Source organism: Arachis ipaensis, chromosome B4, assembly GCF_059453495.1.
Source record: "Arachis ipaensis isolate K30076 ecotype BB chromosome B4, ASM5945349v1, whole genome shotgun sequence".
Classification (NCBI taxonomy): Eukaryota; Viridiplantae; Streptophyta; class Magnoliopsida; order Fabales; family Fabaceae; genus Arachis; species Arachis ipaensis.
Window position 1 is genome coordinate 45,862,992 of NC_142439.1, and position 72,089 is coordinate 45,935,080.

Genomic DNA, 72,089 nt, shown 5'->3' on the forward strand with positions numbered 1-72,089 from the left:
AGGTGTTCTTCAATGTTTCAATATTGAAGTTGATAAAATATGCAGTGGGAAACTGGGAATTTTTTCATATTTTAAGTTAAGAAACCTATGCATTTTTAAAATAAAGAAAATTCCATGGTGAATATGTTTGTTTCCTTTTTCTGTTCCAATTTGGTGGAAAGTAGTTCCTCAAAATTATTGTTATTTTGACTAAATTGGTACATCCTGAAATCCAATGCTAAACCGTCCAAACTATATAGCTTGATTATGCATGATTAGGTAGAAGTTAAGTTGGGGATATGTATCCCACATATTGAGTATATGAAGTTTGTTATGTATCTATTTGAGCATAATTTTAATATACAGAACATGGATGCTTTATGTTGTTTTTCTAACTTGCATTCTTTCACTGCAAATCTTCAATCTGCTTATTTGGGGTAAAGATCTCTGTTATTCTCAATCATGGCAACTAGTAAGCAATCATATATGCCTTCCCTACTTTAGTCTTCCTCACTTGAACTTGTTTTTGCTATTTTGAGATAAGATATTGAATGTATATTATTTCCTTGCAATACTACAATTTGAGAATAATTGTGAAGTTGGAGTGTTTTCTAAACTTACTAATGCCTATTGTTTGGTTGCCATAGGAGGATCTGAAAACTTCTACAGGTTTTCATTCTTTTTGGATTAGTGATGAATTTAATTTTAGCTTATTTAAAATTATCTTCAAATGGTTTGCTTTTTTTAAAATGGTTCTAATTTTAACTTATTTAAAATGCCTTTATTATGTTTTGCTTCAGTTCTTACTTCTGAGTTCAAGTTTATATTTCTTTAATTTTCATGTTTATTAAGTATGGTCATATTAGCATAGGTGTATTGTGGTACTGTAATACTTTAATACAAACAAATAAAAAAATGTAACATTAATTTTAGCTATACTTTTTAAGTGTTATCAACAAAATATATAATCACCATAAGTCCATAATTATTGGAATAATAACTACCATAAAATTCACCTTAAAATATATATATATATTAATTACATAAATTAAATCCTCTTACATTTAAATTTTTGCAGGAGTGTATTTGCCAAAGCTATGTGAGAAGCACAAGACAAACCCTCACCGTGCCATGGTTAATGAGCTCAGGAGAAGCAGCTCCAAGACCTATTTCTAATCTCTCTTTAAGAAATTTTATCAGCATATGCCCCTTCTCCATAGTGATCATCATCCTTTTTCAATCTTCTCTTCAAAAGATGGTGCAAATTTTAATGGGTTGGGTTCGGATTTAAACATTGGTGTTGGTATAGAGTTTAGCATTAAGTATGTAACTAGTTATATATGTGTTATCCAAATTTGTCAAATTTTGAAAATATTGTTGGTCCTCTTTTTGAGAGATGATATAAACTTCGATACAATAAGAAAAGTGTCGTTTTTGGTACTAGATACAAATTTCTCATGTGTTTGCTTTTTTTAATGTAATTTGTTATGTATTAAACATATAAAAGAATTTTATTATTGTCTAATATTTTTAAAATAAGAGCAATAATAATATCACAAAAGATTGGAGAAAGCCAGTACAATTACAATTACTGCACGACAAATCATAAAGCGTATTAAATAAAACATTAATAAAGCCATATCTTTCTCTATTGCCACGCTTCTAAAGTGTGGCCATATCTCCCTCTATTGCCACGCTTTAAAAGTGTGGCCATATCTCCCACCTACGGCCACTCTTTTAAGCATGGCAATCCATAAAAGACGTGGCAAAAAAAGCATGGTGATTGGATGAAAAAAGTGTGGCGATAGAGCAACCGCCAAGCTTGCAGATGTGACCCTTTCAAAAGCGTGGATGTAGCTGAAAAAGTGTGAAGAAAAGCTATTGCTACGCTTTTTTCAACTTTTTGTCATGCTTCAAAAGCATTGCAATAGAGCTATTTTCTTGTAGTATATTAAGAAACAAGTAGTGGAGCAGCTATTAGCTCTAACAATCAAGGAGGATTCTCTAAATGCTAAATTGTAATGAATTAGGAATGAATAAGGTTGGTTTAATTTTGATCTGAATAAGCTTGAAAGATTTCACATCATTGTGTCATTTAAATTACACTTATAGTGTCTATGAAGGTAAAAAATGGTAGAAATATTTGATTTTGGGAGGACATTTGGTTACCAAGTAGTGTATTGAAAGACATTTTTCTAATTTTTTTTTTAGGTCTCAAATCAAAATGGATTTGTTATAGGGGATTGTGAGTTTTGAAATGGCTTAGAGTGGATATAGAATTTTCAGTGGAAAAGGGAACTATTCCAATAGGAGTTGGAACTAGTTAACCAACTTCATGAAATTTTACAATCAATCAAATTAGTACCTAATAGAAAGGACCAACTTTTATAGAAATTTGATAAATCGGACATTTATTCTACCAACTCTTTTGTGCAAGTTTTGTAGATGAAAACATTGTCAAATGAAATTACAAGCTACGATTTCATTAGTACCATGTGGAGAGGTCTAGTACCTCCACGAATTGAGTTATTAACCTGGTTTATATTAGTTGATAGGGTGAATACTAAGGAAAGGTTAGTTAGATTAGGCGTTATTGATCATACTAATAAGGTATGTGTATTATGTAACAGGAATGTTGAGAATGTTCATCACTTATTTCTTGGTTGTAAGTTTATTTGGTAGGTGTGGTGTGGTATACGTGGTTGTTTGCCTATGATAGATTATGAGCTATTCCAAAGACAATTAAGCAGTATTTCGAGAGTTGGACAAGAATGCATTTAAAAAAGGAACAACGTAAGAGGTGGTTAATTAGTTTTTTTTTTTGCTATCATCTGAAATACATGGATGAAACGGAAAAAAAGAATATTCAGAAGTCAAAAAGTAGGTGTGACTACGGATTGAATTTCTTTATTCTTTGTTAATTAGTTCTCTTTATGCTTTGTTTTAGTTCTTTGTTCTTGTTGCTCCATGACGAAGGAATTAATGAAAGTTGAGAGTAACACATGAACTCAAACTAAATTAGCAAAACAAAGGAATTAATAAGGGAAGTAGATAACTAAAGTGCTAGAACAAATAAAAGTAAGAGAAAACTAAATTAAAATAAGACTGAAACCTAAACCTAAGGAGAAATTGGAAGAAGAAACCCTAAATCTAGAGAGAGGAGAGAGCTTCTCTCTCTATAATTCTGCATCTAAACCTAAAGTGTGTATGAATGAGAAGTGAATGATTGAATCCCCTAATTTTTCCTACTCTGCAGCCTCTTGTCTAAGTTTTCGGGACTGAAACTGGGTCAAAAATATCCCAGAAATCGCCCTCAGTGTTTTCTCGTAACAGAGGCACGTGACGCTTGTCACGTGTACGCGTCATCCACGCATACGCGTCGTTTGTCTACTGCACCGATCACGCGTACGCGTCATCCATGCATGCGCGTCGAGGCCAACTTCTCAAGACTTCAATTTTTTGTGTTCCTTCCACTTTTTCATGCTTCTTTTCCATCCTCTAAGGCATTCCTGTCCTATAAAACCTGAAAATACTTAACACACATATCACGGCATCAAATGGTAATAAGAGAAGATCACAAATTAGCAATTTTAAGGCAAAAGAAGAATGTTTTCAATAGTAGCACAAAATTAGGAAGAAAACTTAAAATAGTGGTTTATCACTCCATCTTTGTTGCATAGTTGTCAGAACGGGACCGAACCAACCGATTCGACCAGAAAATTGGTGAACCGAACACTAATCCAGTCCGGTTTAATTTTAAAACCATTTCAGAAAACAAATCAGATTAAATCGGCAAGAACCGGTAAAACTAGCATGAACCGGTCAACAGTCAATACAGATTAAATCGGTAAGAACCGATAAAACTGGCGTGAACTGGTCAATAGTCAATAGGCGTTGCAATAGAGGGGAGTTGAACCTAGGTCTTCTTATATAAGGACCAACCTAACAACCACTAGGCTAATTCTTGTTTTGGTTATTTTTAATATTTTTTAAAGTATATATTTTATTTTCACATGATATCCTAATTAATACACATGTTATCCTAAGAATATATTTTATTATTATTTTAGTTATAAACTCATTCATTCTTAAAATAATAATATTTTTATTTAACAATAATTATCAATTCACTTATTTTTTTTTAATAATTATATGATAACAATTAATATTATTTTTTCAATAAATACTTATAGTATATAATAAAATAATAGATATAAACTAATTAATAAATTATTAAAATTTAAAAATAATAATTATTTTAATATAAAAACAAAATAAAAATACTTTTGATAGAGTAAAAATAATAAAATACTTATTATTCTTATTTTATATTGTTTCAGAATATCTTAATTATTTTTAAAACATTAGTAAAAATATGTATTTTAAATTTTAATTTTAAATTTTTGACTATTTTATATTTATATTTATGTAGGATCGAGTCAATGAGTTCAACTAATGACCTACCAGTTAAACTAATAATTCAATGACCCAATAGTTTAACTGGTTTGATCACCAATTTTATTCTAACAACTATGCTTTGTTGTATTGAGTTGCATTACTTCAAAAAAAAATTACATTTATTGGGAGATGTAACTAACAACTAACTTTTCTAATCTTATCATAGCAGTAACTTCTGAAAGAAGCCTCTAACAATACCTAACTAACTAACTTCATGTTATTAGCTTTAAGTCTTGCTCTGCTTGTTCTGTAGTTTCTATTATAGCAACTGCCTTTACACCAATCTTAATGATACTCTAATAATGCGGAAGGGACTAGAATGTGGTGCCGTACGGCTTTAGCACAATATTTATTTAATGAATTTACAGTCTCGTTATACATATAAGTATTTTGGACATATAAGTTCATACAAGTTAATCCTAGCTCAACAAAATTCACTTACATAATGCATACGTGAAATTACATCGTTCTTCCTCTAATAATTGTATCCCGCATTTCTTCTCCTCCTCCTTTTCTTCCTTCTTCTTATCTTTTTTCTTTTCATTTTTCCTCTTTTTTCTTCGCGTGTTTCATCCTCATCGTCGTTCTTTTTATTACTGTTGTTGTTGCTGCATTTTTTTCTCTCTTCCTCTTTCTATTGATTTTGCAACATTATGTATTTTTTTCTTTGTTTGATTATTTTCTCCCAAAAAAAATTCTAAGAATATGAAGTAAGAAGATGAAGAAGAAGCAGCTGCAGAAGATGAGAAAGAGGAAGAAAAAAAGTTTTGAATTATATAGAACTTATCAGAATAAAAATACATTGAAATATGTTCAAAATACACCGCAAGTATTCCAAAATACACCGAAACGCGAATGGAACAGATTCATCACAATAACAAATCAGATTCAGAATTCTTACATAGAAATTTGCAACAAATGCACAAAAATATTTTCTTTAATTCATCTTTTCTTCTCCTTTTCTTCCTTATTTCTTTCTTTTTTTAGTTGAATGAATGTGGATTCATCATCTTTCAAGTAATTTTACAGCATTATGTGTTTCTTTTTCTTCTTTGTTTAATTTTTTTTGTTTTTATTCTTGTTAAAAGAGTAAATAAGAAAAAACTTGAGAAGATAGAATAAGATGAAAAAAATAATGAATAATAAAGAAAAAAGAAGATGATAAAGTCAAGTTCTGAAATCAGTTTTGAACAGTTATCTCGTTGTTGAAGATAATGAATGATTCAAGTTCAGATTGTCAATTGAACAAGAGTGAAGTGGATTATTGTTTTGAATTCAACCAAGTGATTGAGGTGTATTTCGATTCTAGTTAATGTTTTCATTAGTAGTTCATGATTCTATAGGTGAATAATGTTGTTTTTGTTTGTGGAAATTGCTGTTCATCATTGATGGTTTGAATTGAATATAATGTTTAACAATTTCGGTGTTTTTGTACTGATAAGTTCTGCATAATTCAAAAGTCTTCCTCTTTCTCCTCTTCATCTTCTGCTGATGCTTCTTCTTCTTTTTTTCATCATCATCATCATCCTCTTCTTCTTTTTTTTTCTTATTCATCTTTTTCTTCTTCTTTTACCTTCTCAAGTTTCTTCTTGTTTTACTTTCTTAATATGAATAAAAACAAAAAAAATCAAACAAAAAAGAAGAAAAAACACATAATGCTGCAAAATTACTTGAAAAATGATGAATTTACATTCATTCAACTAAAAGAAAGAAAGAAATAAGGAAAAAAAGAAGAAAATAAAATGCAGCATTAAAGGAAGCATTTTTGTGTATTTGATACAAATTTCGGTGTAAAACTAAGATATTTATGTGTATTGTTTAAGAATTTTCGGTGTATGTGTACTGATAAGTTCTGCATAATTCAAAACTCTTCTTCTTCCTCCTCCTCATCATCTACTGCTTCTTCTTCTTAAATGCATTTTTTCTTTTTTTTTTCTTTATTTCTTTTTTTCTTTTAGTTGAATGAATGTAGGTTCATTGCCTCTTCTAAGTAATTTTGCAGCATTATGTGTTTTTTTTTTGTTCTTTGTTTGATTCTTTTATTTTTATTCTTGTTAAGAGATAAAATAAGAAAAAACTTGAGAAGGTAAAACAAGAAAATAAAAATGAATAAGAAAAAAAAAAGATGATGATGATAATGAAAAAGAAGAAGAAGCAGCAGCAGAAGATGAGAAAGAGGAAGAGAAAGAATTTTGAATTATGCAGAACTTATCAAAATAAAAATACACCAAAATATTTCCAAAATATACGGCAATATTTTCAAAATACACCGCAAGTTTTCTAAAATACATCGAACATTTGCTATAAATGCACAAAAATATTTTCTTTAATTTTGAACCAGGTAACGTCATCAATATGGCAAATTCTACAATAATGAATTGAATTGGGTCCATGAATCTAAGAAATAGCGAGAATTCTTGATCTCTCTCAATTCGAAAATCCAGGATTTGAATTGATGTCCTTTCATCAAATCCTCCTAAATTGATAATAACAATGATACGTATAAAAAGAATAAGACGACGACGATGACTATAACGATGATGATCATGGTGATGAAGTTAATGGAAGAATAAGAGAAAAAGGAAAAGAGGAAAAGAAATTTCAATAAAAAAAAAAAAAAGAGGAAGAGGAGGATGTAAAAAAAAAAAAAAAGAAGAATTTGTAAAAAAAAAATGAGTTATATATGAGAATAATTGATGAATCAATATATCGTCGTTAGTACGCCTAACTTGTTAATCACACATTCATGCAAAAATTCAGCTTAATTATATAGTCACATAAGACTATAACAGAGGTAATAGCGCCAAAGACAAACGCGGCAGTGCCTAACTCAATCAAAACTGGTTTAAGCTATTTTTTTTATGATTGACGAATGCAGAGATTTGGTATATACGGCTTCTAGATTTATTCTTTCTATCCAAATCAGGCTTTTCACCTTTTTAATTAGATCATGAAAAATAAAAACAAACAGAAAAAGAAGATAACGCTGTTTTTTTTCTATTGTATCTTTTTATCCAATAAATAAAAGACTAATTTGTCATATATTTAAATTTTATTATTTAAAAGTTTGTAAATAACTAATAAACTGCTATATATATAATATGAGATTCGAACTTTTGACATTTATTTAAGAGAACGAATAAGCTAATCGCTTAACTAATTTAAGTTAGGGCTTGTTTGGACGTCATTCTCGAAAAAAATCTTTTATAAAAGTAAAATTGATTTTATGTTTGAATATTTCATGTAAAAAGATATTTTTATTTATCAAATATATTTGGATAAAATAAGATAAAAGTATTTTTTTGTTCATTTATTATTTAAAAAAAATCTTTTTTTTAAGAAAAAAATCTTTTTCAAAAAAATATAAATTATAATTTTTTTTTAAAAAATTTATTGATTTAATGACACCTAAATACACACTTAATTAAAATGTTAATTTTAAATTTAACTATATTATATGTATATAAAAAATAAGCAACCAAATAGAATAATACGTATTAAAATATAAAATAAAATAATTTAAATATCACATATTTTTATACATAAATTGATAGTGACTGAGTTGTAGTATGTAAATAACAGTTTTATTTTTTTTGTTTTTTTGGACTGGGCAAACCAACCCAACAAGCATCCACCCAACCCTGCCCCAAAAAAATGTGATTCCTAGCAGTTTTGTTCTAAAATTATGGAAATTTCAGGACCAACAGATGTAACTTAATGGGGCCTTTTTTTTTCTTCGTTATAGTATGGGCAATTGAGAGAATTCGTAATCCATCCAGCTGTTAGCTAGGAAAATGATTCGGTACGCCTTAATCCTTAACATTTGTCCACGCAGACATCAAAAGAAACAAACAGTTAGGGGTATTTGCGGTGCAGTTTGGATCGGTTTTGAGTCAAAAATTCATCCGATCCGAACACTATGTTTACTTGCGGTGCGATTTGGATTGAATGATCTTTTTAAAAAATCCGATCCGATCCGATCCAATTTCGAGCGGTTTGGATTGGATTGGATTTGTGGTTTTGTAAATTAAAAAAAATAAATATATATAACAAGTCTCAACATCAAATTTCAAATAATCAACAATGGCATAGCAAGTCTTAACAATATTTTAAAAAACTAACGATAACATAACAATAAAAATAAAATTATAGGTTAGTTAAAATAAATAAATAAATCACATTTTGAACATAAAACATCTATTAAATAATAATAATACATGAAAAATATAAATATGTATAACAAATTGAATATGTTATAAGTATAATTGTAAACATAATAATATTATAACACATTGTGCGGTTTGGATTGGATTGGATCGGTTGTGAAAAGTAGATCCGAAATCCGATCCGATCCACACTACTAGAAAACTAGTTATTACAGACGGATATTTCCGACGGATTTTATCCCACAGAAATACAGACGAAATTTCAGAGGAATTTTTTGTCGGAAAATAAAAAAAATGAATTAACATAAATTACAGACGAAAAAAATAATCCGTCAATAATTCTGTTGGAAAAATTAATTTTTTTTTGTGTAAAATAATTACAGACAAAAAATCCGTCTGTAATAAAATAGACAAAAATACTTCATTTTATGAAATTATTACAGACGGAAAATCCGTCAGTAATTTAAATTTTTCCGTCGGAAATAATAAACTAAACCTACCATTGCACCGAGCCCCATTTCCAGCACACAAATCAAAAGAAATAAACACTCAACTTCTAACATGTGTCTGATAACAAACCCTAATTTCGATCCCAAATAGATCGATCGAATTCCTTGGCAAATCCTTCCTCATCTTTCTCCTCCTCGTCTCAATTCACCTACTCCTCCGATCCCTCTTACTTCCCCACCCCCTTCCACCTTCAACAACCGTCTTACGCCCCACCCCTTCGTCCCCCTCCTTCCACCGTCGCCGCTGCCCCCGTTGCTGCCGCATACAGCTATCCTCCTCCACCGTCACACCACCACCAATTCCAGCGCGATGCTCAGTAACTCTTCTAGCGCGACGCCCAGACCATCACCCCGGAGGCTCTCGAGAGCGTGAAGGCCGCCATAGCCAGCAGCGACGTCGACCACAAGACCGACGCGAAGTGAAAGGCAGTTCCCCGCCGTGCCGCCGGGCAGACGTGGGAGGATCCCTCGCTGGCCGAGTGGCCGGAGAACGACCATCGCTTGTTCTGCGGCGACCTAGGGAACGAGGTGAACGATGACATTTTGTCGAAGGCCTTCACAAGATTCCCTTCGTTTAACATGGCGAGAGTTGTCAGGGACAAGCGATCTGGTTAGATTTGTTTTCTGATTAGTGGATTTTTAGGTTGTTAAAATAGGATTAGATTAGGTTTTGAAAATTGATTAGGCCTCAATCTGGCTTTGATTTTACTTCTTTTGTGGTGTTTAGGCATTAGTGACTAGCTTCTGCTCGTAGTAATTATACTAGTATCTTCAATTGAGTCTCCATTTTTGAATTCAGATTCAGTCTCTGTTTTCTTCACTGCTGTGCTTTTCTTTTATGTGTACATAAGTAGTAATATGTATCTTTATTCTTGCTATTTCACTCTTAATTAATTATTTTTATGTTGCAAGTTCTGTCAAGGGGAGGGGAGGCTGTACAGATGACTACTGACCATGAACCTAATACTGAGTGGGGCATCATTGAGAACAGAGGTGACTTTGTCTCAAACATGCCAGGTTTCTCAACTAACCCTGAATTCTATGCTTTGTTGCTACTAATATTCAGTGCTGATTTTTGTGTTTTCATTCATCATTCCTTTTACTATAGAAACTTGAGTTTTGTTTGCTGTGATATTAGTTTGCTCAATTCCTTTTACTATAGGGCAGTGTTTCTTCTCTGAGACTGATATTCTCTTTCCCAGAAAAAAAACTTCTTTTGGAACAGAATGGACCACATGTTGCAAGAATCTCAGTTTACGAGGTATGCTATAAGAACCGTTTACTCAATTAAAACCTCCTTGTCTTTTTATTGTTCCTTTGATGCTTTTTATAACTCGAGTTTTTGTGCAGGGGTTTGAGAGAGAGGTTGTTAAGGCTGGGAAGCAATCCGATGAGTTCTTGCAATAGTTATCTGCAGAAAGTTTTGGCCATTGTTCATGGAAACTTGAAACTCTCCGAAAGGTAATTCTTGATAAGGAACCATGCTTTTTAACCCTCCTTTCTTATTTTAATGCTTATGGCGGTGCTCCATTGCACCTGTTGGTTATCACTGGGTTGTCAAGGTTATTGTCAAGGTTATTTATGTACATCATGGCTATCAAAATGAAGGAAACATGTTGGGATATCCTAATTTAAATCTGAAACATGACATGTATTTTATTTAAGTATCCTCCATTCTATTCACTTTTTGGTTCTGTTAGTCTAATTTGTATAATTCACTTTATAAATACGTGAATTTGTGTTTTTTTACAATGCTTATGTAAGTGGTGGAATTAATCTTGTTTCCTTTTGGCAGCCATGCAATCCTAGTATATCTTGCTTCTGCTTTTACTGGAATTACTGACCATTGGTTAGTAAAACCATCTCATTTGCTTCTTAATGAACTGCTATTGTTCCAATCTTGTTTTTTCACAAGTTTCCTTCTTCAAATTGAACTCAAGGTTTAATTTTATTGGTGTTTCGCTGACAATTTGCCAGATCTAACTTGCCAACTTTTTCTACTTCTTTCAGCCTATGATGCCACCTTATGCAGCACTTTATTCACCTGGAGGGATTTATACTCATCCTGCCATTCTTATTGTAAGTCTAGCTACTTTCATGCAATTTATTTCATGGTTTATGAAAAATTGGAGCTTGTCTTGTTCATTGCCCATGAATGTTTGGCTTCTACTATAATGATATCAATCAATAGTTCACAATAGAATAAGAGAAACTAATATACTGAAATGTCAAATGTGTTTCCTTTGATCCTGTTTGTGGACCTAGATAATTCAAATATTTATATTTATTTATTTTATTATCATAAAAGCTTTTCAGTCCTTAATTATATATAATTTTTACGTAATATATATATTAATTAGCTCATACAAAAGCAAATGCAAGGCTGGTGCAATGTTTAGGCTATGCGTGCTAATCTTTCATGTTGCAGGTTCGTATCCTCGTGGTACCATTTTAGAATTAATTCCAAAAACGCAAGGGTTGAAGACCGGTTTGACACAAAATGGCGGGTTTACCTACCGTTGATTGGTATGATTTAGATACTAATCCAAGTTTTTTTTTTTATGGTGACACTTGCTCCTTCTAATGATGTTTCATTTATATGTATTATTTGGAAGCTCACCTTACTCCTACGTACCTACATGTTTAATTCAAACACTTAGTCTTGATGGAAGTAGAACAGAAGCATAAACTTTCATGTTTGGTATGCACACTTTTAACTAAAAAATCAAAAGGGTATGCACTTGCTTACCCTCTCAAACCTTTCATCTTGATGTGACCTCCATTGCTCTTTGGTGAATGATTGTAAGGAAACACTATCAGTCCATATTTCCACCTTTGAGTTCTTGGTTTGCATAGGTGAATCAGTTTCACTTCACAAAATTTGAAAGATATCTAAATAAAAGAAAACCAGAACCATTTGAGCATTTGACTATTTTTTTCATGTTCTTAAAGCTGAGAAACATGCAGGTGTTAAGTCTAGAAAGTAATTCACTTCACCTAAAAAAGAATCTCAGCAGGGCTTGAGTGGTTGGCCACTATGCCACCTTTTAGCAGAGTCCAAGATCCATGCTTTGCTATCGTCTGACCTCCTAGAATCAGCTCAGTTGCATTCGTTTTAAATGTAACTGACACAGTGTCCTTCTTTAACTGAGCTGAAACCAAGCTGAATATGGAAACAAGGTCACAAATTTCTGGATGAAACAGAACTCATGATATTAGAGATAATAACAAGTCTAAAACATAGATGGTATGTATGAGAATGCTGTCTTCAAAGTTCAAAGTGTAAGTTATTAGTAAAGTTGCATAGCATTCCTTTCTTAAGTCAGACCTTGTGGGAGAAACTATCTGAAAGGGTTTGAGGGGCTTGCAATGTCAATTGGGAATGGCCATACTGATAGTACAGAGCTTAGAACTGAAAACAAGCTGTCACAGAGGCTTGTTAGTCTATTTTCTTTCTATATAAATTTCTGCAGATTCTTTTTTAATTTTTATTTTTTGAATTCTTACGTTGTGGGGTCATGGAGGGGAAATCAGATACTCTTTAGTGGGATTAAACTCAAATTTTATCCCTCTATTTAGAAGACTAGTCCATGAGTTAGTTATTCTATTAGGTGCTTGTGGATAACTACATTTTTGATGATATGAACAGTGTGGATACTGGGGGTTCTAGTGATGGAAGTGATGGCAACACTGTGGGGGTGAGAACTTACTTGCAATTAGTAATTTTTTTCATGCATTTGGTTGACCATGTTGCCAATAGTTTATTTTTCTTTTTAAATTGATTTCACAAAATTAAAGATTAAATTATGATATTTTCCGTCTTATGTTCAGGCTAATCAAACACCAAGGAAAAGAAGCTGTGAGAGAACACCAGCCACTAGTATGACTCTGTTCTTCACCAAGTGTCATATCTTGATGAACAATAGAGTTGTCCTGGGATCACAATTATCTTTCTGATACCATCACTGCACTAATTTTCTCGACCAGTTAATTGAGTAGAGTCTTTATTAGTCTGATGTCAGATTATTTACTCTTTAAGTTAAGATGAAAATTTACCCAAAAGTTTGTGATTAGTTCAATAAATGCAGTTCACTTTAACATGGAATTTTGCCAGATCAAATTGAACTCAAGTTTCCTTCGCTGACAAGGTTTGTATTTTGCTGTGCCGGATTCTAGCTTCAACGAAGATGTTTTGTATCCTTCTCCAATTTTTGGCTGCTGAACAATTTTTAACATAGAACTGAAAAAAGTGAAAATAAAAAATTCTATAGATGAAATAGTGAAATTATGTTGATCTGCCACCCTAAATGATACCAAAATCAATTCACATATGATTGTGTTTTACATTTTTCATCCATTTGATTTATTTCTGTACTTTGTTTTCAAAAATTCTATATTGAAGCTATGAAAACTGAAAAGATTAGATGACGATTTTAGCTTTTTGTTTACTTTAGTCTACACCACATGAATGTGATCTCAGAATGAGTACATTTTAATGTAGCATGATGTAGCCTCCATTGTATTAGGGTGTAGTTGTATTTTCCCTTGGTATATGATAGTGCATCTCTTGGTTGAGCTTCATTTCTTCATGCTAATTGCTATTTGCTCAGCCAGCTAATCTTGATATGGTTTGTTATTTTGCATATTATTAATTTAAAGATATCAATTTTTATTTTGTTGATCACTTATCTGAATTTATTAATGATAGGGTCTATGTTCTCACTCTGGGCATTTTTATTGAGGAACAAAAAGGCAAAGTTTTCTTGTGAGAAAAGCAGTGATGAAGAAGAAGAAGAAGCAGCAGCAGAAAGAGCAAGTGAAGTGAATTTTGTAGATGGGATAAGTGGAATTAACACAGGACCTCCTTCACCAACTTCATCTATTAATTATTAGAGCAGCGAAAATTGTTCAAATAAGTTAGGAAATTGAATAGGAGCTGCTTGCAATATAGGTCTTTTAATTTACTAGTATGAGAAAAATCATTTAGAGCCCTTTGGATACCTATTAACAACTTTTAATTTACTTAAAATAGACTTTATTGATGTATGTTTGTTACTTATTATTATAGTTGATGTATCAATACACTTTGTTTATATTTTGAATTATATTGACTTGCTTGTTTATAGTACTTTTCTTTTAGTTTGATAATACGATGAATTTTGTTTATTTTTTGAAATATTAATATTTGAATATAAATTAGATAAAAATTTGTATTAAATTTATATTTATTTTGTATGAAAACAAGTTTATTTTATAATTGGAAAAATAAAAAAAAATTCTATTTTACCTTCCTAACGGATTTACAGACGAATTTTCTGTCTGTAATCAGTGTGAGATGATTTTCCAAAGTTCAAATTACAGACAGAAAATCTGTCGGAAAATATGTCTGTAATTACAGACGAAAAATTCGTCTGAAAATCCTTCTGTAATTACAGACGAAAAATCTGTCTGAAAATCCGTCTGAAAATCCTTCTGTAATTACAGACGAAAAATTCGTCGGAAAGTTTGTCGTCTTCGGGAAATGGATGGAGAATTTACAGAGAGAACATCCGTCGGTAACTGATAAAATCCGTCTGTAATTTTCCGACGAAAAAAAAATCCGTCGGTAAATAATTTTTGACGGGGCTTTTACAGATGGACAAAATCCCTCGGTAATTTCGTTGGTAACCAAAAATCCGTCTGTAATAAAGACTAAATCTGTCTGTATTAATGCATTTTCTAGTTGTGCCAGTGGTTTATAAAAAATAAGATCCAATCAAATCCGAATTAATGCGGTTTTAATCGGTTTTCGATTTGAATTAGATTGGATGAACAGTTTAATTTGGATCGGTTTAGATTTGAACACCCCTACAAACAGTTGCCCATGTTGTACATTTGTACTTCATCAGTTAATCTCAGATCTCAAATATTCCACTTAGAAGTCCCATCTTCAGACCAAAATTCAATAAAAATCTTAAAATGATGATTTATGACTGGTTAAGCTTTGAAATTAATTAATCGAGTTGTAATCACTATGCGTCACAACTCATAAGAAGTTTAGAAAAAGTATTAGTTGATTAATGTTATCTATTTCTATTTTAATCAAAGGAAAAGTCTAGGGACAAGAATTTTATTAAATTTTGGTTAGCATGTAATCAGTAAAAGAAAAGTAAATAATTTCACACCGTTAGATAAAATTTCACATTATTAAAAATATTATTAATGACTACTTGATAACTATAAATTACAAAAGTTGCTGATCCCTAATCTCTTCAAAATATTTGGAGATATGAATAGATCAGTTAAAAATGAGGTATCAAGTGAAAGAGAAATCCATTTAGCATTTATATTTCTTTTGCATTTGATGTGGATGTTCAAACTTCAAACAGTATAACACTTCAATTTCACATTTCTTTGACTCTTGCAGCAACATGTAGAAAACCAAATACACATCCTTTGAAATGATGTCTTTTTTCTCAAGTGGTTTATACTTTATACAAAGTTCAAACCCCATAATGCGTGTTCTCATGCTCCTCTTCCAAGTTATGTGGTTTAAAAAGTTCAAAACCCATAAATATATGTTCCCATTTGTAGTCGGTGCGCTTATAATGCTAGCTTATCAAATCTCCAAAATCAAAAGTTCTTGGTGTATGTGCTGGACTTCTACTCATTAGTGCCCATTGTTGACAACAATCATTTCAAACCCCTTCTTATATAACAATAATCATCCCACCACCGTTATCAAGGGGAAAAGAAAGAAGAACCACATGTAATTAAATCTTCTCATGATACAAATGAAGAAACAAAACCATCATCCATTATAAATCATTAAACAATGCAAGGCCCATATATACTGTATAACAATATTTGGAAAGGAAAAGTCTAGGGCCAGCAACTTTGTTAAATTCTGACCAGCATGTAACCAGCAAAGAAAAGTGAGCTATTTGATGAAATCTCACACCAATCTTACACCATTAAAACCATTATTGATGGCTATTTGATAGCTACAAATCACCAAAGTTTCTGGCCCCTAAGCATTCTTCATTCGAAAAACCAAATTGGTCATTAAACTGATAGAATTAAAAATTTAAAAATTTAATTAAAATTCAATCGAATCGTATATAATAAAATAATATATTTATATAATATATATATTTTTAAAAAAATATTATTGTATTTTATTATTTTAAATTGATTAATAATTGTTTAAAAAATTATACTGATTCAATCGGTTAACTCAGCTTTTAATTGTTTTTTTATTTTTTTGATTAATTCATTGTCAATTAATTTTTTATTTGAACAAAACTGACTTAGTGATTGATTCCTAATTAATTCGATTAAATTGACCGTTTCGGTTTGGTTCTTCAAACAATGCTATATACCCACTCCCTTAGGGTTGTTGAGATATTGAAATCATGGAAAATAGTTCAGGAATTTCAACAACATTGTTCATCACCTTTTTACTACTAATTCCTTCTTGTTGTGTTATCTTTGTGAATTGCAAAACCCTTGAAAGTTCATCACTATCACTAGATTTGACGATCCCAGACATTTTAGGGTTCTTAGACGAGAGACTAGCTCTTATATTCCCAATAATTCAAGCATTCAAGACCACAATAACTTCTGACCCGTTGGGTATAACCTCAACATGGAGTGGTCCAAACATATGCAACTACACTGGCTTCTACTGCGACAACCCACCCGACAACAAAACCGCGGTAACCGTCGCATCCATAGATTTCAACGGCTTCCAGCTCTCCGCTCCGTCCCTCGACGGCTTCATAGACCAGCTCCCGGACTTGGCAATATTTCACGCCAACTCCAACAACTTCTCTGGCACCATTTCTCCGAACATAGCGAAACTAAAGTTCCTGTACGAACTGGACTTGAGTAACAACCTCCTCTCCGGCGTGTTCCCCGTTTCCGTTCTCAACATGCCCACATTGTCCTTTCTCGACATAAGGTACCATGCACAATTTTCTTTTTTTCTGTTTTATTTTTCTCAGTCAATAATTCCATGATAAAAATAACGTAAATATTTATTTTCCCGTTAACAACTCAAGATGAACCACAAAGATAAAAAAAAACACAAGAGAAAAAAATAACAAAATTAATTAAACGTCGGCCAAAAGTATTAATTTCTAAATTTCTTTTTTTCTTTTTATTCAGACAATATGTTAACCGTATGTTCTACATTGAATACTAATCAAACATGTATTGTTTAGGTAATAAAATCACTAACCAGCCACCATTGTTAGTCAAAATAAAATATTGAAAATTAACAACCTTTTTTTTTCAATTATTATTCAACTATTTTACTTTTTAATTATGCTATGTGCAATCTGCATATCAAAATTAAGGGGAAAAAATCAATTGCTTATATAAAATATATATTAAAATATAAAATATATATTAAAAAATAAATTAAATATCATATATATATTTCTACATATATACATCGTTACTAATTTGATAAATGATTGTTAAAATGTACGTATAATTTTTTTACCTTTATCTTTTTTTTCTTTGGCATTTTGTTAGATGATTATTAGTTGTAAAAGGAGTTTCATTTTCTTAATTATTAGACATGATAAAAGTATGTTCTTTTATTGTTTTTTCACCTTCTTTAGTCTTTATTGTCTTCTTTCTTTTCTTATTTTTTGGAGTAAAATATTATTTTGTTCCACAATATTTGATCTAAATTTTAATTTAGTTCTTAATATTTTAAGTGTATTATTTTATTATCAATAGCTTTTAAATATCATGTTTCATTTTTAAAAAAATTTTAAGCAAGTTCAATTTTGTTTCACCATTAAATTTCTGGATAATAATAATCAAATACCTTCAACTTGTATGTACACTTTGCTTACTCATGTGGAGTTTTAAGCTTTATGAATAATTACAAAAATAAAAATATAAAAAATATTATATAAATATTAAAATTAGTAAACATATATTTAATATATATTATTTAATTTATTTTTAATATATATTTTATACTAATAACTAGTGTTTAGTAACTAATTTTAGTATAAACTAGACCTAGAACTTATATTTGTATCTTGTTATTTGTATAAGGTACAATTTGTTTTCCGGTACAGTGCCACCCAGCATATTTACCGAAGCTTTGGACGTACTTTTTCTGAACAACAACAATTTCGCCCTGACTCTTCCCAACAACTTAGGGGACACAAAGGCTCTCTACCTCACTCTCGCAAACAACAAATTCACCGGCCCCATTCCGCGAAGCATCAGAAAAGCCTCGGCCACGCTGACTGAGGTTCTCTTCCTTAACAACCTCCTGACCGGTTGCCTGCCCTATGAGATCGGGTTCTTGAAAAAGGCCACCCTCTTGGACGCCGGAAACAACCTCCTCACAGGGCCGTTGCCATCCTCCTTGGGCTGCTTGGAGAGCGTGGAGCAGCTAAACCTAGCCGGGAACCTGTTGTACGGACAGATTCCGGAAGTGGTGTGCGCGCTTGGTAACTTGGCGAATTTGTCACTGTCCTATAACTACTTCACCAAGGTGGGACCACTGTGCAGGAATATGATTAAGAAGGGTGTTGCTGATGTGAGGAAGAACTGTATTTTGGGGCTTCCCAATCAGAGATCGGCGCAGGAGTGTTTTGCGTTTTTCTTGTCGCGGAGAAGTTGTGGGAACCCGGCGTGGTTTAACTTCTTACCGTGTAAGATTCCGCCGTGGAAGAAACCTAATAGTGAGAGCAATAGTACAGTAACAATGACGAGGAAGAGGAATTTGCTTTCATATTCTGCTCCTTCCAGAAATAGAGTGCTTTTGTAGCAATATATATCTGGTGGATGAAGGATATATACGTATAACTTGAAAAAGAACGTAAGAAGAGAACTTGATGGGAAAATGAGAACAGACTCTAGTAGATAGCTATGCTAATAATGTTTGTATTTAACAATCTAAAAATTAATATTAATAATGTTTGTCCATGACAAAATGGCTATGCCTTTGGGTGTTAGGATTAGGACTTTGGAGTTGCACGTATTTATTTAGGAAAAATTACATTTTAATAAAGTTTTCAAGCAATGATAGTTGTTTATGTCCTGACCCAATGTATAAAAATCAGGCCCAATAAAGATAAAAAGTCTGACTTAAAGGGGGATCTCCACCATATATCCAACCTCTTTAAAGGAGGTCGGATACAACGAAGGGAGTCTAGCTCTACTTGGTTAAGCAAGTAACTGCCTTCTCAAATCTCTCAAACTATTTCTATCTTATCTGAAAGATAGATCTTAACAAACTCTCAAGATAAATGGAACAGTTATCCATCGATAAAGGTGGAACTACTTCAACAAAGGTGGTTATTAGCTCTACTATAAATACACTGACACTCTTTAGGTATACACACTTTCTAATCTACTAAAAACCTGCTTAAAACCCTTGATAACTTAAGCATCAGAGTGTCTTGCAGGTACCACTCTTTAGCTACCTTCTACGAGAAAATCAGACGACAGCACTTAAGCGCAAAAACACGTCAGACGCTGCCCTATAAAAAGTTTGGACCTCACGATCAGACCCAAACCAGTATTTCAAATAACTCCGGAAATAATAGTCATTATAGATGGGTGCATGCTTCCAGGCATATTGCAAACATGAGAGAAATCTAGGCGCGAGTTCCTCTTTTTAATTTGCAATAAACACTTTTCGTATTGTATGTACTATTTTAGTATATATGTGAGTGTATTGTCTATACTATTTTAGTCTATACGTGAATATTTTTATTTTAGAAGTTTTACGCTTTTCAAAATTTAAGAAAACACTACTGCTACAAAACAACTCCAAAAGTACTCATTGATATAAAAATATTAAAAGAATAAAGTTCTACAACTAAGCAAAATATTTAACCAAATTTAATAAGTTGTTATAACCGTTTTTCACATTACGTGTACGCACGTTTCTCCTCCTCCTCCTCCCTCTCGTCATTCTCTTTCTCCTCCTCTCCCTCCTTCTCCTTACACCCTTGTTACTGTTGCTGCTGCTTCTCCTTCTCTTTTCTTCTTCATCTTTTCTTTCGTTATCGTCGTCATCACTACCACCACCATCTCCATCTCCTCCTTCGTCTCCTCCTTTTCCTTCTCCTCCTTCCACTACAACAAACACCCATTCAACCACACTTTTCTTACGCTACATTTGAAAAACGTATAGAATAGGTTACACTTTTCTCTGTGTTACTATTTTATAGAAAATAGAAAATACAGTTATGGCATCACTTGAAAAGTGTCTCCTTAGATATTATAAAGATTACTTATAAAGCGTAGTCTTATCTTAATATTTATGGGTACACTTTTCTCACCAAAAAAGACGCTTTTCAAAGATGGTCTAATCGTTAGGTTTTGGGTACGCTTTATAAGCGTTTCCTAATATATGCGCACTACTAGGAATTTTTTTCCCTTTTAACGCCCGTGCCCTCCTTCTCCTTTCGCAGAAAGCTAAGAGAGAGATCTTTACTCTCTTCCTCAACCTCGTCCATACCTTCCTTTTCTCCTTGCACTACATCCTCACACGGCTCTGCTACACCACACCACCACCGCGGCTCTATTACGATGCACCGCCTTCGTGCTTTGCTACTTCGCAACAATGCTGCAGCTCTCCTACGTCGTACCACTGCCTCGCTGTGCTCTTTTGCTTCTTTGCTCGCTGCTGGTTTCTTGTGCTCCGCGTCTCCTTTGCAACTCGTGCCACCTCTTCTCCATCCATCCCTGCTCAATTGGCTTTCCCTCATCACAATAGGTAGGCTTTTAGTTTTTTTCCTGATTTAGGCAATTAGGGTTCCTAATCCACACTTCCTAATCACTAGCCTGTGTTAAATTTAATTAGAGTTCTATATCACAATTTCATATTTAATTAGGGTTTTCTATATCGTATTCAATTTTTGTCGTGCAGTCTGACTCAACTAGCATGAGCTGAATGGATCTTGTATTTGTCGGTCTTCTTCCTTTTCTGTTTTCTTTTTTTTTCCTTTTCATTTTTTCGTTGAGGAAGAACTTGATTTTCCAAAGAGTGGAGGATCTTTAGCTGGTAGCGTTAACATTCTTTCCCCTGCTGGCTACTGCATTAGATTGCTATTCTTTCTGCTTTTTCTGCGTTGAGCTAAATGGTGAACTCGAGTTGTAGAAATCTTTGTGTGTCATTTTTTTGGGTATTATTATTGAAGCGCAGCATCTTGAGAAAAATCTGAGTCAGTTTTGTTTTGAAAATTAGGGTTATATGATTGAGATGTGAACGAAGTTTATACTGTAGGAGAAGGACAAATAACTTGTGATATGAGATTTTCTCGTATTGTCGATGATTTTATTTAATTACTTTTTATCTTATTAGTTTGGGGATATGTTGATATAAGTTTCAGGCTTCCATCAAGCTGGGCTTGTGTATCGATTTTTAATAAACTGGAAATTGTAAATTGTAAAGGATATTCATACATGTGATTGAGTTTGATTAAACCGTATCAGCTTGGAACATACAAGATAGGTTTTACAATGTTCAATTATTTTTGCTAGTAATTTCTTTTAACTATGTTGTGTTACTACTATTCTTGATTTTCATATGTAGGGTAAAAATTCTAAGTTTCCACTAACTAAAAAGGATTGAAAAAATAAAATCATAGCATATTAAGAATGTTATCTTGTTAATTAATGTAGTCTAATTACTATTAATTTAATTCGTTGTCTTTGATTTTCATGAATAGCAAGTCATGCAATTGAGTTGAAGAATCATTCTTTACTACATGGAAAAGTGATAAGGGTCATGTGGTCTCATCACGATCCTGATGTGAGAAAAAATGGCAGAGGGGATGTTTTTGTTAAGGTATATGTCTATTTGTTTACAGTACACCATACTTAATCATATGCCAGGATCAATATCATTTGTAAAGTGAATTCTTTTGTTTTTCTTGTACTACGATAGAACTTAGCTAAATCCATAGATGATGCGTGATGCACGAAATTGTGATCTCCAGGCTCGAACAAATCCTGGTAATGGCTCCAGAACTTGGTGCTCTGATCTTAATTCATAATTGTCACAACTTCGATACAACTAACCAGCAAGTGCACTGGGTCGTCCAAGTAATACCTTACGTGAGTAAGGGTCGAATCCCACGGAGATTGTTGGTATGAAGCAAGCTATGGTCACCTTGTAAATCTCAGTCAGGCGGATATAAAATAATCATGGAGTTTTCGAATAATAAATAATAAAACAGGGATAGAGATACTTATGTAAATCATTGGTAGGAATTTCAGATAAGCGAATGGAGATGCTTTTCGTTCCTCTGAACCTCTGCTTTCCTGCTATCTTCATCCAATCGGTCTTACTCCTTTCCATGGCTGGCTTTATGTGATACATCACCACTGTCAACGGCTACTTTCGGTCATCTCACGGGAAAATGATCCAATGCCCTGTCATGGCACGGCTAATCGTCTGGAGGCATCACCCTTGTCAATGGCTTCATCTTATCCTCTCAGTGAATAATATGCTCACGCACCCTGTCACGGCACGGCTATTCATCTGTCGGTTCTCGATCATGCTGGAATAGGATTTACTATCCTTTTGCGTTTGTCACTAACGCCCTGCAATCGCGAGTTCGGAGCTCGTCACAGTCATTCAATCATTGAATCCTACTCAGAATACCACAGACAAGGTTTAGACCTTCCAGATTCTCTTGAATGCCGCCATCATTCTAGCTTACGCCACGAAGATTCTGGTTAGGAGATCTAAGAGATACTCATTCTAGCTTAATTCATGTAGAACAGAAGTGTTTGTCAGGCACGCGTTCATAAGGGAGAAGGATGATGAGCGTCACACATAATCATCACCTTCATCATGTTCTTGGGTGCGAATGGATATCTTAGAAGCGAAATAAGAAGAATTGAATAGAAAACAGTAGTACTTTGCATTAATCTTTGAGGGACAGCAGAGCTCCACACCTTAATCTATGGAGTGTAGAAACTCTACCGTTAAAAATACATAAGTGAAGGTCCAGGCATGGCCGAGATGGCCAGCCCCCTAAAACGTGATCAAAGGATCATAAGGTAATCCAAAGATGCCTAATACAATAGTAAGAGGTCCTATTTATAATAAACTAGTCACTAGGGTTTACATGAGTAAGTAATTGATGCATAAATCCACTTCCGGGGCCCACTTGGTGTGTGTTTGGGCTGAGCTTAAGTGTTGCACGTGCAGAGGCCATTTGTGGAGTTGAACGCCAGTTTTTGTGCCAGTTTGGGCGTTCAACTCTGGTTTTGGATCCTTTTCTGGCGCTGGACTCCAGATTTGGGCAGAAGGCTGGCGTTGAACGCCAGTTTACGTCGTAAATTCTTGGCCAAAGTATAGACTATTATATATTGCTGGAAAGCCCTGGATGTCTACTTTCCAACGCAATTGGAAGCGCACCATTTCGAGTTCTGTAGCTCCAGAAAATCCACTTTGAGTGCAGGGAGGTCAGAATCCAACAGCATCAGCAGTCCTTTTTCAACCTCTGAATCTGATTTCTGCTCAAGTCCCTCAATTTCAGCCAGAAAATACCTGAAATCACAGAAAAACACACAAACTCATAGTAAAGTCCAGAAATGTGAATTTAACACAAAATCTGTTAAAAACATCCCTAAAAGTAACTAGATCCTACTAAAAACATACTAAAAACAATGTCAAAAAGCGTATAAATTATCCGCTCATCACAACACCAAACTTAAATTGTTGCTTGTCCCCAAGCAACTGAAAATCAAAATAGGATAAAAAGAATAGAATATACTATAAATTCCAAACTATCAATGAAACAGAGCTTCAATCATATGAGCGGGACTTATAGCTTTTTGCCTCTTGAATAGTTTTGGCATCTCACTTTATCCATTGAGGTTCAGAATGATTGGCATCTATAGGAACTTCAGATTTCGAATAGTGTTATTGACTTTCTTAGTTCAGTATGATGATTCTTGAACACAGCTTCTTTATGAGTCTTGGCCGTAGCCCTAAGCACTTTGTTTTCCAGTTTTACCATCGGATACATAAATGCCACAGACACATAATTGGGTGAACCTTTTCAGATTGTGACTCAGCTTTGCTAAAGTCCCTAATTAGAGGTGTCCAGGGTTCTTAAGCACACTCTCTTTTTTTTTTTGCTTTGGATCTTGACTTTAATCGCTCAGTCTCAAGTTTTCACTTGACACCTACACGCCACAAGCACATGGTTAGGGACAACTTGGTTTAGCCGCTTAGACCAGGATTTTATTCCTTTAGGCCCTCCTATCCACTGATGCTCAAAGCCTTGGGATCCTTTTTATTTGCCCTTGTCTTTTGGTTTTAAGGGTTATTGGCTTTTTGCTCTTGCCTCTTGGTTTTAAGAGCTTTTGGCTTTTTCTGCTTGCTTTTTCTTTTTCTTTCTATATTTTTTTTTCGCCTATTTTTTTTTTCTATTTTTTTTTCTGCAAGCTTTGTTCTTTGCTGCTTTTTCTTGCTTCAAGAATCATTTTTATGATTTTTCAGATTATCAAATAACATGTCTCCTAGTCATCATTCTTTCAAGAGCCAACATATTTAACATTCTTAAACAACAACTTCAAAAGACATATGCACTGTTCAAGCATACATTCAGAAAACAAGAAGCATTGTCACCACATCAATATAATTAAACTAAGTTCAAGGATAAATTCAAAACTCATGTACTTCTTCTTCTTTTGATTTAAAACATTTTTTTAAGAGAGGTGATGGATTCATAGGACATTTATAACTTTAAGACATAGTTACTACTACTAATGATCATGTAATGAAGACACAAACATAGATAAGCACATAACATAGAAAATGAAAAACAGAGAAAGTAAGAACAAGGAATGAGTCCACCTTAGTGATGTCCTTGAGCTCTTCTATGTCTCTTCCTTGTCTTTGATGCTCCTCCTTCATTGCTTTTAGATCTTCTCTGATTTCATGAAGGATGATGGAGTGCTCTTGATGTTCCACCCTTAGTTGCTTCCAATAATTGTGTGGAAGAAAATGTATCCCCTGAGGTATCTCAGGGATCTCTTGATTTGCAGTCAAATGTTCTACCACTGAGCTATAGACCCTTGATGGAAGCTTTTGTCTTCCCTTTCCTCTTTCTAGAGGCTTCTCTGGCCTTAGGTGCCATCAATGGTTATGGAAAAAACAAAAAAGCTATGCTTTTTACCACACCAAACTTAGAATGTTGCTCGCCCTCGAGCAAAAGAAGAAAGAATAGAAGAATAAGAAGAAGATATGGAGGAGATGGAGGGAGATGTGTATTCGGCCATATGGGTGGGATTGGGTGGGAAAGAGATGTTGAATTTTGAAGGAAAGTGGGTGTTTGGATGTGAGTGGTAAAGAGTTAATAGGGAAGAGTGTTTATTGGGAATAGAGGATGATTGAGAAGAGAGAAGAGAGTGAGTGGAGGTAGGTGGAGATCCTGTGGGGTCCACAGATCCTGAGGTGATCCTGTGAGGTCCACAGATCTTGAGGTGTCAAGGCATTTACATCCCTACACCAATTTAGGCATGCAAAATGTCCTTGCACACAACTCTGGGCGTTCAACGCCCATTTGCTGCCATTTCTGGCGTTGAACGCCAGAACCATGCTTGTTCTGGGCGTTCAGCGCCAGGATGCTCCCATTCTGGGCGTTCAGCGCCAGAACTATGCTCTGTTCTGGCGTTTGAACGCTAGACAGATGCTCCTCCAGGGTGTGATTTTTCTTCTGCTGTTTTTGATTCCGTTTTTGAATTTTTTGTTTATTTTGTGACTCCACATGATCATGAACCTAAGAAAACATGAAAAACAATAAAAATAAGAATTAGATAAACATTGGGTTGCCTCCCAACAAGCGCTTCTTTAATGTCAATAGCTTGACAGTGGGCTCTCATGGAGCCTCACAGATGTGCAGAGCTTTGTTGAGACTCTCCAACACCAAACTTAGAGTTTGGATATGGGAGTTCATCACCAAACTTAGAGTTTGGTTGTGGCCTCCCAACACCAAACTTAGAGTTTGACTGTGGGGGCTCTAGTTGACTCTGCTTGGAGAGAAGCTTTTTCTGCTTCCTCTCCATGGTTGCAGAGGGAGATCCTTGAGTTTTAAACACAATGGAGTTCTCATTCCATTGAAGGAATATTTCACCTCTGTCAACATCAATCACAGCTCTTGCTGTGGCCAGGAAAGGTCTTCCTAGGATGATGGATTCATCCTCTTCCTTTCCAGTATCCATGACTATGAAATCAGCAGGGATGCAAAGGCCTTCAACCTTTACTAACACGTCCTCTACTTGTCCATAAGCCTGTTTTCTTGAGCCGTCTGCCATCTCTAATGAGATTTTAGCAGCTTGCACCCCATAGATTCCCAGTTTCTCTATTACAGAGAGGGGCATGAGGTTTATTCCTGAACTAAGGTCACACAGAGCCTTAAAGATCATGGTGCCTATGGTACAAGGTATTATGAACTTTCCAGGATCCTGTCTCTTCTGAGGCAATGTCAGTTGATCCAGATCACTTAGTTTATTGATGAACAAGGGAGGTTCAACTTCCCAAGCATCAATGCCAAACAATTTGGCATTCAGCTTCATGATTGCACCAAGAAACTTGGCAGTTTGCTCTTTAGTGACATCCTCATTCTCTTCAGAAGAGGAATACTCATCAGAGTTCATGAAGGGCATAAGGAGGTTCAATGGGATCTCTATAGTCTCTAGATGAGCCTCAGAGTCCGTTGATTTCCCAGAGGGAAGCTCCTTGTTGATCACTGGACGTCCCAGGAGGTCTTCCTCCTTGGGATTCACGTCCTCTCCTCTCCTCTCAGGTTCGGCCATGGCACTTATGTCAATGGCCTTGCACTCTCCTTTTGGGTTCTCTTCTGTATTGCTTGGGAGAGTACTAGGAGGGATTTCAGTGATCCTTTTACTCAGCTGGCCCACTTGTGCTTCCAGATTTCTAATGGAAGACCTTGTTTCATTCATGAAACTTACAGTGGCCTTAGATAGATCAGAGACTAGATTTGCTAAATTAGAAGCATTTTGTTCAGAGTTCTCTATCTGTTGCTGAGTTGATGATGGAAAAGGTTTGCTATTGCTAAACCTGTTTCTTCCACCATTATTAAAGCCTTGTTGGGGCTTTTGATCCTTCCATGAGAAATTTGGATGATTTCTCCATGTTGAGTTATAGGTGTTTCCATAAGGTTCACCTAAGTAATTTACCTCTGCTATTGCAGGGTTCTCAGGATCATAGGCTTCTTCTTCGGAAGATGCCTCTTGAGTACTGTTGGATGCTGCTTGCATTCCATGCAGACTCTGAGAAATCATATTGACTTGCTGAGTCAATATTTTATTCTGAGCCAATATGGCATTCAGAGTATCAACCTCAAGAACTCCCTTCTTCATAGGCGTCCCATTACTCACAGGATTCCTTTCAGAAGTGTACATGAACTGGTTATTAGCAACCATGTCAATGAGTTCTTGAGCTTCTGCAGGCGTTTTCTTTAGGTGAATGGATCCACCTGCAGAAGTGTCCAGTGACATCTTTGATAGCTCAGATAAACCATCATAGAATATATCCAGGATGGTCCATTCTGAAAGCATGTCAGAAGGACACTTTTTGGTCAACTGTTTGTATCTTTCCCAAGCTTCATAGAGGGATTCACCTTCTTTCTGTATGAAGGTTTGAACATCAGCTCTAAGCTTGCTCAGCTTTTGAGGAGGAAAGTACTTGGCTTAAGAAAGCCGTGACCAGCTTATCCCAAGAGTTCAGGCTGTCTTTAGGTTGAGAATCCAACCATAATCTAGCTCTGTCTCTTACAGCAAAAGGGAAAAGCATGAGCCTGTAGACTTCAGGATCTATTCCATTAGTCTTAACAGTATCACATATCTGCAAGAATTCATTTAAGAACTGAAAAGGATCTTCAGATGGAAGTCCATGAAACTTGCAGTTCTGCTGCATCAGAGAAACTAATTGAGGTTTCAGCTCAAAGTTGTTTGCTCCAATGGCAGGAATGGAGATGCTTCTTCCATGTAAATTGGAATTAGGTGCAGTAAAGTCACCAAGCATCCTCCTTGCATTATTATTATTTTCGGCTGCCATCTCCTCTGCCTGTTCGAAAATTTCTGAAAGGTTATCTCTGGATTGTTGTATTTTAGCTTCTCTTAATTTTCTCTTCAGAGTCCTTTCAGGTTCTGGATCTGCTTCCACAAGAATGTTCTTATCCTTGCTCCTGCTCATATGACAAGGAAGAATGGCCAGAAAAATGATAATAATAATAGAGATCCTTTATACCACAGTATAGGGATCCCTTTGTGAGTGGAAGAGAAGGGGGAGACAAAGAATGTGATGTAAAAGAAGAAATGCAACTGTACGAATGGAAGAGATGTGAGATGAGATGTTAGGATATGAATGAATAAATAGAATAGGATGGGGGAGGTATAATTTTCGAAAATTATTTTGAAAAGGAGTTAGTGATTTTTGAAAATTGGTTTTTTTGAAAATTTGTTAGTATTTTTCGAAAATTTTTTTTGAAATAAAAATAAAAATAAAAATAATTAGTTAATTAAAAAGAAATTTTTGAAAAAGGGGGAGATATTTTCGAAAATTAGAGAGAGAGAGTTAGTTAGGTAGTTTTGAAAAAGTTAAGAAACAAACAAAAAGTTAGTTAGTTAGTTGAAACAAATTTTTGAAAAGATAAGAGGTTAGGAGGTTAGGAAAGATATTTTGAAAAGATATTTTTTTGAAAAAGATAAGATAAGAAGATATTTTTGAAAAGATATGATAAAATTAGTTTTGAAAAAGATTTTATTTTTAAAATCTTAATTAATGACTTGATTCATAAGAAATCACAAGGTATGATTCTAGAACTTAAAGTTTGAATCTTTCTTAACAAGCAAGTAACAAACTTCAAATTTTTGAATCAAAACATTAATTGATTATGTTATTTTCGAAAATTATGATATAAAAATAAGAAAAAGATTTTTGAAAAATATTTTTGGAATTTTCGAAAATAACTAATAATTTTGAAAAAGATTTGATTTTTGAAAAAGATTTTGAAAAAGATAAGATTTTCAAATTGAAAATTTGATTTAACTCATGAGAAACAACTTGATTTTTAAAAATTTTTGAAAAAGTCAACTCAAATTTTCGAATTTGATGAGAGAAAAAGGGAAAGATATTTTTTTGATTTTTGAAATTTTTATGAAAAACATGAAAAATATGCAATGCATGAAATTTTTAGATCAAAACAATGAATGCATGCAAGAATGCTATGAATGTCAAGATGAACACCAAGAACACTTTGAATGTCATGATGAACATCAAGAACATATTTTTGAAAAATTTTTAATGCAAAGAAAACATGCAAGACACCAAACTTAGAATTCTTTAATGCTTGCGCACTAAGAATTCAAGAATGCATATGATAAACATGAAAAGACACAAAACAAAAAATCATCAAGATCATACAAGAAGACTTACCAAGAACAACTTGAAGATCATGAAGAACACTATGAATGCATGATATTTTCGAAAAAATGCAAGATGCATATGCAAGTGACACCAAACTTATGATATGACTCAAGACTCAAACAAGAAACACAAAATATTTTTGATTTTTATGATTTTCTAATTTTTTTTTGGATTTTTTTTTTCGAAAATAATATGAAAAAGAAAAAATAAGGATTCCAAAATTTTTAATATGAATTCTAGGAATCTTGCCATGTTAGTCTAAAGCTTCAGTCCAGGAATTAGACATGGCTCACTAGCCAGCCAAGCTTTCAAAGAAAGCTCCAGTCCAAAACACTAGACATGGCCAATGGCCAGCCAAGCTTCAGCATGTAACACCAGAGTATATTGCTCTTGATAACAAATTGCTGCTCATCATTTACCAAGTATGTAGCTTGCCTCTGATGGTTTGGAAGCCTCAGTCCAAAAGAATTTAGACATGGCTTTACAGCCAGCCAGGCTCCACATGCTTCATGAAACACTAGAATTCATTCTTAAAAATTTTGAATAAATTTTTGAAAACATTTTTATTTTTATTTTTTTTTCGAAAACATATGAGAGATTTTTGAAAATATTTTTGAAAGATTTTTTTTTTGAAAACAAAACGAAAAGAAAATTACCTAATCTGAGCAACAAGATGAGCCGTCAGTTGTCCAAACACAAACAATCCCCGGCAACGGCGCCAAAAACTTGATGCACGAAATTGTGATCTCCAGGCTCGAACAAATCCTGGTAATGGCTCCAGAGCTTGGTGCTCTGATCTTAATTCATAATTGTCACAACTTCGATACAACTAACCAGCAAGTGCACTGGGTCGTCCAAGTAATACCTTACGTGAGTAAGGGTCGAATCCCACGGAGATTGTTGGTATGAAGCAAGCTATGGTCACCTTGTAAATCTTAGTCAGGCGGATATAAAATAATCATGGAGTTTTCGAATAATAAATAATAAAATAGGGATAGTGATACTTATGTAAATCATTGGTAGGAATTTCAGATAAGCGAATGGAGATGCTTTTCGTTCCTCTGAACCTCTGCTTTCCTGCTATCTTCATCCAATCGGTCTTACTCCTTTCCATGGCTGGCTTTATGTGATACATCACCACTGTCAACGGCTACTTTCGGTCATCTCACGGGAAAATGATCCAATGCCCTGTCACGGCACGGCTAATCGTCTGGAGGCATCACCCTTGTCAATGGCTTCATCTTATCCTCTCAGTGAATAATATGCTCACGCACCCTGTCACGGCATGACTATTCATCTGTCGGTTCTCGATCATGCTGGAATAGGATTTACTATCCTTTTGCGTCTGTCACTAACGCCCTGCAATCGCGAGTTCGGAGCTCGTCACAGTCATTCAATCATTGAATCCTACTCAGAATACCACAGACAAGGTTTAGACCTTCCGGATTCTCTTGAATGCCGCCATCATTCTAGCTTACGCCACGAAGATTCTGGTTAGGAGATCTAAGAGATACTCATTCTAGCTTAATTCATGTAGAACAGAAGTGTTTGTCAGGCACGCGTTCATAAGGGAGAAGGATGATGAGCGTCACACATAATCATCACCTTCATCATGTTCTTGGGTGCGAATGGATATCTTAGAAGCGAAATAAGATGAATTGAATAGAAAACAGTAGTACTTTGCATTAATCTTTGAGGGACAGCAGAGCTCCACACCTTAATCTATGGAGTGTAGAAACTCTACCGTTAAAAATACATAAGTGAAGGTCCAGGCATGGCCGAGATGGCCAGCCCCTTAAAACGTGATCAAAGGATCATAAGGTAATCCAAAGATGCCTAATACAATAGTAAGAGGTCCTATTTATAATAAACTAGTCACTAGGGTTTACATGAGTAAGTAATTGATGCATAAATCCACTTCCGGGGCCCACTTGGTGTGTGTTTGGGCTGAGCTTAAGTGTTGCACGTGCAGAGGCTATTTGTGGAGTTGAACGCCAGTTTTTGTGCCAGTTTGGGCGTTCAACTCTGGTTTTGGATCCTTTTCTGGCGCTGGACTCCAGATTTGGGCAGAAGGCTGGCGTTGAACGCCAGTTTACGTCGTCAATTCTTGGCCAAAGTATGGACTATTATATATTGCTGGAAAGCCCTGGATGTCTACTTTCCAACGCAATTGGAAGCGCGCCATTTCGAGTTCTGTAGCTCCAGAAAATCCACTTTGAGTGCAGGGAGGTCAGAATCCAACAGCATCAGCAGTCCTTTTTCAACCTCTGAATCTGATTTCTGCTCAAGTCCCTCAATTTCAGCCAGAAAATACCTAAAATCACAGAAAAACACACAAACTCATAGTAAAGTCCAGAAATGTGAATTTAACACAAAATCTATTAAAAACATCCCTAAAAGTAACTAGATCCTACTAAAAACATACTAAAAACAATGTCAAAAAGCGTATAAATTATCCGCTCATCAATGCGGAATTACATTATTTATTTCAAAAGTTTGGAAATGTCTTGTCCAGCAAAGTTGAGATGTCGGAGGATGGGAAGAGGAAAAGGTATGGCTTTGTTCAATTTGAGTAAGAGGAATTTGCAAATGCTGCCATCGAGAAGTTCAATTTCTGCCATTGAGATTGCTCACGATTAAAATTATACAAAAGTGTTATGGGTTATGCACAACTTGTTATGGGTCCTGCTGGCAGTAGCTAGGTAATTTACTGTATCATCTCATTTGTGTGTTTTTTGTCCACAGAGGATTGTTTGGTAAATAATATTAGGATTGATTTAGGTGATAAATATCCTATTGGTAGTAAGGCTATTTAGAGTGAAGATGGGAATGGTATATTCCAGAATTAATTTCTTTCTCTTTGTCCATTTATTATATGCATTTTAATTTCCATTTCATTTATCTATTGTTTTTATTTATGTTTAATATTTTGTAAAATAATTGGCCAAGTATGATGTAATAATAGAGACATATACACCAAATGGTTATTTTGTTTTCTATGATAGCTGGGAAAACAAATAATATGTGTGTTTCTAAAGTATTTTGTTACATAAATGATCCTTATATTAGATTCCACTAACTGAATTTTTTTTATAGAAGTTGGGCAAGTTGCTGAAGCTACAAATCAGGTTATCAAACGGAAAATTGCACAAGCGGCAAGTATTTCTATATGACAACTTTAGCATGGAATTGAAACAGAGTTTTGGACTAATTTAACATACAATTGATGGGCAACATTTTGCCTCAGCTTAGCTGTTTCAGAATCAGCAACAAATTGTTGTAGTCTTGGCTAAGAAATTTTTAATTGGTGATTGCTATTCATGCTACCTTTCTTGTTTCAAATCTAAATTCTAATATGAGTTTCAAATCTATTTTATTGTTTTGGAATAGTATGATGATCATATATATTTTAGTATTTCAACTCAGTTTGTGATCTTAGTATTTTGGTTTAGTTAATTTCTGTTTACACTTTTTTTTAACTTCTTAGAAGTGCAAGTATTTTTGTAGCAGCCTGGCCGGCCCCTTCTTTGTTGTTGGTGGAAGTTCTTCTGTAAGACCCAAAAGCTTTGAAAAGTCTTATTATGATCAAGTCTCAAATCATAGTTATTTATAGCCTTAATTTCAGAAATTATTTTATTAAAGATAATTAAGGCAAGTTTTGATTTATTGAATTTGAGATGAGTTATGATTATTATCCAATTTTATAATTATTGGATTATTTTCTATATTTGAATTATAAAGTTGATAGTTATGAAATAATAAGGATTTTGTATGATTTGGATTAGATAAGTAATATTTTAAATATTAATACTGCTATTTTGGAAAATGAAGAAATTAAGTATATTATTTCTAATTATTTAATTTGGGCATTTTATTAAAAGTAATTTGTAAAAATGGATGATCAAATAGTATTTTCTATATACAATTAGTATTGGATTTAATTTGGATTTCAATTACTATATTATTTCAAATTTTTATTTGAAATGACCAATTTGCCCCTAACCCTAATTTTTACTCAAAAAGAATGAAAGCCTAAAACCCTAGCCAATACCCGTTTCCCCCCCATGACCCATGTAACGACCCAATTTTCAATATGTCTAGATCATACCGGAAACTGAGCGCTACCAATTTGTCTTCCTAATTATTATCTATTATTTATCATATGAGCCTGATTCGTTGTTAAACGTGTAGTTAATTTGCGTGGTGTATTTTTTTTTTTTGAAAACATTTGGATTAATAGACAGAATCATTTATAATCAATTAACAAGTAATAACAGATAAAACAGTTATAAACAACCACACAAAAATACGTCACAAGTAGTTGACAACATTCGGTGATTCAGCCTTTATTAGCATATAGACTGTTAGTTAGAACACCCCTAGATATAGCTAAATAATATCTATATACATATATATACATACAACATCCCAGGTCCTGACCTGTTCAAGAGGTCCCTAAGCTGGCACCTAGGCTAGCCTAGACTCTATACTCACCTAGTCCCTCTAAACTACTAAAGCGAGGGAAAGTACGTTCTAGGTCTTCAAAACTCAAGTCAAGTGGAACGTTATCAAAAGATAGAACATCATCTGCTACTCCTCTGCACGATCAGACTTTTTCACAGGACGTCTCTCTGGTACCTCATGAAGTAGCCACACAATAGGAATCTCGTACACAGGATTTAGGTTAAAGTACGCATACGAACGGGGTGCAGACGTTGGCTAGTCTCACAGTATATACATATAATTAGAGAACGATATTCACCCTAGACTAAGAAGACTATCTAGAGCAGAATCCTCTTCTTGCGAACGGTCATCAGCGAACTATGGTAAGGTACTCTTACTTCCATCTGAAGGGGAAAGGGAGAGAGAAGGGGTAAGAACTGGGGAGTTCTTAGTAGGGTCGGGGTTATTAGTTACGTTCATTTATTTGGGGTCGATTAGTAGACGAGTAACAGAATATAGCGAAGTAGTAAACAGAAGATAAAGATAGAAAGAGAAAGTAGAGACAACAAAAAGCAGAACACAAACAAAAGAATACAAGAAAATAAAACACAGAAATAGCATACGAGCAGACAAACATAAAGAAGTAGATCACACACAGAAAGGAATGCAACAGAGAATGATGCGCAGACAAGAATGATGCATGTCTAGCCCTAGCGCAGGCCATGAGCTCATGTGTCGGTTGGCTGCCCACAATCCCGACATTTATCCGGTCACGAGTAATCCCGATTTCTCGAATACGATTTTCCGTTCCTAAATAAATGCGCATATAATAATAGCCGCTCATTTGAGACAGCCTATGCTTACTGTAGGAAAATATATATATACTCTGCTCTACTCTGGGGAAGCGAAAAATAGCTGTAGGTAACTTAGTTTCCCTACAGAAGCTCTGGGTTGCATTAAGCAACTAATATATATTAAATATAGCTCTGGGTTGCATCAAGCAACTAATATATATATAAATATAGCTCTGGGTTGCATTAAGCAACTAATATACATAAATATCTCTTTATTATATTACTCTTCTCTTTATATCTCTTTACTCTGTTCTAGTTTCTCTTTTCTCTGTATCTCTTTACTCTGTTTTAATTACTCCGTTCTCTGTATCTTTTTTCTCTTCTCTGATTACTCTTTTCATCTGTATCTATATTACTCTTTTTCTCTTTATTTCTTTACTTTACTCTGGTTACTCTGTTTTCTGTGTTTCTCTACTCTGCTCTGATTTCTCTGCTTAACGTATGTATTTAAAGTTTATGTAAATTTCGGTATGAATAGGTCGCCTGTCCCAAGTATAGGTTCATTAACTCTATACTGAAACAGTTTAACTTTTCATATAATACCTAACCCTAGTCGCAACTCAAGGACTAACTATGTTGCCCTAGTTCGTTCACTAATTTCTGTCTGTTTTTCTGTTATTAAAACCTTACAGACTTTTCTTTAGTTTTTATCTTTTCTTCAACTTTTTATCTTTCTTTTATCTTTGCCTCACTAATATGTTCTTACCAATCCCTAAGTGTTTTATGAAGGTAATTATGAGATTCTGCGCTTAAAGTTGTCTTTCTAAAGCTTTTACAGAAAACTGCCTTTTCCGCATTATTTTATTATTTTTATTAAAATATTATTTTTAATTAAATATTATTATTTAATATTTTATTATTATTTATTATTTTATTATTAAATTTTCGAAAATTAACTTTACTTTAACCTTTAACCTTTAAAATTCACTTTTTACCACCCGTAACTTTTAATATTTCTACTTTTACCACCCTAACTTTTGGAAATTACAAAATAACCCCCCAAACACCAAAATATTTACTTCCTTGCCCTTTTATGGATCAAAAAGGTGTTCTTCATTGTTCTTCGCCACACTCAAAGTGTTCTTCGTGTTCTTCGTAAATTCTTCAGATTCTTTCTTTGTTTTTACCCGTTTTTATGTCTTTTCAGCAACCGATTTTTACCATAATTCAAAATAAATTTCCAGCCACTAAAACCCCATCTTTTCTACATGATTTTAACACAAATTGAACCTCAATTTAAGCTCTAGGGTTTCGTTTTCCAGCAGCCACAAGAACACACATTCATAGCATGAATTTCATCAAATTTTCACCAAAATTTCAACAAGAATTACTCATACAAACAATCAATTTCAAGCACAGCCAAACCATATCATAATCACACAACTCAAACACAATCAATCAAGATTAAATTCGTCAATCCCTACCTGGTTTTGCTGCTCTTAATTCGGTTAAACTTTCAGGTGGTCCTTAAGCATTTTTTCCTCCTAAATCACATCAAGAACAACTTTAAATCCAAAAACTCTCAACTGACCAAATCTCACTCAGTATGTTAGGAAGAGATATCTCACCTTATACTTTCTGGAAATTCACGTTTCTTGGCCCTCAAGTCAAGTTAAGCATGATTCCTAAGGAAGAACATCAAGAAAACACATGTTTTGCATGGTTTTCCTTGAAAACCGAATTGAAATGGGAGGGAGACAGCCATCTCACCTTATTTCCATCCTTGATAAGTTACATGGTTATGTAGAGGAAGAAGAGAGGATCATTTTGGTGAAATCGGAGTTTTGATTTGAGTTTTAGTTCAGAAGAAATCAAGCTTTGAATATTAAGTGTTCATGAAAGTTTCTCTCTTTTCTCTCTTGTTATTTTCGGCCAAAATGATGAAATGAGACAGCCTTGGAGGTCTTGGGGGTGTAAGGTTAGTTGTGATTGGTTGGCTTGGAGGTGGATTAAAATAATATTAAAATATCTCTGGTGTACAACTACTAAAACTAGGTGTACTAGAACACTCGTAAAAACATCTCTAAAAATTAATTTTTGAGCTACTAGAAAAAATGAAACTAGTAACATATTTATTATGAGAATAGAACATGTATAATGAGGCCTTAGCATTGCTAAATTCATCAGAGAGTGCTGGTGCTAAGCTGCACCAGTAAACCGTAAACCCGGTTAAACCGATTTTCTATTTTTAACAAAAACAGACCAGGTAACCTTATAATATCATTCAAGCATTTTCTAAACTAATATAATGATAATATTATACTATTATCTCTCTCCTCTCATGAATCGAGTCCGGTTCGTCAAACAGAGACTATTTACGAAAATCAGAATCAAAACTGCCAACCGATACGGTTCAAAAACTAGGTTCTTCACGATTGCATTATCGAGCTTGCCTCAGAGGAGGTTCTAGCTTATGGATAACATAATGATAATTAGGATTGAGATGCTTGATGATATAGCAGAGGTGTTCCCTTTACTGATCTTCCGGAGAAATCCGTACTTTCAGAAAAGATCTCATGTACTCGAAAATCAGGGTTGTTACATTCTACACTTCTAAAAGAAAATTTTGCCCTCAATATTTCAGTTACCTAGGAATAAATGCGGGTAATCATCTTTCATCTTATCTTCCAGTTCCCAAGTGTGCTCTTCCTCTCCTCTTGGTTCCCATGCTACTTTGACTAAGCGAACAACTTTGCCTCTTAGCTGCTTATCACTTCTTTCTACTATCTGAACCGGTGATGCTTGATATGTCAAATCATTTCATAACTGTACTGTCTCTGGTTGTAAAACATGACTCTTGTCAGGAATATATTTCTTAAGTTGCGAGACATGAAAAACATCATGAAGGTTTGATAAATAAGGAGGAAGGACTATTTGATAAACTACTAGACCGACTCTTTTAAGTATTTGGAAAGGTTCTATGTATCGTGGGTTAAGCTTTTTAGTCTTAAGGGCTCTACTATTCCAGTAATCGAGGTTACTTCTAGAAAGACACGGTTTCCGTCACTAAACTCTAAGGATCTACGTCTATTATCGGCATAGCTCTTTTGACGGCTTTGTGCTGTCTGGATCTTCCGACGAATCTCCTTTATCTTCTCAGTAGTTTCTTATACTAATTCTGGACCTAAGACACTAGCTTCTCCATCGTCATTCCAACACAATGGTGTCTGACATCTTCTTCCATAGAGAGCTTCATATGGTGCCATCCCGATACTTTATTGGAAACTGTTGTTGTAGACGAATTTAACCAAAAGCAAATACTTATCCCAGCTGCTTTGGTTGTCTATCATACATGATCGTAACATGTCCTCTAATGTCTAGATTGTCTGCTCTGATTGTCTGTCTATCTGAGGATGGTATGCTATACTCATGTGCAATTCTGTTTCCAACGCTTTTTGAAAAGCTCCCCAAAATCTAGTAGTAAACCTCAAAACTCGATCTGAGACAATTTATGAAGGTACCCCATGTAGTCGTACGATTCCTTGAATATATATTCGTTCCAGCCTTTCTAAAGTATAGTCAACTCGAATCGGAAGGAAGTGCGCTGACTTTGTCAACCTGTCCACAGTTACCCAGATGGTATCGTGTCCACTTGAGGTCCTTGGCAATCCCGTGACAAAATCCATAGAAATCTGCTCCCATTTCCGTTGTGGTATTTCTAAGGGTTACAGGGTTCCTGACAGCTTCTGATGTTCCACCTTCATCTTCTGGCAGGTTAAACATTTTGAGACATAATCAGCTACTTCTTTCTTTAAGCCCGGCCACCAGAACATTTGTTTCAAATCTCGATACATCTTTGTCACTCCAGGATGCATAAAAAATCTACTTTGGTGAGCTTCAGCAAGAATCTTTTGTCGTAATTCCCCAGAGTTAGGCACACAAATTCTTTTCTTGTACCTCCATAGGCCACTACGATCCTATCTCACAGCTTCTTCAGCTCTGCAAGCAATGGTGACATCCAGTACAGTGCTATGAAAATCGGTCCGGCTCTAGGTACTAGATCAATGCTGAATTCTATCTCTCGCTGAGGAGGAAACTTAGGTATGTCGTCCAAGAAAACATCAGGAAATTCCTTCATCATTCAGATTCGTTCTAAGCTTAATTCACTATCATTCGAGCTAGCCGCTAACAAAACGTACCCCTCACAATCACTCCCGCCTAAGGTAACTCTTACAGAATTCAGATATAAGGTGTGGGACAAAAATGGTTTAGTACATAGACTATCAGATGGAATAACAGCAGTTCTTTTAAAATAATCAAGGAAAGCATGATACTTAGATAACCAATCTAATCCTAAAATAACTTCTAAACCACATAGAGGTAAACAGATTAGATTGTGTATAAAAGTCATGTTCCTAATAGCGAATGGTACATGCAGGAACACTAAACTGGTCAAAGCATTTTGGGATGCAGGTGTATGGACAATCAAGTAAAAATTAAATTTAAAGAAATATAATCCTAACTCGTGAGCAATAGTTAAAGAAATAAAAGAATGCGATGCACCCGAATCATACAGTACAGTTAGAAATCGATTCTTGACATAACCTGACCTTGAATGAGGGCGTTCGATTGCACAACATCATCAATAGTGATAGCAAACACTCGTCCTTGTTGCTGGGTTCTAACTGAATTTTGAGTAAATCCCTTCGGACAATCCTTGGCAACGTGTCCAAGTTCTCCACAAGCATAGCAGTTAGGTGATCCAAACTGGCAAGACCTGTTACTATGCTCTTTTCCGCATTGCTTACATGCAGGGTTTATGTAAGCCTGACGGGCTCGTTTACCATTGCCTTGCCTTACTTTACGTCGAGCGATAAATCCAAACTTTATAGTATTGCCAGCAGACTCATCTACCATTCTTTTTCGACAGTCTCTTGCCCGATGTCCTTCCTTATTACAGTAGTAACATAAACCTGTTCTGAACCGACAAAGCCTACTACCATGATGCTTTCCACAAGTTGGGAATACTACACCACTTTGAGCTTGGTGAGGTTGAATCTCATGTCCTTGTTCAATGTCACGGTTATTGTCACTACCATTATTGCGAGTTAAAAGGCTGACATCTTGGTGGTTTCCATTCCAATACTGGAATTGACCAATGGCTTTAAAGTTGCGACCTTGAGGGGCTAAATTTTGAACAAAGTCTCTTTGTGAATCCTCCCTACGACTTGCTCGAGCTATCGCCACCTTCTTTGAATATTCTTCCACTAGTTTACTTTTATTCACCAGTTCAGCAAAATTTCGTATCTCCAGCGAAACAACAGAATTCATCAGTTCTTCTCGGAGTCCTCCTTCAAACTTTAAACACTTCCATTCCTCAAAGTCTTCTGGGTTCCCTTGACAAATCTTGGAGAAACGGCACAAGTCATCGAACTTATGGGCATACTCAGCAATAGTCATATCCCCTTGTTTCAATTGCATAAGCTCCATCTCCTTAGCATCTCGTGCTGCTCCCAGAAAATACTTTTTATAAAATTTGTCCCTAAAGATATCCTAAGGAATGTCATTTTCATTCTGTTGTAGCAGTCGCTGTATCTTCTGCCACCAGTACTCAGCTTCTCCCTCGAGCATATAAGTAGCAAACTCCACGTGTTGTCCTTCTGGAACATGTTGCACTCTCAGTGATCGTTCAATACCTCGAAACCAATTATCAGTGTCAGTTGCAACGAGTGTACCCTTGAACTTAGGCGGATTAACCTTCAGAAATGTCGCAAGGGTCATAGGTCTTTCAGGATGCCCTAAGTTGTTCTCATCATTCCCATTATCTTCTCCGTATTCATTCTCATTCCCATTTCTCATTCCGAGACGTTCAACAGCCCTAGCCGCTGCTACAGCAGCTTCACGCACTACTTCAGCCACGTTGTTCATGGTAGCCATAAACGTTTCCTGTTCCCTCTCGTAGTTAACATTAGGAATTCCTTCCCGTACGCCTCGTCTCCGTGAACCCATTGTAGTCTTGTTCACACCAAACAATCATTGTTAAGGTGATCAGTCTTAACACTTCAAGTCAAGTGTGAACATTCCCAAAATGAAAACACAGAGACAATCATGCAACATATATCACTGGGATATCCTATACGCATGAGACACACAACAGAGTATGCAATGAAGCATAGTCAGTCCACTCCCCAGGCTCTACTGGAAACGAACTGCTCTGATACCAAATTGTAATGACCCAATTTTCAATATGTCTAGATCATACCGGAAACTGAGCACTACCAATTTGTCTTCCTAATTATTATCTATTATTTATCATATAAGCCTGATTCGTTGTTAAACGCGTAGTTAATTTGCGTGGTGTATTTTTTTTTTGAAAACATTTGGATAATAGACAGAATCATTTATAATCAATTCACAAGTAATAACAGATAAAACAGTTATAAACAACCACACAAAAATACGTCACAAGTAGTTGACAACATTCGGTGATTCAGCCTTTATTAGCATATAGACTGTTAGTTAGAACACCCCTAGATATAGCTAAATAATATCTATATACATATATATATACATACAACATCCCAGGTCCTGACCTGTTCAAGAGGTCCCTAAGCTGGCACCTAGGCTAGCCTAGACTCTATACTCACCTAGTCCCTCTAAACTACTAAAGCGGGGAAAGTACGTTCTAGGTCTTCAAAACTCAAGTCAAGTGGAACATCATCAAAAGATAGAACATCATCTGCTACTCCTCTGCACGATCAGACTTTTCCACAGGACGTCTCTCTGGTACCTCATGAAGTAGCCACACAATAGGAATCTCGTACACAGGATTTAGGTTAAAGTACGCATACGAACGGGGTGCAGACGTTGGCTGGTCTCACAGTATATACATATAATCAGAGAACGATATTCATCCTAGACTAAGAAGACTATCTAGAGCAGAATCCTCTTCTTGCGAACGGTCATCAGCGAACTATGGGAAGGTACTCTTACTTCCATCTGAAGGGGAAAGGGAGAGAGAAGGGGTAAGAACTGGGGAGTTCTTAGTAGGGTCGGGGTTATTAGTTACGTTCATTTATTTGGGGTCGATTAGTAGACGAGTAACATAATATAGCGAAGCAGTAAACAGAAGATAAAGATAGAAAGAGAAAGTAGAGACAACAAAAAGCAGAACACAAACAAAAGAATACAAGAAAATAAAACACATAAATAGCATACGAGCAGACAAACATAAAGAAGTAGATCACACACAGAAAGGAATGCAACAGAGAATGATGCGCAGACAAGAATGATGCATGTCTAGCCCTAGCGCAGGCCATGAGCTCATGTGTCGGTTGGCTGCCCGCAATCCTGACATTTATCCGGTCACGAGTAATCCCGATTTCACGAATACGATTTTTCGTTACTAAATAAATGCGCATATAATAATAGCCGCTCATTTGAGATAGCCTCTGCTTACTGCAGAAAAATATATATATACTCTGCTCTACTCTGGGGAAGCGGAAAATAGCTGTAGGTAACTTAGTTTCCCTACAGAAGCTCTGGGTTGCATTAAGCAACTAATATATATTAAATATAGCTCTGGGTTGCATCAAGCAACTAATATATATATAAATATAGCTCTGGGTTGCATTAAGCAACTAATATATATAAATATCTCTTTATTATATTACTCTTTTCTTTATATCTCTTTACTCTGTTCTGGTTTCTCTTTTCTCTGTATCTCTTTACTCTGTTTTAATTACTCTGTTCTCTGTATCTATTTTCTCTTCTCTGATTACTATTTTCATTGGTATCTATATTACTCTTTTTCTCTTTATTTCTTTACTTTACTCTGGTTACTTTGTTTTCTGTGTTTCTCTACTCTGCTCTGATTTCTCTGCTTAACGTCTGTATTTAAGGTTTATGTAAATTTCGGTATGAATAGTTCGCCTGTCCCAAGTATAGGTTCATTAAGTCTATACTGAAACAGTTTAACTTTTCATATAATACCTAACCCTAGTCGCAACTCAAGGACTAACTATGTTGCCCTAGTTCGTTCACTAATTTCTGTATGTTTTTCTGTTATTAAAACCTTACAGACTTTTCTTTAGTTTTTATCTTTTCTTAAACTTTTTATCTTTCTTTTATCTTTGCCTCACTAATATGTTCTTACCACTCCCTAAGTATTTTATGAAGGTAATTATGAGATTCTACGCTTAAAGTTGTCTTTCTAAAGCTTTTACAGAAAACTGCCTTTTCCGCATTATTTTATTATTTTTATTAAAATATTATTTTTAATTAAATATTATTATTTAATATTTTATTATTATTTATTATTTTATTATTAAATTTTTGAAAATTAACTTTACTTTAACCTTTAACCTTTAAAATTCACTTTTTACCACCCGTAACTTTTAATATTTCTACTTTTACCACCCTAACTTTTGGAAATTACAAAATAACCCCCCAAACACCAAAATATTTACTTCCTTGCCCTTTTATGGATCAAAAAGGTGTTCTTCATTGTTCTTCACCACACTCAAAGTGTTCTTCGTGTTCTTCGTAAATTCTTCAGATTCTTTCTTTGTTTTTACCCGTTTTTCAGTCTTTTCAGCAACCGATTTTTACCAAAATTCAAAATAAATTTCCAGCCACTAAAACCCCATCTTTTCTACATGATTTTAACACAAATTGAACCTCAATTTAAGCTCTAGGATTTCGTTTTCCAGCAGCCACAAGAACACACATTCATAGCTTGAATTTCATCAAATTTCATCAAATTTTCACCAAAATTTCAACAAGAATTACTCATACAAACAATCAATTTCAAGCACAGTCAAACCATATCATAATCACACAACTCAAACACAATCAATCAAGATTAAATTCGTCAATCCCTACCTGGTTTTGCTGCTCCTAATTCGGTTAAACTTTCAGGTGGTCCTTAAGCACTTTTTCCTCCTAAATCACATCAAGAACAACTTTAAATCCAAAAACTCTCAACTGACCAAATCTCACTCAGTATGTTAGGAAGAGATATCTTACCTTAGACTTGCTGGAAATTCACGTTTTTTGGCCCTCAAGTCAAGTTAAGCATGATTCCTAAGGAAGAACATAAAGAAAACACATGTTTTGCATGGTTTTCCTTGAAAACCGAATTGAAATGGGAGGGAGGCAGCGATCTCACCTTATTTCCATCCTTGATAAGTTACATGGTTATGTATAGGAAGAAGAGAGGATCATTTTGGTGAAATCGGAGTTTTGATTTGAGTTTTAGTTCAGAAGAAATCAAGCTTTGAAGATTAAGTGTTCATGAAAGTTTCTCTCTTTTCTCTCTTGTTATTTTTGGCCAAAATGATGAAATGAGATAGCCTTGAGGTCTTGGGGGTGTAAGGTGAGTTGTGATTGGTTGGCTTGGAGGTGGATTAAAATATCTCTGGTGTACAACTACTAAAACTAGGTGTACCAGAACACTCGTAAAAACATCTCTAAAAATTATTTTCTGAGCTACTAGCATAAATGACACTAGTAACATATTTATTTTGAGAATAGAACATGTATAATGAGGCCTTAGCATTGCTAAATTCATCAGAGAGTGCTGGTGCTAAGCTGCACCAGTAAACCGTAAACCCGGTTAAACCGATTTTCTATTTTTAACAAAAACATACCAGGTAACCTTATAATATCATTCAAGCATTTTCTAATACTAATATAATGATAATATTATAATATTATCTCTCTCCTCTCATGAATCGAGTCTGGTTCGTCAAATAGAGACTATTTACGAAAATCAGAATCAAAACTGCCAACCGATACGGTTCAAAAACTAGGTTCTTCGCGATTGCATTATCGAGCTTGCCTCAGAGGAGGTTCTAGCTTAAGGATGACATAATGTTAATTAGGATTGAGATGCTTGATGATATAGCAGAGGTGTTCCCTTTACTGATCTTCCGGAGAAATCCGTACTTTCAGAAAAGATCTCATGTACTCGAAAATCAGGGTTGTTACAACCCATCAGTAGCAAACCACACGATTCCCCCTTCCTCCATGAACAAAGAATCTGAAGCAAAGAGACAGGGGGAGACTGAGCTGCCGCGGAAGAAGGAAGGAGGAGAGGACGACTCGCGCCGACGTGCCGGCCTCACCGCCGCCATCGCACCGTCGCCTGACCGAGGAGGGAGAAGATCACCGCGCCACACTGCCTCACCACCACCGCAGCAGAGGGACCGAGGAGAGAGATAGCGATGCATTCGAAGAGAGGAGGAGGGAGATGAGGCTGCGTTGCCGCTGCGGTCCCTGTGCCGCCGCCATTCGGTCCAGCAACGAGCTGCTGCCAGAACCGTGCGAGGAGGAATGACGCCGCCCCTTGCCGCGATCGAAGCTCGCTGTCACCGCGTTGGTCGGGTCTGTCGCGCCGCCACTGTAGTCCAGGGAAGACCGCCGCTACACGGGCTGGAGGAACTTGTCCCGGTTGAGCTGCACCGGCGCTTTTGGGGTTCAACCACCGTGCCCAGCCGTGCTTGCGTCACCGGCGCTGCCTCCGCCGGAGCCGCCGCCGTTAGAAAGGGGTTTCGACCGCCGCAGGTGTCGCTGCCGGAAAAAGGGAGCTGCGTCTCTGTAATTCTGACCACCGAGAGTGGTTCTGTGACTTCCGAGAGCACCGCCAGAGCTTTTGGCTGCTTTTGCTGTCGCCGGAAAATTCTATCGGTAAGGGTTTTACGTTGGGTCTCCTTTTCGTTGAGTTTCTGGGAACCTCATTGCAACTGCATATGGTTCAGGTCATCGCTGTCGCTTAAGGTGGCTGCCGGGCTGCCGCTGAACCGGTTCAGAGACCGTCGCTGTTTCGGTTCAGCCGCTCTTTCTGCATTTCGGTAAGCGTTTTCGATTTGAAAGACCTTTAGTTACCGTTCTGTTATCATACGCTGAGGTTGTGGCGTTAATTGCTATGAGATTGAGTTCGGTTGTTGTATGTTACGATTAGAGTTATTGAGACTGTTGCGAAAGTGGCTTGGAGCTGAGGTTTTGGTTGCCGTCAGTTCGGTTTGAGACGGAAAGGACTTGATAAGGCATTTGGGTTATTACATATGGATACTGATGTGAGATAATGTATTTGGTGATTGTATAAGCCTTATGTGATGTTGATTATCCAAGATGAATGTAATTATATGTTTGAATGGATTATTATTTGCTTTTGATGAACAGATTGTTGTGTGGTTTTGTGAAACAGAATACTTTTCAAGTTGATTCTTTAAAGATTTGAAATATGAGTTTAATCCGTTGAGGATTGGTTTGGATTGAGTCAATTATTTTGATGATGTGAAAGATAAAATACTCTTGAAATTCAGCCTGGGTTGCTTTAATTAATTTGGTCTTTGATAAATGATTTATTGCTGAACCGATTCTTTTAAACTTTGGAAATGAGTTAAATCAGTTGATATTGAGTTGATTTTGAAATGGTTTCCTTGAGATATGCCACTGAGGCGATTGTTGGTTTTAGCTTGCTTTTGAATTGATTTCTGGTTTTGAGCTGTTGAAAAGGAATGAAAAACGGTTTAGTTGGGACCCGAACCGGGTGGCAAAAGTCCAAGTTTTAGGGGAGGTGCTGCCGAAATTTCTATAAAATTCGAGTCTTCATTGATTGTTGTATGGAGAAATGACGGGTTAAAGACTTCTACTATTTTATTTGAATTATCAAGAAAAGGATAATTCATTCTTTTGAAATGAATTATTAAAGAGAAAATTGTGATTTAGTCTTGCTTCTTAAGAAAGGCATTGTATCTCTTTCAGGAGAAAGTTACTTAGATGAAACTTATGTTTTTGAGCTGTTTTAAATGTGACAAGAGCAATGCCTTTGAATTTGACTTGAGGGTTTCAATTAGAGGAGTTTCAATGACTTTGAATGAACTTGAATGCCTCTTGACTTGTTTCATTTTGAAATATTTTGAGAAAGGTTTTAAGTACTCTTTGAATTCCGAATTATTGCAAGACTAAAACAATTTTGAACAGTTGAAACGTTCTAGAATTTATCATGGGGTTTGAAGTTGGTTTTTGCCTAAGTAGAGGAAACAGATTTGAAAGAAGTGAATGATTACGTGACTCGGTTTGGCTTAGATCCTATTTTATTACTCAAAACGGAAAGCCAATGTTTTAATGATTTTAAATGAATTTGGTGAACTGAGTTGTATTATTCTCCCCTAAAGACTTGGGACTCTGCCGAGAAGCTTTTGTTATAAAATCCCATTGTTGGATGGGTGGTTTTGAATACTTTGAAATAAATCCTTAACTTGCCATGGTTTTAGAGGTTTTGGAAAGAGAATGCCGAGAGTGGCTTTGTTTTAAAAAGTGAACTCACTTTGAGTAAATTTGGCTTATGAGCCTGAGATGATTTGAGAAATGAGATCTTTAAAGCCAAGGCTAAAAAGAGTTGAAGTTTGATTTCAAAGTGAAATGGCTTGAGAAAAGTGATTTATGGCTTAAATGCCGGTTTTATGAATTTGATGATGTTGAATGGTGGACGTGCTGTTTTGTTATGGGCCGGAATGGCTGTGTACGATTATAAATATTGGCTGGTTTCGGATTGAACCGTGAGCTGGAATGGCTGTGTATGATATTGATTTATGGCTGATTGCCGAATGAATTATGGGCCGTATGACTGATTATGAGTTACGAATTTAAGCCGGATGGCTGAGATGGATGTTGAACCATCGCTGGGACTGAATGAATATATGCTTGAGATACCTGGGTAGTAGCAAGGGTTGTGGTTCGTCCCACTTGCTCCAGGTCAGAGACTGTGATGCCTGGGTAGTAGCGGTAGTAGTGGTGATTCCACACGCTCCATGTTGAGCTTTTAAACACCCGCCTGGGTAGTAGCCACAGTAGTGGTTATTCCACTGGCTCTGTGTTGAGCGGGTAGTAGCAATGGGGTTGTAGCTCAAACCTACTTGCTCTGCGATGGGTGTTTCTATCCATGCTTAGCTACCAGGATGTGTCGGGTTGGCTATATAACCGACAGATGATATCATCAGCCACTAGGACAGGCATGCATCATATGCATCTATGTGACATTGTTTGGGTGTGCATATTGTATTTGGTTTGCCTTTGTGATTAACTGCTAATTGTTCTACTTGCTGTAACTATTTGTTTGTGCTTGAACTTTCTGTCTGTGTTTGCATCTGGGACTCTGTTGGATTGTGGTGATTGGTTGATGGTTGGATTGTTTGGGCCTAGGGTCGTGGTTGGAATGAGATGAACCGATGGTTGATTTCGGTTTTGTGTTTCTGGTTTGGAATAGAATATGAAAGGCTATTTTGGTTCAGTTTAGATAAACCTTTTTGAAAGGCTTTTGATATTTTGAAAATTGAACGGTTCCTCTTTCAGAAAAGATTTCTGACTTTACTTTTATTGTAAACTGTTGTTTTTGAAAAGAGGCATAAGACGGTTATTAATCACTGGTACAATTTATCTTCATGTATCCTATTACAGTAATTCCCAAAAAACCCTCTACTGAGAACCATTTCGAGGATGATGTTCTCACCCCCTACATTTTTTCCCTTTCAGGATATGGGCGCAGAAGTCAGGAAGAGTTTATTTATTTGTTATTGAAATGCTCTGTATTGTGTTAGATTATTATTTTTGTACCCTCGCCTTTATCTTGATATATTCTGTAAGAGGGATAGGAATTATATTGGGTAATGTTTGTAATATTATTTATATATATATGTATGTTTATATGTATGGGTGTACTCTTTATGAGTTTTGTAAGTTGTGTGGTATATATGGATGTACGTTATCGAACAAAAGTAATTTTGGGAGCGGTATGGCGGTTTAAAGTTTTAAACAGGCTCATATTTTGGTATTAAATAGTATAAGTGTTGTCGTAAGGTCCGAGCTATCAGAGTTGCGCAGCCGGAAGCGTGAGATTTGGTAGTTAGGGTGTTACATTATGGTATCAGAGTAGTCCTTCCTGTAGAGCCTGAGGAATGGACCGACTATGCTTCAATTGCATACTCTGAGCTTTTGTCATGTAATAGGTTTTGTCTGATGACGAGAATTAGAGCTTTATGCACATGACGATCTATTGATTAACGCTGTTAGTCTTGCATTGCATGATTCTTGGTATTAAGTTTGGCCGGCTTAATACTAGTGAATTATGTACATGAAAGCACTGATGGGTTATCATAGATGATATACGAGTTTTGAGTAAAGTGAATCACGAGTTTTGGGAACGTTAGGAACTACTTCTCGAGGCTATTCAGTTGTGTGTCTTGAATTCTGTTCGAGTTGACCTGTTCCTTTATGTCCTAATTTGAAGTTCTTGTTTGCTAATCCTTGGAAAAGTAGTTTGATTTTTTTAACTCTATTCCTCTATTCATATGCATTCTTGTTTGATCTTAATTGCATATGCTTGTTTGGAATCCTTGTTACATTTATCTTCCTCTGTTTCAGCTCTTCTTGATTCACGTGTTCTTTGATATAGCTTTGAACTTGTCTTAATGCACTGTACCTTTTAACTCTGGGTTCCGAGTCCATTCTTTGAGAAATTATTGATTCAGTTTTTCTCTTACTTGATAGTGATCACAACCAATTTTGAGATTTTTATAAAGTTGCTGTTGATTAGATATGTACTTATCTATATATGAATCTTTGAAGATTTCTTATATAGTTTAATAACTATTTATCTCTAATACCTCGCATGTACTTTTACTGGTTTACGGAACAGTACTTACTTTAAAAGTAAATTGACTTTCTAGTAATTCTACTATAGCTCCAGTGCACATCTTCATTTGATTATGTATTTGGATATTTTTCAAAATTTTGAAAAGAAAGGATTTACCACTTTTATCTCGGTTGAGTTTCGTTTGATAAACTTTACTTAATTCATTTTGATTTGAGTTTGATTTAGCATACTACATGGCTTATGCCATTGTTGTTCTTTTGAAAATGTTGGACTCATGGCTTTCTTCTTATGAGCGAACTCATTCTCTCTTAAGCTTTCCATCTCCATGAATGTCATGCTTGACCTTGTTTTTAACTGATCTCTTACATCTTGTGAGCATTACTATTGATCTTGGTTTTTCCAACCTTGTGAATCTCATTCTTATGTGAGTTAGTTTGATTCATTTCAAAATAGTGCATCGTTTATTCTCATTGTCATTACAAGAGTTTTTAGTCCAAGATTTATCCTTGGGAAATTACTAATTATTGGGTTGTATTTTCCTATGACTTTCGTATTCTTTTGAATCAATTGAAAGCTTGTTTGATGCCTCATGCCTAGTGGATCTTGTTTGAACTATCTTGATTTAAGATCCTTTCTGGTATGGCTTGACTCCTTTTAAGTACATTCTAATCTTCTTGAATATCCTTCTGAGATGGTGATTTCAAGAACACTTTTAGAGTCTTGTTTTGAACTTTTAAAAGAAGTTTTGAATTCTCTTTAAAGCAGTTCTAAACTAAATTTATTTTTCAACTGCTTGATTGTAATGGAAACCATCGTTCAACTTTGACAAAGTTGTTTTAAAGTGGCATGCGCTATTTTAAATGAGGTTTTGGAAAGCTTCCTTGTTTAGTGGAAATCGGTTCGTTTGTAACGCACTACTTATTTCCTTTACCAAATTGTAAGCAAATTTTTACTTTGGAGTTTCTTTTTTAAAAAGAGTTTAACTTCCTCTTTCGTACTTACTTAAATGTTATACACGCTTGTTTGAATATGAAATTTTGTGAATTTTGAACAAGCATTTGATTACTTCCGAGTTTTTATGAACTGCTTTTGGTTAAGTTGTGCATCTAATTATCTTTCTAAAATATTTGAGGAAATATTTCAGCTCTTAGCCAAAGTTGTGTGCATTCGTTTTTGGAACTCTACAAAATCTACTTCAACATGAAATTGTATTGGAGTAAAGCCACATTTATGCTTTTGCTACTCTCTTGAAGAATGTTTGTTGCTTAACTTTTCTTCTAGACTGCAAAGTAATTTTTCCGCAAGTTTTCGACTCTTTCATGAACAATGTATCCGAAAGTGTTTGTAATCGTGCTCTTGAGTTCTGTGAGCTTTGTCTTTGGTTTGAGAAATTCTTCTCTATGAACCTCATACTTCTTCGACTCAACTTGAATTTGTTTCGAACTAAGGTGCTGATTTTCTCCTTATTGATCCTATTGGATTTCCTTGATTCAAGGGTTATCTTTGAAGTTGTCAATTGAATTGTGTCTAGCAAACTTCATTGCTTGAGTATCCTTGGTTATCTGGGATTGGATATATTCTCTCAAATCTATTATTGCTATCCTTGACATTTGACTCTCCTTTTTAAATCTTGTATCCTTCTGAGTAGACTCGAGAATTGTTTTGATATCACGTGTGACTTGTAGACGTAGTAGAGCGATGCGTTAGTTCTTTAAGACGTGATATGTGAATGCGGAAGCTGAAGCGGTAGGTGTGCAACGTTATGAGTTGTGGGTGTTTTGTTCCTTGCGGACGGGTTTGCGATCGTTGGACTTATGATCGGATATGGGAATTGTAAAGTGCTTGATGGGGTTGGAAGGTTGAAGCTTTGAGGTTGAGATGAGATTAGTGTGCGGATGATGAGCACGTCGTTGTAACCTCATCCTGTTTTATAACCTTCAATGCCTTGCCTTACTATCACATGTTTGACCAATGTCATCTTTTACTTTGAGCCTATCTTTACAATCACACTCCTACCTTTGTATCTTTATGCATACAACCATCCAAGTATTTGAAAACCGTATATATGTTTATACGATGAGATATTTTTGGTTATTCCTTATATGTGTTCGAGGGTGAACTGTTATGAGACTTCTTTCGTTTTGTATCAATTTTCGAGGACGAAAATTTTTATAAGGTGGGTAGAATGTAAGACCCAAAACCTTTAAAAAGTCTTATTATGATCAAGTCTCAAATCATAGTTAGTTATAGCCTTAATTTCAGAAATTATTTTATTAAAGATAATTAAGGCAAGTTTTGATTTATTGAATTTGAGATGAGTTATGATTATTATCTAATTTTATAATTATTGAATTATTTTCTATATTTGAATTATAAAGTTGATAGTTATGAAATAATAAGGATTTTTTATGATTTGGATTAGATAAGTAATATTTTAAATATTAATACTGCTATTTTGGAAAATGAAGAAATTAAGTATATTATTTCTAATTATTTAATTTGGGTATTTTATTAAAAGTAATTTGTAAAAATGGATGATCAAATCGTATTTTCTATATACAATTAGTATTGGATTTAATTTGGATTTTATTACTATATTATTTCCAATTTTTATTTGAAATTACCAATTTGCCCCTAACCCTAATTTTTACTCAAAAAGAATGAAACCCTAAAACCCTAGCCAATACCCGTTTTTCCCCCCATGACCCAGCAGTTGCAAACCACACGATTCCCCCTTCCTCTATGAACAAAGAATCTGAAGCAAAGAGACAGGGGGAGACTGAGCTGCTGCGGAAGAAGGAAGGAGGAGGGAATGACTTGCGCCGACGTGCCGGCCTCACCGCCACCATCGCGCCGTCGCCTGACCGAGCAGGGAGAAGACCGCCGTGCCACACTGCCTCACCACCACCGCAGCAGAGGGACCGAGGAGAGAGATAGCGACGCATTCGAAGAGAGGAGGAGGGAGAGGAGGCCGCGCTGCCGTCGCGGTCCCTGTGCCGCCGCCATTCGGTCCAGCAACGAGCTGCTGCTAGAACCGTGCGAGGAGGAACGACGCCGCCCCTTGCCGCGATCGAAGCTCGCTGTCGCCGCGTTGCTCCGGTCTGTCGCACCGCCACTGTCGTCCAGGGAAGACCGCCGCTACACGGGCTGGAGGAACTCGTCCCGGTTGAGTTGCCCGACGCTTTTGGGGTTCAACCACCGTGCCCAGCCGTGCTTGCATCACCGGCGCCGCCTCCGCCGGAGCCGCCGCCGTCAGAAAGGGGTTTCAACCGCCGCAGGTGTCACTGCCGAAAAAAGGGAGCTGCGTCTCTGTGATTCTAACCGCCGGGAGTGGTTCTGTGACTTCCAGGAGCACCGCCAGAGCTTTTGGCTGCTTTTGCCGTCGCCGGAAAATTCTATCGGTTTACGTTGGTTCTCCTTTCTGTTGAGTTTCTGGGAACCTCATTGCCACTGCATATGGTTCAGGTCATCGCTGCCGCTTGAGGTAGCTGTCGGGCTATCGCCGAACCAGTTCAGAGACCGTCGCTGTTTCGGTTCAGCCGCTCTTTCTACGTTTCGGTAAGCGTTTTCGATTTGAAAGCCCTTTAGTTACCGTTCTGTTATCATGCACTGAGGTTGTGGCGTTAATTGCTATGAGATTGAGTTCGGTTGTTGTATGTTGTGATTAGAGTTGTTGAGACTGTTGCGATAGTGGCTTGGAGCTGAGGTTTTGGTTGCCGTCAGTTCGGTTTGAGACGGAAAGGACTTGATAAGGCATTTGGGTTATGGAATTGCGTTTTAAGGTAGGGGCGCTTTTCAAAAAGTATATTTTATATGTCGAAATTATTACATATAGATACTGTTGTGAGATAATGTATTTGGTGATTGTATAAGCCTTATGTGATGTTGATTATCCTAGATGAATGTAATTATATGTTTGAATGGATTATTATTTGGTTTTGATAAACAGATTGTTGTGTGGTTTTGTGAAACAGAATACTTTTCAAGTTGATTCTTTAAAGATTTGAAATATGAGTTTAATCCGTTGAGGATTAGTTTGGATTGAGTCAATTATTTTGATGATGTGAAAGATAGAATACTCTTGAAATTCAGCCTGGGATGCTTTAATTAATTTGGTCTTTGATAAATAATTTATTGCTGAACTGATTCTTTTAAACTTTGGAAATGAGTTAAATCGGTTGATATTGAGTTGATTTTGAAATGGTTTCCTTGAGATATGCCACTGAGGCGATTGTTGGTTTTAGCTTTCTTTTGAATGTTGTATGGAGAAATGACGGGTTAAAGACTTCTACTATTTTATTTGAATTATCAAGAAAAGGATGATTCATGCTTTTGAAATGAATTATTAAAGAGGAAATTGTGATTTAGTCTTGCTTCTTAAGAAAGGCATTGTATCTCTTTCAGGAGAAAGTTACATAGATGAAACTTATGTTTTTGAGCTATTTTAAATGTGACAAGGGCAATGCCTTTGAATTTGACTTGAGGGTTTCAATTAGAGGAGTTTCAATGACTTTGAATGAACTTGAATGCCTCTTGACTTGTTTCATTTTGAAATGTTTTGAGAAAGGTTTTAAGTACTCTTTGAATTCTGAATTATTCCAAGACTAAAACAATTTTGAACAGTTGAAACGTTCTAGAATTTATCATGGGGCTTGAAGTTGGTTTTTGCCTAAGTAGAGGAAACGGATTTGAAAGAAGTGAATGATTACGTGACTCGGTTTGGCTTAGATCCTATTTTATTACTCAAAACGGAAAGCCAATGTTTTATTGATTTTAAATGAATTTGGTGAACTGAGTTTTATTATTCTCCCCTAAAGACTTGGGACTCTGCCGAGAAGCTTTTGTTATAAAATCCTATTGTTGGATGGGTGGTTTTGAATACTTTGAAATAAATCCTTAACTTGCCATGGTTTTGGAAGTTTTGGAAAGAGAATGCCGAGAGTGGCTTTGTTTTAAAAAGTGAACTCACTTTGAGTAAATTTGGCTTATGAGCCTGAGATGATTTGAGAAATGAGATCTTTAAAGCCAAGGCTGAAAAGAGTTGAAGTTTGATTTCAAAGTGAAATGGCTTGAGAAAAGTGATTTATGGCTTAAATGCCGGTTTTATGAATTTGATGATGTTGAATGGTGGAAGTGATGTTTTGTTATGGGCCGGAATGACTGTGTACGATTATGAATATTGGCTGGTTTCGGATTGAACCGTGAGCCAGAATGGCTGTGTATGATATTGATTTACGGCTAATTGCCGAATGAATTATGGGCCGTATGGCTGACTATGAATTATGAATTTAAGCCGGATGGCTGAGATGGATGTTGATCCATCGCTGGGACTGAATGAATATATGCTTGAGATACCTGGGTAGTAGCAAGGGTTGTGGTTCGTCCCACTTGCTCCAGGTCAGAGACTGTGACGCCTGGGTAGTAGTGGTAGTAGTGGTGATTCCACTCGCTCCATGTTGAGCTTTTAAACACCCGCCTGGGTAGTAGCCGCAGTAGTGGTTATTCCACTGGCTCTGGGTTGAGTGGGTAGTAGCAATGGGGTTGTAGCTCAAACCTACTTGCTCTGCGATGGGTGTTTCTATCCATGGTTAGCTACCAGGACGTGTCGGGTTGGCTATATAACCGACAGATGATATCATCAGCCACTAGGACAGGCATGCATCATATGCATCTATGTGACATTGTTTGGGTGTGCATATTGTATTTGGTTTGCCTTTGTGATTAACTGCTAATTGTTCTACTTGCTGTAACTGTTTGTTTGTGCTTGAACTTTCTATCTGTGTTTGCATCTGGGACTCTGTTGGATTGTGGTGATTGGTTGATGGTTGGATTGTTTGGGCCTAGGGCCGTGGTTGGAATGAGATGAACCGATGGTTAATTTCGGTTTTGCGTTTCTGGTTTGGAATAGAATATGAAAGGCTATTTTGATTCAATTTAGATAAACCTTTTTGAAAGGCTTTTGATGTTTTGAAATCTGAACGGTTCCTCTTTCAGAAAAGATTTCCGACTTTACTTTTATTGTAAACCGTTGTTTTTGAAAAGAGGCATAAGACGGTTTTTAATCACTGGTACAGTTTATCTTCATGTATCCTATTACAGTAATTCCGAAAAAACCCTCTACTGAGAACCCTTTCGAGGATGATGTTCTCACCCCCCTACATTTTTCCCCTTTCAGGATATGGGCGCAGAGGTCACGAAAAGTTTATTTATTTGTTATTGAAATGCTCTGTATTGTGTTAGATTATTATTTTTGTACCCTCGCCTTTATCTTGATATATTCTGTAAGAGGGATAGGAATTGTATTGGGTAATGTTTGTAATATTATTTATATATATGTATGTTTATATGTATGGGTGTACTCTTTATGAGTTTTGTAAGTTGTGTGGTATCTATGGATGTACGTTATCGAACAAAAGTAATTTTGGGAGCGGTATGGTGGTTTAAAGTTTTAAACAGGCTCATATTTTGGTATTAAATAGTATAAGTGTCGTCATAAGGTCCGAGCTATCAGAGTTGCGCAGCCGGAAACGTGAGATTTGGTAGTTAGGGTGTTACATCTTCTTCCTTCTTATATAGCATGTGTTTCTATTACTTTTTCTTTTCTTACATTTATTAAGCCTCAGCTAGGTTAAGTTAACTTCTTAAGATGCCAATACAGTGAGATCTTTCTTCTTCATGTTCTTGTTGTTTACTTTGTTAGTTGTTGTTGTTATTTAGGGATCGGGGTGTCTTTTGTTTACTCTAACAGTGCTCTGCTTGATGTTCGTGTAACTACTGAGTTGGTTTAATCTTTTAGGCATATCTAAAGGTGCTAAAGGTCATCCTATTATGTTAACCTTTGATATTGATGCAGATGGTATCTTAAACGTAACTTGATGAACGGAAATATTCTTATGCCGGTTAGAGACTAGTAATGAATCTGATCGTGAGTATAGTCTAACCAACATGCGAATACCGCATCAAATAATCCTAAAATCTATGACTGAGAGTATTGATCCCGGGTCGTTCTCCCTAGGAATTGCTTTAGAATGTACATCATTGATTAGGAAAACTTTTATGGTTTTGAGAGTTGGTGCAAGAATTCAAGCTAGCAAAGCAAACAACAATTAATTGAGATAAAAGCCTTGGCTAAGAGTAAGCATTGGAAGTTCCATCATTATAGTTTCCCTCAATTATGATAAGAGTTGATTATTGCTTCACTTAGTTAACCCCCTAACAATGGAGGAAAGTCAAGTGAGAGTAACTAACTTGAGTAACAAATCCTAGCCTCACCCTAGGGAAGTCTAGCTTTAGTGCACTCCAAGTCAATTAGCAACTTCTCAATTCATAATCTACAATTGATATCCACTATTCAAGTGTCTCCAATAACTCAACCCCTAAGCCAAGTAAGAGAATTCTACTCCATAGCTAGGGTTGTCATTATCACAAACAATTGGTAGGCAATTATAGAAAACATGATGTAATTGAGAGAAGAGAATTGAATTAATGCTATCTAATCTAAACAATCATCAATCAATCAAACAATTGAATGAAACCTCAATTCATTAATCCAAATTCAAAGTAACAAAGTCAACCAAATCTAGATCTAAGAAATTGATCAAAAGAGCATCAATTAACAGTAGAAAAAGAGTAGATCTACAACTTGTACCAAAACAAAAGTGAATTAGCAATGGATCTCACCAAGAAATCAAAGGAACTTGCAATGGAGGAAGTGAAAACCTAGAGAGAAGTTGGAGTTTCTCTCTCTAAAAACAAAATGTAACTAACTTCCTAAAATATCTAGAATTATGACTAAATTGTCCCAACACTCCTAATCCTTGGTCTTCTTAAGCTTTTCCCTCCAAAATCTGCTCCAAAACAGGGCCTGGGAACCCCTTGAAATTGCTGGGCACGTGTTCCATTTAAAAAATCATGTGCGCACATCGACGCCTACGCGCACTGCACGCGTACGCGTCCCTGGGGTCTTCTGCAATCTGTGTGCAGGCGTAAGGTGCGCGCGAGCGTCATAAGGGGTATGGTCCAACCATATAGGCGCGCCGGCTCCTCGCTCGGCTCCACTGCGCTGGCTCTGGATGAGCGCATCCACGCGTACACGTACGGTGCTCGTGCGCGTGCATGTCCAAACTCCAATTCTTTGATTTGTTCCATGCTCCTTCCATTCATGCATGCTTCTTTCATTTTTCTTAGCCATTTTTGCCCTATAACTTCTGAAATCACTTAACAAACAGATCAAGGCATCTAATGGTAATAGAGGAGATATCTCAATTTTGATGCAAAAGAACCATATTTTCATCTGAGGTAAAATGGGAAAGAGACACAAAATCCTGCAGTTTTATATGGATAAGTGTGGAAGATCATTGATAAAACCCTTAGATTCTATGCATGATAAAACTTAAAAATGGGGTTTATCATAACTGCTGAATATGAAACAATTGGCAACAGTAATGAGATTGCAATAAGCCATGATACAGGTCAATCGTTGCAGAAGAAAATTGCGAGATTGATTCAAGAAGCTAGAGATTATGAGGCTGAAGACAAAAAAGAAAAGAAAAAGGGAATGATCACTGATGCAATTGTTAAGGCCAAGAGTTTACTTGATGGTGATGAAGATCAACATGAAAAAGATGTGTTCCAGAAGAATTTGAAGGCGCTTGAGAACATTGTTTAGTCATTATAACGATTTTCTGCTTGTTAAGCTCTTTTCGAATATAGAGTGCAGACTTTGCATTTTAATTAATATGTGATACAAGTTTTATGTGACTTAGATTATTTTAGGTTATATTTTGGTTGTTAATTGCTTCTTAAGATTATGTCTTTGAATTGTGTAAGGATAATTTTTATTATTTAAAAAATTTATTTAGTATTATTATGTATTTATTTTTATTTAATAATATTTAACTAATTTAATTAAAAATACAAGCTTATATGTAATCATATTATTAAATATTAAGTTGTACAAAAAAATTATTAGAATATTATATATATATATATATAGAAAATAAAAAAATTGAGGGATATAAGGCTACAATATAAAATAGCTATGGCATACAATGTGGCTACGCTTTAAAGGTGATCCAGTAGCAAAAATAAGTGTAGCCTATTCTGGTAAGCATGGAAGCTGAAAAGCGTAGTCTTTGAGAATAGGCAACGGCCGAATAGGCATCCCCCACTAAAGTGTTTCCAAAACCCCAAAAGTGTAGCCTTTGCTTAAGGCATCATTTTTTTTTCACTTTTAGATACACTTTTCAAGTGTTCCTGAATGGGTATTTCTCTTGTAGTGGTCTTTTTTTATTTGAATTTCTTCTCCTCCTTTTTTTTCTTCTCATCCTCCTTCTCTTCTTCCTCCTCCTCCTCTACCACCACCACCACTACCATCATCATCATTCATTTCTTTCAAATTTTTACAATTGTTCTAGTTAATTTCGCTGCATTATCTACACATTTTTAACTTATTTTCTTTTCTAGCAAAATTTGTAAATTTATAACTCAAGTCTTCATAAAATAAATTTTTAGTTCCACAATATCATTTAGTTAGAAATTTTGATGTTAGAGTAAAGATATTTTGGTGTTAGAGTGAAGACATTTCGGTGTTATTCTTTAGAAATTTATGTGTTATTTTATATATCAGATGCGTCGTCTGCTTCTTATATGTAAATGCTACTATTCATTATCTTTCAAAGTTTTGCGCTTGTTCTACTTAATTTCGCTGTGCTATCTACATAATTTTTTCACTTATTCTCTTTTCCATTAAAATTTGTGAATCTGTAACTTAAGTCTTTATGAAATATGTTCTTAGTTATATCAGATCATTTAGTTAGAAATTTCGGTGTTAGAATAAAGACATTTCGATATTATTTTTTAGATTTTTATGTATTGTTTCATATATGAGATCTCCTCCTCCTCCTCCTCCTCCTCCTCCTCCTCCTCTTCCTTTTTATAATTATTGTTTCACCCTCTTTATAAAAACTTGTGTCACTTCTTCTTTTTTCATATTTTCATAATTATTGTTTCTCTCTCTTTACAAAAACTTGTGTCACGGTTTAGAAATTTTGGTGTCACAATTAAAAAGTTTCGGTGCTATTTTCTGATATATCCTCCTCTTCCTCCTCCTCCTTCTCCTCAGCACCATCACCATCACCATCACCATCATCATCATCATCAAACAAAGAAGAAGAAGAAGAAACATATAATGTTGCAAAATCACCAAGAAGAGGAGGAGAAAAAGAAAAAAAATGCAGCAATAACAACAATAATAAAAGAACAATGATGAGGAGGAAACACGTGAAGAAAAAGAAGGAGGAACGCAAAGAAGAAGAAGGAGGAAGAGGAACACGGGTGGTTATGGCAATGATAGCATTCCTTGGACTCTCATTCCCAAGTCAAGGCTCTTCTATGCATATCTTAGCATTTTCACTAGTTTTGATCTTGTTTTCTTTTTACGTGCATTAATCCCAATTTTGCTCATTCCTTAGTTCTTTCATTGCTTGAGTTCCTTTAATCTTTTGTTCTTTGATTCAAAACCCCTTTTTGCTTCCACAACCGAAAGAGTAACACTTCCAATTGCATCCTAGGGAGAACGACCCGAGGTTGAAAGACTCTCGGTTTATATGTTTTGAATTAGAAAGTACTAAACTTTGATTGAGAGGGTTGTTTGTTGGTCTAGGCTATACTTGCAACGAACACATTCTATTTTGAGAAAATTCTAGATCGACAATAGCTCTCTCATCAGTCACATTTTGGCAACAATTTTTAGGCATGATTTTTGTACAATTTTTTAAACAACATTAAAAAATCGTTGCTTAAATACAAATAATGGTAACAGTTATAAAACTGTTCTTTAAAATAGTCTAAGAGAACGGTTTTATTTGGTTGTTATAAAGTAATGAAAAATTGAACTTTAATAGTAACACTGTAAAAAACCATTGTTTAAAACCATATAAGACAACAGTTTTAAGGCGTTGTAAAATTTGACGTTGCGAAAGCTCATATTTGTTGTAGTGGGCCAATGGAGTGGACCCTGACATGTATAGGCTAATGCTCTTCCCATTTGCTGTGAGGGAACGAGCAAGAGAACGGCTTGAAGCTCAACCCAAGGAGAGCTTGAACACTTGGAATAAAGTGGTAAATAAGTTCCTGAATAAGTTTTCCCCCCCTCAGAAATTGATTAAGCTGAAGGCAGATGTTCAGACCTTTAGGCAAGAGGGGAGCGAGTCCCTCTATGATGCATGGGAGAGGTAAAAGTTGATGCTCAAGAAATGCCTTCCTGATATCTTCTTAGATGGGATCAGGGTACACATCTTCTACGAAAGACACTCTGATATAGATAGGATGTCTCTGGATAATTCTGCGGGTGGCTCTTTACACAAGAAGAAGACACTTGAAGAGGCTAATGAGCTCATTGAGATGGTTGCTAGTAACCAGTACTTATACTCATCTAAGAGGACTCCAGTAAGGAAAGGAGTTATGAAAGTGGATACTACAGATGTAATTCTTACTCACAACAAGCTCATAGTTTAACAGATGAGCCTTCTCATGCAACAATTGAATAGTGTACAGAGCTCAGTTGCAAAAATTCAGAGCGCCTTTCTCTATGAGATGAAAGATGGCGTCCTTCAAGTTTAAACTTACAACAATGGTAAATATTTACCTGAACATGTCAGTTACATGGGAAGTTCCTCTAGAAGTCCGAAGGATGTTCCTTACTCTCAGAACTTTAACCAGGAATGGAGGAACCATAAAAACCATGGATTGAGAGAACAACCTCAGACACCCTAATAATCCCTTTCCAATCACTCTTGACACTCATCATGCACTACCCAAGGCCCCAGAGTACAAGGCCAAATTACCATATCCTCAAAAGCTTCAGAAAGCAGAAAAGGACAAGCAATTGTCCAAGTTCTTAGAAATTTTTTAAAAACATAAAATCAACATCCCCATTGCAGATGCCCTTGAACAAATGCCACTGTATGCTAAGTTCATGAAGGAGATGTTGAGCAACAAAAGGGTTTGGAAGGAAGTAGAGACAGTGGTACTTACTAAGGAGGCAGTGTAGTCATCCAGAGGAATCTTCCTGAGAAACTATAGGATCTCGGGAGCTTTGTGATTCCTTGTACCATTGAAAGCACCCTTATTCAGAAGGCCTTATGTGATCTCGGACTGAGCATCAACCTCATGCCACTATCATTGATGAGGAAGCTCCAAATTGAGGAAGTACAGCAGACCTGTATTTGTCTCCAGCTGGCTAATCATTCTATCAAGTTCCCCATCGGTGTGGTGGAAGACCTACTTGTGAAAGTAGGATCTTTTATCTTTCCTACTGACTTTGTGATATTAGATATGGAAGAGGACAAAAATGCATTCATCATTCTTGGAAAACCCTTCTTAGCTACAGGAAGAGCTCTTATAGACGTATAGAAGGGTGAAGTAACTCTGAGGGTCAATGAAGAGGAGATTGTCCTAAACGTATTAGAGGCTTTGTGACATCCAGATGATTCTGAAGGATGCATGAGGATTGACATCACTGAACCTCTGGTTGAAGAGGTGTCTGAAGCTGAAAGGTTTGAAGATGATCTGCACGCTTCCTCTGTAGACACTCTGCTTGAGATTGATGAACTAGTAACCTAGAGGGGGAAGCTTTGTACGCCTAGCATTGAAGAAAGACCTCCTAAGCTAGAGTTAAAGCCGCTGCCTCCCTCCTTGAAATATACCTCTTAGGTGACCAGGACACTTATCCAGTGATTATAAGCTCCTCCCTAAGACAGGAGGAAGAGGAAGCGCTAATTCAAGTGCTCAAGAGTCACAAAACAGCTCTTGGATGGACCATCAGTGATTTAAAAAGAATCAGTCCAACCAAATGTATGCACAAGATCTTGCTGGAGGATGATGCTAAACCAGTTGTACAACAACAAAGGCGACTGAACTCGACCATGAAAGAGGTGGTCTAGAAGGAAATTATAAAGCTTTGGGAAGCCGGAATTATTTACCCTATTTCAAATAGCCTGTGGGTAAGTCTAATACAAGTGGTTCCCAAGAAAAGGGGAGTGACAGTAATTCAGAATGAAAAGAATGAGTTGATCCTCACAAGAACTGTCACGGGATGGTGAATGTGTATTGACTATAGGAGGCTCAATAATGCCACAAGGAAGGATCACTTCCCACTACCTTTCATTGATCAGATGCTCGAGAGGCTACCCGACCATGCTTTTTATTGCTTTCTGGATGGATACTCTGGTTATAATCAGATTGCAGTAGACCCTCAGGACCAGAAGAAGACGACATTCACTTGTCTCTTTGGAGTATTTTCTTACCGGAGGATGCCGTTTGGACTCTGTAATGCCCCAGCAACTTTTCAGAGGTGTATGCTTTTTATTTTTTCAGACATGGTTGAAAAGTTCATTGAGGTATTTATGGATGACTTCTCTATTTTTGGTGATTCTTTTAATTCTTACCTTAAGCATCTAGCCTTAGTCTAGAAACGGTGTCAAGAAACAAATCTCGTTTTGAACTGGTAAAAATGTCATTTTATGGTAACTGAGGTAATTGTTCTTGGTCACCGGATTTCAAACAATTGAACAGAAGTTGATAAAGCCAAGGTGGAAGTAATTGAAAAATTACCACCATCTACTAATGTTAAGGAAATAAGAAGTTTCTTAGGACATGCAGGATTTTATAGGAGGTTCATAAATGAGTTTTCCAAGATTGCGAAACCTCTGAGCCACCTTTTGGTTGCTGACACTCCTTTTATTTTTAACAAAGAATGCCTGCATGCCTTTGAAACTTTAAAAGCAAAGCTTGTCTCTACACCCATTATTGCCCCCCCCAACTGGGAATTACCATTTGAAATAATGTGTGATGCCAGTGATTATACTATAGGGGTTGTCTTGGGACAGAGACAAGATAAGCTTCTTCACATCATTTACTAAGCTAGTCATATTTTGAATGACGCGCAAAAGAATTACACCAATACAGAGAAGGAATTACTGGCTGTTATCTATACAATTGATAAGTTTAGATCCTACTTAATTGGTTCTAAGGTTATTGTTTATACTGACTGGTGCGTGGCAGAAATTAGACCAATTAAGGGATTTTTAATAAGAGAACAGCGTTGCAAGTATAGCCTTTAACCAGCTAAAATCCGCCTCACCAATTTAGAAAGGTGTCATAAAAATTTAAAATAAAAATACTGGGAGTATGAATCCCAGGTCGTCTCCCAATGAATTTCATGAAAGGATGCTATTTTATTAATTAGGAATTTTCTGAGAGTTTTGAGAGTTGAATAATGAGCAATTAAATTAAAGCAATAAACTAAGAATGATTATTGATATTCTAAATAAAAAGACTTGACTGGGGGAATGATTAATTGGAAGTTCTATCCTTGTTGGGATCTCTTAAGTATATTATTAAAAAGGTTGTTGTTTTCACTTAGTTAACCCTTACTAAATAAAGGAAAGTCAAGTGATTAAGCTAACCCTTACTCGCAAATCCTAGTCCTCTTCCTTGGGAAGGTCTAGCGTTAGTGATGCGCGGAAAACTTGTCTCTCAACAAATCTCCCTTCGGCAAGTGTACTGAATTTGTCGTCAAGTAAAAACTCACAATAGAGTGAGGTCGAATCCCACAGGGATTGATTGATCAAGCAACTTTAATTAGAAGAATGTTCTAGTTGAGCGAATCCAGAATTTGGGTTGAGAGTTGCAGAAAATAAAATGGCGGGAATGTAAATAACAGAAAAGTAAATGCTAGAATTAAAGGACTGGAAGTAAAGGACTGAAAATAAATTGCAGAATTATAAATGGGAATGGGGGATTTGCTCATAAAGTAAATGGCAGAAATTAAAGAGAATGGGTAAGATCAGAGATGGGGAGTTCATTGGGCTTAGGAGATGTTGCAATTCTCCGGATCAAGTTCATTTTCATCTCTTCCTCAATCAATGCACTCATTGATCTCCTTGGCAATCTTAAGTGATTGAATTACAATTTCTTGCAATTCAATCTCTCAAATCTTGATTAATAGCCAATTCCTTGGTCAATTGCTCATGAGAAGAGATGAAGTATGGTCACTGATTATACCACATGCATTTCCCAAATCAAGTATTGAGAGGGTTATAGTCACATACCCATCCAAACCCAATTTAGTCCAGTATGAGAAAGCATTTCTAGCTTGATCTCTTCATTCCTCTTTCAAGGTTCAAAAGAGATCCAAGTTTGAATAGCTTCTTTTCCAAGATAACTACTCAATTGGATGAAGATCGAAAGCTTTCAAGTAAAATCAAGAGAAAAGATAGAAGAAGAATAATGAAAATTAGTATTGATCCATCAAATTACAACAGAGCTCCCTAACCCAATGAAAGGGGTTTAGTTGTTCATAGCTCTAGAAAATGAAAACAAAGATGGAGAATACATCATAGAACTAGAAATTGCAGAGAAAGTAAAATACAGAGAGTAATTCTCTTTTTCCAACTTTCAGAACTCCTTAACAATTCAAAGCTACTCCTATATATACTACTTCTCTCAGCTTCTAGTTGGCTCTTCAAGTCTTGGGCCTTTGGATCTTGAGTTTGAAGCAGTTCTCTTCTTCATTTGGGCTTGGCTTTACTTGCAGAGAGAAAATGTGAAGTGGGCAGAGATTTTAGCTCAGGACGTTAGGGGTGTTAACGTTTAGTAAACATATAAGTTCGAGAACGTTAGTGACAATCAACTTTCTCACTAACGTTACTAAGTAAAAGCCACGTTAACTTCAACGTTAGTGGCATAAACATTGCCACTAATGTTGCCTCTAAGTCCTTCGCACACGTTATTGAGACTTAACATTTCCAATAACTTTGAAAAGCCCCCTTTGTTCCCTCGTTAGAGCCCACGTTTAACTTAGTTAACGTGGCTCTTTAACGTGGGCTTGCCATCCTTCGAGAACGTTAGTGACACTCAACATTGTCACTAATGTTCCAAGGTGCCCCTATGTCTCACTAACGTGGCCATGCTTAGCCATCCCCAACGTTAGTGACAATGTTGAGTGTCACTAACGTTGGCCATTCTTTCACTCATCAACGTTAGCTTCCACGTTAACTAGGTTAACGTGGAAGTTAACGTGGCTCCTTGGGGGGTTGTGTGGTTGCTTCCAACGTTAGTGACAATGTTGGGTGTCACTAACGTTGTCGACCACTCTTGCTTCTTACGTTAGCTCCCACATTAACCAAGTTAACGTGGGAGTTAACGTGGTATATTTCTCCTTAGGCCAACGTTAGTGACAATGTTAATGTCACTAACGTTGGCGTTTCTTTCCCTCTTTAGCGTTAGAGGCCACGTTAACTAAGTTAACGTGGACTCTAACGTGGCCACTTATGAGCATTTGCCAACGTTAGTGACAATGTTAAGTGTCACTAACGTTGGCTCAACTTCCCTTCTCCACGTTAGAGTTCACGTTAACTTAGTTAACGTGACTCTTAACGTGGTCAATGATGGCTTCGAGAGCGTTATTGGCAATCACTTTTCTCATTATCTTTGCAAGTTACCTCCCATTCCTTGCTTCCTTTGGTCCTAAAATCAAGCAATAGAGTGCATCAAAGTTCTAGTCCAAGTCATGGGTAATGCAACATACAATTTGTCACTAAACTCATGCAAAATCCTCATGAAATAATGTAAAATGCACAATGTATGCTTGAATCAAGGTGTAAGTGAATATCTACCCAAAACTAGCTTATTTCCTAAGGAAATGCATGAAACTAACCTAAAAACAGTAAAGAAAGGGTCAGTGAAACTAGCCAAGATGCCCTGGCATCAGTTAGTAAATACAGAACTAGCCAACAACGTCCAAATTAATCAGCACTTAAGCCTTCCAACTCAAGTGTCTCCTCTTAATTAACCTCCATGTCATGTATGGAGTCTACTCCATTGACATGAATATAACGCTCATAAAAATATAAGAAGACATAATAAATTAATTAAAATAAAATAGAGACTGAAACTTAATTAAAAGTAAAAGTAATCCTCTTTATCAACAATTCATGAAAAAATCCTAATTAGAACTCTAAATAAAATAAATAAGGATATGGAAGAATAAGGGACAAAGTAAACAAATTAGAATAATGTCTTCAACGGAGGTAATGACTTCTTCAATATCCCAAAGCATGAGCTAATTAACTATGAATGTAAAGAGAACCTAGAGGGGAAGTAATCCTCTCTAAATTCAGATCTAAAAACCTAAAAACTATCCTAATGAGAATATGTGAATGTGTATTGATGTGTATCTAATCTATTGTTGAGTCTATGCGTATCCCCTGGCTTTATTCTGTTTTTCTGGGCTGAAAACTGGGTCAAAACGCAGTCCGAAATTGCCCCCAGCATTTTCTGTTAATTCTACAGATCACGCAGGTCACGCGTATGCATCGTCCATGCGTTCGCGTCATTCGTGCAGACTCCAATCCGCGCTTACGCATCAGGCACGCGCAGGCGTCACTGTGATTTTCTCCATTCCGCGTGCTCGCGTGAGCCATGCCCGCGCGTCAGTGTTCGCTGGTTATCTCCTTTGTTTCTTGTGTTTCTTCCATTTTTGTAAGCTTCCTCTCCATTTTCTAAGCCATTCCTGCCCTATAAAGCCTGAAACACTTAACACACGGATCACGGCATCGAATGGTATAAAAGAGAATTAAAATATACTAATTAAAGATCTCTAGAAAGCAAGTTTTCAACCATAAACAATACTAGGAAGGAATTATAAAATCAAGCAATTAGTATGAATAAGTGGGTGAAGACTTGATGAAACCATTCAATTAAACAAAAGATACACCATAAAATAGTGGTTTATCAACCTCCCCACACTTAAACATTAGCATGTCCTCATGCTTAGCTTAAGGAGATAAAACAAATGAGTAGGGAAAAGTAAGACTCATGCATTGCAATGCAACCTATGTATATGAATGCAACTATATGATAAAATAATTTTGTCTACTTAGTTAAAAATAAATAAGTTCTTTCAAGACAAAAATAAATCAAATTCCACTAACTCAAATTATACAATAAAAGCAAGTAAACTCGTAGGAAGACAGCTTATGAAAGCAGGGAACATAGGATTAAGCATTGAACCCTCACTGATGGTGTATGTGCACTCTAGTCTCTCTAGTGTATAGGGTAATCACTCTACTCTTCTCTAATCATGCTTTCTAAACCTTGTTCTTCACCTAACCAATCAGCAAGTATTTAATGTACCAATGCAAATATCATGAGGTCTTTTCAAGGTTGTAATGGGGCCAAGGTGAAGGTGAGGGTATATATATGGCTAAGTGAGCTATAAATTGAATCCTTGATTATCCTAAGCTATCACCTAACATATATACTCTATTTTCTTCTTAGATCATCCTTAGGTTACCCAAAATTCTCCCACTTTTGTTTTACATACTCATGCATCAACTTTTCTCTTAACTTGTATCACATATAAATTGATTTTGAACTTAACTTAGCATTGGGGTAATTTTGTCCCCTTATTCATTTATCTAATTTCTTATTTGATTAAATATTTTTGGATATATATATATATATATATATATATATATATATATATATATATATATTTTGAAGCATAAAAAAATAAACATAACATTGCCAATGCACATGGATTTTTAATTTTTCTAGTTTCACATGAGTAGGCATCCAAATTTCTAATATTTTAAAAATATGACACATTCCCTTATAAACCAATGTTCCCACACTTAATTGATACACACTTTCTATCTTAAGCTAACCAAAGATTCAATTTGGGGTATTGCTTGTTTTTCCTCTTAAGGCTAGTAATGTGGTAAAATATAGAACAAATGGGATTAAAAGGCTCAAAAGTGGCTAACAAAGGTAAATGGAAGGGTAGGCTATTTGGGGTAAGTGAGTTAATAAAATAATGGCCTCAATCATACGCATGCATATAACACATTAAATATTGGACATATAGGATGGAACAAGATATAGATCACAATCATAGAGAAGCAAACACACAAGAATAAAATTTTATGGTTAAATAATGTAACTATGTCATTAAGCTCAAGTTTCACAGGTTGTGTGTTCTAGCTTTTAACTATGTTCCAAATACAACTTCCAAACAAGTTTAACACAAGAGTTTTGATTTAAATTAGTGAAATTTTTCAAAAACAGGGTCTTAAAAAGAAACTTATTGATTTTCAACCAAATAGAACATGCATGCAAATAACCTATTACTATGCAATTTTATCGTATCCTAATAAAAGAAGAATAAACTAAATATCCTATTTTATTGGTGTTTAAGGAAGAGAAATTACCTCCAGAAGTCAGGTACTGACCGACCTCCCCACACTTAAAGCTTGGTACCGTCCTCGGTGCCATCAGTCAAGAACAACGGGGGGCTGGTAGCAGCATCTCCACAATCGAGACCGTCATGGCTCCCTGTGCTGGTGAATGACGTGGAGTCCGGGGTGTCTGGGGTTTCTTTAGGTGGGTGGTGACCAACAAGCAGCTCCTTGAGGTATGTAAATCGGCACTTGTTACGGCACTTTCTTTGTTTTCCTTTCCGGTCAAGCTGGTCTAGCCTCTCAATTATCTGATGGAGCAATTGATTTGTTGAAGGTGCTTGTGATGTGGAAGGAGTAGGAATATCTTCGGCTGGTTCTGCAGGCCGGCTAGTAGTGGCTGCTGGAGGTCTGATATATTTCCCGTTAAGGACGTACTGATCATCCCATGGAATTATGGCCTTGGTGTCCCCAGCTCTGTAGGAGACTCTGGCTGTTGAGACTAGATCTGAAACTAAGGCGGGAAAAGGTAGGTTACCCACAATCTGTACGTGTCCTATAGCATGTCTAATGTGTCTTGGTAAATTGAGGTGCTAGTCTGTAAGGATACACCAGAGTAAAACTGCCATGTCTGTGGTGAAGGAGGACTCATGAGTGCTCGGAAAGACGTAATAGGACATAATCTGTGCCCATACTCGAGCCTCTAAGGTGAGTGCTGAAGCCAATATGCTCTTAGGTCGAGATCGATGGTATCCATAGATCCATCTGCTGCCAGGTTGTGCTATAACTCTGAGAACAGCGTCCCAGTCAAATTGGTAGGTCTGGCGTTTGAATGAGGCTTCTTGAAATGCGTACAATCCTTCTGGTGCAGGGGGAAGATCTAAAGCTCGTTGAATGGCCTCTTCTATTATGAGAACTTGCTTCTGACGGACATAGACAGGTTGCATGGTTGGCATATGAAAATTGGAGTAAAATTCAACTACCCATGAAAGATTAACCTGCCATGACTGTCTCCGTAGGAATCCCCATTGTCTTCGTTTTCGCAGCTCAACAAATTCAATAATGTTGGTCGGGAGGATGAGAAGGTATTCGTTATTATAATTTCTCTTAGCCAGGATAGGGAACATCTACTCACAGTAGCGGTTAGGGAACCACACAGTGTCCTTTGCTGGAAAAGCTTTCTCTTTTTCATCGACCTTGATGATCCTCTTGATTCATTTTGTTGAGGGCTTTACTGCTGTTGAAGATGGCTCTGCCACTAGTGCTCTTTTTGTTCTTTTCCTTGCTGGTGGTTTGGGAGTAGCTTTCTCTTTACCCTTCTTGGTGGCCATCCTGAAAAGGGAAAAAGAAAGTAATATGTAAAGCTAATGGTTCGAGCAAGGGAGGGGATAGTGTAGGTGATAATCAATACACGGTAAAGAAGGATGTCGTTAACACATGGTCATGACTACATGTGAGAAGTTTATCAATGGAAATATAGCAAGTGCATGTGATGGCAATTAAATGCAAGATGTTTATTGGCATGCCGGCAAAGGCATGAGTAGCATAGATCAAGCATTAAATGTCCAACTTAGATTACCAACCCGTTCAAACTAACAAACTGTTTGTATTGACAATTATAATTAATCAATAAAATATAAAAGAAGTTTTGAGAAAAACAGGCATTAGAGTAGAGTAAGATAAAAATAATGCACAATGCCATACGGGCTTTTTCACAAACACATAGCATGCATGGTGAATATGTTATTGAAATTATTAAATTGAACATGCAAGCAACCCAAAAATAATTATTGATAATTGTCAAACAACTCCTTAATAATCCACAAGCAATTGTAGAAGAAAATAATCACCCAAATAAATTTCTAACACCAATTAAAGGAATAAAAAAAGATAAAGAAAGAAAAAGAAAAAGAAAACATAAATAAAAATAATAAAAGAAAAGTAAAAAGTAAGGAAAGAAAGAAAAGAACATTGATAATGGATGTGAAAAATAGGGAAGGAAGAAAGTAAAAGGTGAGAAAGAATAAAGAAGGAAGAAGAGAGAAGAAAGACATAAGAAGGGATAAGAAAAGATTTAGATTTGGGAAAGAAAAGATAAGATATCTTGACCGATTTGGATAAGTTGTGCGTCGCATGTGACGCGGACGCGTGGGTCACGCGATCGCGTGGTATGCGATAATTTTCAGGTGACGTGGACGCGTGGGTTACGCGATCGCGTGGCATGATTTGTGCTATTACCGCGAGTGTAGCCTCGCGTACGCACAACTCCGTGTTTTATACGTATTTTGCCAAAAATCTGGGTGACGCGATCGCGTGAATGGCCATATTTTGAAAATGACGCGGATGCATGGGGCACGCGTTCGCGTGATAGGGCTTGTGCTTCTAGCACCATTCCAGCCCAGCTCCTTCATAACTTGCTGCCATATACCTTTTTACGCCGATTTTGCAGGGGCACGCGGACGCGTGGGTGACGCGGACGCGTGGGATGCTATTTTCAAAATGACGCGGCCGCGTCAGCGACGCGGTCGCGTGGGCATGTTTGTGCCTAAGGCACGCCTCCAGCCACGCTCTCGCATGACTCTCTGCTGCTTTTCTTCTCGTATCCAAGGCACCTATGACGCGGACGCGTCAGCGACGCTGGCGCGTCGCGTGCCTCTTTTTCTTTTTTTTCTTTTTTTTATATGCAGTATGCAAATACAAATGCAGGCTATATGCAGCTATATGCAGAGGTTATAAGAAGAGTCATTAACAAAAACAAAAATAAAACTAAGACTGAAACTGAACGATCATACCTTGGTGGGTTGTCTCCCACCTAGCACTTTGCTTTTACGTCCTTAAGTTGGACGTCTTTAGGCTCATTCTGCTTCTGTTGGTGGATCTTCCAAAAGGAAAACCTCTAGTTCTTTGTGATCCTTCATCTTCTCTCCATGATAAAGCTTCAGGTGATGTCCATTGACCTTTAGGAATTTGGAGCTAGAAGGGTGACGCAGGTGGAAAACTCCGTATGGCTTTACCTTCTCTACTATATAGGGACCTTCTCATCTTGATCTTGGTTTGCCTGGCATAAGCCTCAGTCTGGAGTTATAAAGAAGAACTAACTCCCCTGGTCTGAATTCTCTCCTTTTTATGTGTTTGTCATGGACAGCCTTCATCTTCTCTTTGTATCGCCTGGAATTGTCATATGCTTCTAGACGAAGATTTTCTAATTCTGCTAGTTGCAGTTTTCTTTCAGCACCAGATTCTTCAAAATTCATATTGCATTCCCTTACAGCCCAGAAAGCCTTGTGTTCCACCTCCACTAGAAGGTGGCAAGCCTTTCCGTATACTAAGCGGAAGGGCTCATCCCAATGGGTGTCCTATACGCTGTTCTATATGCCCAAAGTGCATCTTGTAGTTTGGCACT

At 36.1% G+C, this 72,089-nt stretch overlaps 1 protein-coding gene, 1 non-coding gene and 1 pseudogene across 2 annotated transcripts; all 3 read left to right on the forward strand.

Annotated features, from left to right (window-relative positions):
* The first annotated feature begins 9,199 nt into the window (after window positions 1-9,199).
* LOC107636438 (uncharacterized) lies at window positions 9,200-9,727 on the forward strand (annotated as a pseudogene).
* A 6,711-nt stretch (window positions 9,728-16,438) lies between these two features.
* Window positions 16,439-19,121, forward strand: LOC107637757 (uncharacterized protein At4g06744-like). The gene is made up of 2 exons (XM_016341093.3): window positions 16,439-17,054; window positions 18,170-19,121. The coding sequence occupies exons 1-2, from the start codon at window positions 16,507-16,509 to the stop codon at window positions 18,891-18,893; spliced, it is 1,272 nt and encodes a 423-aa protein (XP_016196579.1). The 5' UTR covers window positions 16,439-16,506; the 3' UTR covers window positions 18,894-19,121.
* Window positions 19,122-27,673: 8,552 nt separating this feature from the next.
* LOC148567409 (small nucleolar RNA R71) lies at window positions 27,674-27,781 on the forward strand. The gene has a single exon (XR_015881520.1). It is a non-coding gene; the product is annotated as a small nucleolar RNA R71 (small nucleolar RNA).
* The last annotated feature ends 44,308 nt before the right edge of the window (window positions 27,782-72,089 follow it).

What these genes read in the sequence shown, in the direction of transcription:
- LOC107637757 (XM_016341093.3), top strand. Translation starts at nt 16,507, where the DNA reads ATGGAAAATAGTTCAGGAATTTCAACAACATTGTTCATCACCTTTTTA. An exon ending in TTGTCCTTTCTCGACATAAG is followed by an intron (nt 17,055 to 18,169) that starts GTACCATGCACA and finishes TATTTGTATAAG; the next exon opens with GTACAATTTGTTTTCCGGTA.